The sequence below is a fragment of the Sorex araneus genome, chromosome 2 (assembly GCF_027595985.1).
Source record: "Sorex araneus isolate mSorAra2 chromosome 2, mSorAra2.pri, whole genome shotgun sequence".
NCBI classification, from domain to species: Eukaryota; Metazoa; Chordata; class Mammalia; order Eulipotyphla; family Soricidae; genus Sorex; species Sorex araneus.
This window is the reverse complement of record NC_073303.1, coordinates 247194926-247247728: the sequence shown is the minus strand read 5'-3', so window position 1 is coordinate 247247728 and position 52803 is coordinate 247194926. Positions and strand designations below refer to the sequence as shown.

General features: G+C 40.3%; 5 protein-coding genes across 5 annotated transcripts; 1 reads left to right on the top strand and 4 right to left on the bottom strand.

Annotated features, from left to right (window-relative positions):
• Window positions 1-15217: 15217 nt before the first annotated feature.
• Window positions 15218-16171, top strand: LOC101538653 (olfactory receptor-like protein OLF4). Its single transcript, XM_004615066.3, has one exon. The coding sequence runs from the start codon at window positions 15218-15220 to the stop codon at window positions 16169-16171; it is 954 nt and encodes a 317-aa protein (XP_004615123.3).
• A 4697-nt stretch (window positions 16172-20868) lies between these two features.
• LOC101538382 (olfactory receptor 7A10-like) lies at window positions 20869-21804 on the bottom strand. Its single transcript, XM_004615065.2, has one exon. It carries the CDS (start codon window positions 21802-21804, stop codon window positions 20869-20871), a length of 936 nt encoding a protein of 311 aa, XP_004615122.2.
• An 11620-nt stretch (window positions 21805-33424) lies between these two features.
• LOC101538119 (olfactory receptor 7A5-like) lies at window positions 33425-34375 on the bottom strand. Its single transcript, XM_004615064.1, has one exon. It carries the CDS (start codon window positions 34373-34375, stop codon window positions 33425-33427), a length of 951 nt encoding a protein of 316 aa, XP_004615121.1.
• Window positions 34376-41175: 6800 nt separating this feature from the next.
• On the bottom strand, window positions 41176-42111 carry LOC101537849 (olfactory receptor 7A10-like). The gene has a single exon (XM_055124731.1). The coding sequence runs from the start codon at window positions 42109-42111 to the stop codon at window positions 41176-41178; it is 936 nt and encodes a 311-aa protein (XP_054980706.1).
• Window positions 42112-51368: 9257 nt separating this feature from the next.
• LOC101537574 (olfactory receptor 7A17-like) lies at window positions 51369-52316 on the bottom strand. Its single transcript, XM_004615063.3, has one exon. It carries the CDS (start codon window positions 52314-52316, stop codon window positions 51369-51371), a length of 948 nt encoding a protein of 315 aa, XP_004615120.3.
• Window positions 52317-52803: the final 487 nt, after the last annotated feature.

The following is a 52803-nucleotide window of genomic DNA, read 5'->3' as shown; positions in this document are numbered from 1 at the left end:
ATATTCCACAAATGAGTGCAGTTGAAAGAAGGATTCTTAATGTCTGAAGTAAAAGTGTTAGGGACAAATTTGTGATGATCTGGCCAGACTGTGGAAATAGGACTCACTCTTTCTATTCCTTCCCTAAAATTTCCATTTCTTTGACCACTGTTCTAATTCCTAGACCTGTTCTAATTCCAATGAAACCCAGCAGGTGTTTCCTCTTTCTTAACCAGTTCACATGAATTTCCAATTATGAATATCATATATTTGCAAATTTCCTTTTCCTAATGAGACCAGATCTTTGCAATGATATTTATAAAAAGAAATATATCCTACAATATATTTTTCATTTCTGCTGAAAGATTATCATGATATTACTACCCAATATAAAGGACTTCTTAATTTAAAGTCTATATAATTTTACAAAAATATGAAATCTGAGAACTTTATAAGTCCTGTGTATGTTTTGTTGTCTAAGTTTTTTTCTATTAGAATTTTAAGTAATTATATGTCTAGTGCGACATACTTGGGTTTTAATCTTCTCATATGGATCTGTTCTCTTTCAATTCATTGGCTACAATGCCAATCTTAGTCACTTGCTAAGTGTTTATGAAATACAAATTATTCAAGAGGATTCTTCAGTGAATATTATGCATAGTTAAACCCAATGAACAATAAACTTCTGAACATATGAGTGAGCAAAATTTTACATCACCCATTGTGTAACCATTAAAAAAATTTCTCATCCATGCGGTACATCTACCCAGTAGGCTAGAGAGATTGATGTCCTTGGTTAAGGTGAACTGTGATGCAAGCACATCTTTTTAATTAAATTATCTTCTATTTCCCCCTGAAATTTTCTAGTTATTTTCTGTTTAAATTTTTCTACAGCAAAACATATTATCACTACGTGTTTTGTTCAAAGGCACTATCTTCTCCTTTTACAGTTTGTACTATCACTAGAAATTTATTAATAAACAATGTCAATGTCTGTCACTGTCATCCCCTTGCTCATCGATTTGCTCCAGTGGGCACCAGTAACGTCTCCATTAGTTACTGTTTTGGGCATATTGAATACACCACGGGGAGCTTGCCAGGCTCTGCCGTGTGGGCGAGATACTCTTGGTAGCTTGCCAGGCTCTCCAAGAGGGGCAGAGTAGTCGAACCCAGGTCAGTTGCATGCAAGGCAAAATGCCCTACCGCTGTGCTATAGCTCCAGCCCAATAATTTTTATTTTTCATCTTTATGATCAAACATAAGAAGGTTCAAATCCTTAATTTTCCCTATCACTCAGGCTTACTTAGCCTCTTACCAAAAATTCACTTTCCCTTTCAGCCTCTTGTCACCTAAAAGAAATATTCATAAAGACCTCATCATGGCTATCAAAATAAACTGAAATAGAGTCACTGTGAATTCGGCTTTCAAATAAAACAGCAAATGAGAAGGGGCGGTGTAGGATAACATAGCCTCAGGTAGTTTAGGTTTATTGGATTACTCCCATTATGGTGATCCCATTCTTCTGTGTGTTTATTTGTAGCTTCTTTCTTAGTGTTCTGTTGACTTGTAAATATTGTCTTTCTCTTCTCCTTGAGTCCTCTGCATAGTTTATTCAGAGCCATGTCCTTTTGTATGGACACAGGAAGACTTAGCAAATGCTATGCTTTTGTAACCTGGGAGTCATTTGACTCTACATGATATTTTCTTCCTGGGCATCTGTTCTCTGACCTAAGCCTCAGCTGTCCTCACTTCCTAGCACCCCCAAAAGCAGGGTCCCGCTGAGGGACGAGACAGACCCAGGGCAAGCAGTGAGTTGTGTGCTACCCTGGCATCGAGATGGGCCTGGCCAAAGTGCCTAATGCTTAACTATAAGTTAAGAGCTTGATCATGGACAAATGTTGTCATGATCCAAACAGTGATAACTAGATTTGGACCCTGCTAGGGTGAGGAGTGATTAATCTGGCCTGAGTGCTGTAGTTGAGTCTGGCAAGATGTTGCCAGGAGAGCTGCCTTGCAAACCTCAAAGTATCTCTTGCTATGTCCATACAAAAATAACTAGTATTAAGATGTTAATGAGTGTTTGGAGTAAGGAAAGGAGAAAAACACCTTAAGAATCAGGAAGGACTTTGGAATGCCCGGCCCTCAGGAAGGGCTTTCTTATGATGATTTTGCAACCTAGCAGTGTGTAACCTGGGGGCAAGGGCGAGAGAGGAAAAAGGGAGGAGAGAGATAGCAGAGAGGCTGCAGTAGATTTAGAGAGAGGACAGAGCTGGGAGTGCGGTAGATGAGAAAGATGGAAGATTGAATAAACGGTAACTAATCAGCAACCAGCTTGGTCCTCGTTCTTCCTTCGCCTGTCCTTGGCCAACGGCCGTCCCGATCCAGCCCATACATAGCGGTTCCGGAGCACCGAACGCGGGCGGTGAGACAGAGCCGACCTGAGAGCCCGCGAGTGCACACGCCCCTCGGCGTGCTTTAGTATTTTACAGCGCGGCTTTTTTCCCCTATTTGTCCCTATTCTCTTTACCCTCACCTCCGTTAACCCTTGTTACATATCAAAGCTTCCTAAGAGAAAATAATCTTGATCATCAAATTAGTTTGCAGGTAGGGACCTGGGCTTAATGCATTTTTAATACATAAATATTTTAAGCTATTTACTGTGATTTACAAATCTGTTAGAGGTAAGTTCCAACACCACATCCTCCCCCTCCTCCCCCGATTCTGCTTCCCTCCACCGTCGTGCCAGCCTCTTCTCCCACCCACCCTTGGGTCTGCCCCCTGTAAGCTCAGTTCTGAGGCTTTGCTGATTTTGACCAGTTCTTATTCCCATCCAAGGTGATTTTTTTATTTCTCATAACGGAAAGGGATCACTAGATGCATTTTTAACATTCATGCACAATGTCACATTTTCCATAATGCTTGGCTGTCACGAGCCAATGTGCAATATGTTGCGGGTTTAATTTTAATTTTTATATAAGAATATGTATCTATGATAATTGCTTAATTTTATTTGTACTCTTCCCTTAATGATTGATGGTAACTTCATTCCTCTGCCTTTAGAAAATAGATCTTTTCGCCCTACTCAGTGGGCTTCAACTTCCTACACTCATATCTCTACCAAAGGATTTATTTCCCCTTATAAATATATAACAATTATATAAGAGAGTCAAAAAAGAAAAGATACTTTAAAAAGTATAGAGTAAAGCATATCTGAATTGTACAATTACATTGTTGGAATTCAAAAAAGAAAGATCACTTTTCAGCACTATGGAATAGATACCATGTAGCATCTTTTATGCAGCTAATACCTGATATTAGTACCCTTAGTTAATATGCTAACAGAATTATTTGGAGCAGGGATTCTCAAAAAGATCTGCATTACCTCTGCTTTGCATAAATCTAGTGTTGAGATACCTCCCAAATTGTTGTCTTCCCAAAAAAAGAAGGAAAAAAGTTTTATGCATTGGGATAAGGAATAAAGTTGTAGTAAGTATTCAATGCCAAAATAAGTGAAGAAATTTTATAGGTGTAATAGCTGTTACCAGAGGGGAGTAGGAAATTGGTTGAGAGGATGGGTGTAGCAGGCTAATATGACATGATTAATGAAATTGGTGTGGGATACTATAGTTTGGTATATATTTATGTTTTGCTGTGAATCCATACCTCTAAGATTTACATAGCCTTGGACACCAATGCTAAGTCAAAAAAAGAAAGGAAGCAAATTTATTTATTTATTTATTTTGCTTTTTGGGTTACACCCAGTGATGCTCTGGGGTTACTCCTGGCTCTGCACTCAGAAATTACTCCTGGTGGTGCTTGAGGGACCATATAAGATGCTGGGGCTCGAAACCGGGTCGGCCGCGTGCAAGGCAAATGCCCTACCTGCTGTGTTATCACTCTGGCCCAGAAAGGAAGCAAATTTTAACTTAAAAAAAATAGCTCAAACCTCAGAGAGCACTGTGAGTGTAGAAACACATAACCTATTGTACAAATCCACAATTAAAACTGGGGAAGCGTCACACTCAGATATATGTACAATCCCTGGTCACTGCAACAAGAACATAAACAACAATGGGACTAAAGGGAATTCAGGGAGGAATGAAAAATATTTTTAAAAATCTCCTAACAAAACTATCAAAGACTAGGAGATTACATTGCAAATTCTGGCCAAAATTTAGAGATAGAGCCAGTTTTTCTCCAACTCTACTAATTTAAGCAGAAGTTATCTTCAAATTCAATTCACAGAACCCACTCATGATTATTTAGTCAACTGAGGATTTATAATGTGGACCTTTATACCTCATTCATGATTGTATTTGAGTTCAGGCACAGATCCAACACATGAATCAGTATGAATTTTCTTATTTTAATCCCCCCCTTAGCATAGACAAATATGACCCTGATTCATTTTTGAATAAGTTGGAGGTTTCTCTCCATCTTCCATTAAAAGTTTACTCATCTCTCTGTGCTATTGCTGCTTCCCTAATTCATACACTATGAATGTTGCCATTTTGAATAAATTACCTGTTCATAATGACAGAAATGGAGCACACATATGACAGAAAAGAAATGGGCTGAACCAAGAAAGTCATACATATCTTAAATATGTATATGAGTTGCTAGCATAATTCATAGATGTGTGTATACATATGCACATATATGATGTATATATATATATATTCATATCCTCTTATTTAAAAACAAATATTTTGAACAAAAATTATTTCTGCTCTCCTGGATCATTCATCCCAATGGTGAAGATGGAGGACAGTAAAATGACGTGTGAATGACGCTGAGAGCTTAGATCTCATTAGACTAAGAAAGTCAATCCATGAAAAATATAAAATTGCTGTGGGATGGTCAGACTGCTAATGTCTAGGAAGGGTGGTGCATACTGGATAAGGTGTCATTCCAGACCATGCCCAGGAAGATTTTTCTAGAAAAGATCAAACCCTACATTTCAAACATAATAAAGAGATGATCCCTAAGGAAAGGGAGGGGACCCTGCCTCATCCCTGATGGGATCACTTAACAGCTAATTGGCCAATTAGTGTGGATTAGATTTCTAGGTACTGGGGCCTGAGAATAATTCAGTGGGTAAACTGCTTGCCTTGAGGGTGGGGCACCCAGATTCAATCCCTGGCATCTATGTATGGTCCCCTGAACCACCAGGAGTTATCCCTAAACACAGTCAGGAGTAAGCCTGGGGCACCACCAGGTGTGGCCCTAAACCAAAATTTTAATAAGGATTTAAAGTGTTAATTCTTGAGGCCAGAGCAATAGCACAGCGGGTAGGGCGTTTGCCTTGCATGCGGCCGACCCGGGTTCCATCCCCGGCATCCCATATGGTCCCCCAAGCACCGCCAGGAGTAATTCCTGAGTGTAAAGCCAGGAGTAACCCCTGAGCATCGCTGGGTTGTGACCCAAAAAGCAAAAAAATAAATAAATAAATAAATAAATAAATAAATAAAGTGTTAATTATTATACATGATATCGAAATGCTGACTTTAGTTCTACTTCGTGTATCTCCTTTTGTGATGTGTATATTTATCTTAAGACTCATTTGCTCTGGAAAACACAATATGCCAAGTTTTTGACACCAAAAAGATAATTACTTTTTTACTTTTAGACAAGTTTGTTTTAATTCTCAGGCTGGAGTGATAGTATAGTAGGTAGGGCATTTGCCTTGCAGGTGTCCAACCTGGATTTGATCTTCAGTAGTCACCTGAGCTTGCCTGGAGTGAGCTCTGAGCACAGAGCCAGGAGTAAGCCCTGAGCACTGCTGAGTGTGGCCCCAAACCAAAACCAAAACCAAAATTTATCTTTGGATCTCTTAGTATTTTCTCTGAGTGTAACAGTATAAAATCTGGCCTGGAATATAAACAAAACCATAATTTTTTCCCCCTCTATGAGACCACTTGCTCATATTCAATCTTTTTTCTTCTCCTTTTCTATTTTCTCTCTCTACTTTTTTGTGTATTTAATACACTTTTTTTTTTTTAGTGTTTTATTTTTATTTTTTCTTTTTTTCAGGTTTATGTCTCATTTATACCGTATTCAAACACCATCCCTTCACCAGTGCCCATATTCCACCACCAAAATCCCCGGTATACCCCCCGCCCTCCACCCCAACTGTATAACTGATGAACCTCACTTTATTTTCTCTTCACCTTGATTAAGTTCCATATTTCAACACAAAACTCACTATTGTTGTGGAAGTTATATCCCCAAAAAAGATAACCCTAATAAGGAGGCATTTGATAATTAGTTTTCCATTCAAAGATTGTATGTTCTCAGGTGTTAGAAAAGGTCGCGCGGCCGCTAATTATCTGTCCCAGTCCCGAATCCCGGAGCCGTGCCAGCCGCCGCTCAGTGGCGCCAGGGCTCCACCTGGAGAAGGTGTGCTGGCGGCACCTCCTCCTTCCGGCCCCCCGGTGTTGCTGGCCCCGACTTGGGTCCGGAGCATTTTCCAGGCCGCGTTGCTCACCAGAATGCCTGCCGCTTCTCTGTGGATTGTGGCATGAAGATGGCGCCGAGGGTGGGTCGAGGGCGTGACTTCCAGCGGCCGGGACCACTTGGAGTTTTGGGCTGGCGCTGCCCCACTCCAGTGGCCCCCGCGGCTCGGATCTGTCCCAGTCCCGAATCCTGGAGCCGTGTTAGTTGCTGCTCAGTGGCGCCAGGGTTCCATCTGGAGAAGGTGTAATACACTTTTTTAAACATTTATTAAATATATACGTCAATATGGTCACACCAATGTCAAATCCAAATTTCATTTTTCATGGAAGACTTCACCAAGGACATTTTATATTAGTGTTTCACTGATTTATGGAAAATCAATCAAACAAAACACCTGAAATAAACCATCAGCACCATATTCTACACTTCGTGCTAATGATGGTGATTAGAGCAGCACCAGAGGAGTTACAAGAATGAGTAGAGGTTCTTCTGTTGGAGGGAGCAGTGGAACCCTGGTGGTAAGAATGTTGACTCTTCAGGCCCGAGTGATAATATAGCGGGTTGGGCATTTGCCTTGCATGCATGAGACCCAGGTTCAATCCCACGCATCCCATATGGTTCCCTGAGCACCTAAATAGTAACTCCTGAGAGCATAGCCAGAAGGAACTCCTGAGCATCACCGGATGTGACCCAAAAAAAGCCAAATAAATAAATAAATAAATCTGGGTCAACTTTTGGGAAAAAAAAAAAAAAGAATGTTGACTCTTAGAGAGGGGTGAAGGCAAATCCCTTGTGATCTGTGATGTTGTAAACCTATGCAAATGAACAAATAGAGTTTTAAAGAATAAGAAAAAGTAAACTTTAGGGACTAAATCACCTTATCAAACAGTAGAAAGACCATTGATCTGTGCACACTTTTTCTTGAGAAATCAGTATGTAGAGAATGAGAAAAATAGAAATAGCTAACCAAAGGTGTCAGAGTTCTGTGTGTGTACACATGTGGGCATGCACTGTGTGTTTGTGTGTGTGTATATGTGTGTGTGTGTGTGTGCGCGTGTGCGCGCACCGACACTCGCTTCTTGGAAGAAGTCCTCAACAGAACTCTACTTGGAATCTTTTATTCCAAGATGACTTTCACAAAATTAAGGGCATGAAGTCAAGTGTGGGTACCAATGAGGAATTCCTTCAATTCAATGGTCACTTTTAGTAACAAGATTAACAGCTCAAAAGAGACAGAGGATGGCTGAACAATTTCTTCTGATACACCAAACAATAAAGTGAAAGAATCAAAACCAAATGCCCCAACAGGCCAAGGGGAAATGGAAGGAAATGCAAGGGGAAATGCAAGACCTGATCGGTAAACATTGGCCAAGAGCCAAATCCCCTTCAGTCATCCTAAATCCAAGGGTACTTGACACCCACAGCAAATTCCATCTGTACCGCAGCACCACAGGAAACATATGATCAAGTATGAAATCTTCTACTGAATGGCAAGGAGATTAGGAAAGGCACTTGCTTATTATGTGCTGGCTCAGGACACTAATGTCTTGCCAATCTTGGGCACAGAAAGGCAGGACTGCAAATGACAAGATTCTGGAATTCTGTGTATGAGACTTTTTAATTTACAGACCTCTAGGGCATTAGGATTAAAAGTTAGGCCTAAGGGGCTGGAGCGATAGCACAGCAGGTGGGGCGTTTGCCTTGCACCTGGCCAACCTGGGTTTGATTTCCAGCATCCCATATGGTCCCCTGAGCACCGCCAGGAGTAGTTCCTGAGTGCATGAGCCAGGAATAACCCCTGTGCAAGGCTGGGTGTGACCCAAAAAGCCAAAAAAATAAAAAATAATACAAATTTCTTCAAAAAACAAAAAGATTAAAAAATAAAAAATAAAGAAAAGCTAGGCATTAAAGGTAGCAGGGGGTGACCTACCTGAATCAAAGAAATGTAAATGACACATTTATACCTTAGGGTTGATAGCAAGTTGCTATGGCAACCACAGGGCTCAGAGATGGCAGAGTTAAGCAGAGAATACAAAAACAGCTACTGCATCCCTATTCTTTCATTGTATGTTCGATATCCACGCTGGTCTCCAAATGCCTGTATTTTACATTTTAAAAAAAATATAATCTATTTTACAAAAGTAGTGGCCTGCATCTCTCCCAACCAATCACATGAATCACACGAATCACGAAATCCCATTGATCATCAATTTCTCGAGTGGGCTCAGTAACCTCTCCGTTTGTCCTATCCCTGAGATTTTAGAAGCCTCTCTCCTCTCGGCCTTCCCAATGATGTCGCACTGGAGGTTCTTTCAGGGTCAGGGGAATGAGATCCAGCTTGTTACTGGCTTTAGCATATGAATACACCATGGGAAGCTTGCCAGGCTGTCCCATGTGGGCAGGAAACTCTCAGTAGCTTGCTAGTTTCTCCCAACCAATACATTTAATAAAATACAACAAATATGCATGTTTGTATTTTATGGCAATATAAAAATTCTCACAAATATATGTATCGTGAGCAGTACTGATATTGAGCATACAATGAAAGAATAAGAATGTAAATTAATTCAGAAAGTTCTGTGACAAAAAAAAAAACCCCAAAAACCAGCTACCACATACTAATAAATGACTTTGTAAGTCATAGATCTTTCACTATCACTGTCATCCCATTGCTCATCGATTTGTTCGAGCGGGCACCAGTAACGTCTCTCATTGAGAGATTTACTGTTATTGTTTTTGGCATATCCAACACACACGGGTAGCTTGCCAGGCTCTGCTGCACAGGCTCGATACTCTCAGTAGCTTGCCGGGCTCTCCGAGAGGGGCGGAGGAATCGAACTCGGGTCGGCCTCGTGAAAAGCGAACGCCCAACTGCTATGCTATCGCTCCAGCCCCAATCATAGATCTTTAATTCAATTTCTAAACATATTTTTGAAAACACAGTAAGAAACCAGAGCAACACATTTTGTAACAGGTTCCACATATTCTGGTCTAACACGTTTTTCTTATGCTTTGTCCCCTATCCTTACAGGACAACCTCCCAGCAAGCACCTCAAGGAAAAAAGATGGATGGATGAGGGGGCCAGAGCGATAGTCCAGCAGGTAGGGAGTTTGCTTTGCATGAACTGATCTGGGTTCAATCCTCGGCATCCCATCTGTTCCCCCGAGCACTGCCAGGAGTGATTTCTGAGTGAAGAGCCAGGAGTAACCCCTGAGCATTGCTGGGTGTGACCCAAAAAGCAAAATAATAAATAAATAAATAAAGAAAGAAAGAAAGAAAGATGGGTGACGGTCATAGCTGGAAAGGGCAACCTTTAGAGATTGCCAAGCGTGCCAGAGCAACCCTCTGTGAGTATTGTCACCGTGATTTATTCATCTCCACTGAGTGTGAAATTAAGAGCGTGAGCACAGGCAAGCACTGTAATCGATTTAGTACAAAGCTCGGTGAGCTGCACCATGGCCAGAAATGCAAGCAGAAGGAAAAGGCGACAAATTTTCTCCTTAAGATGGAAGGACCTGGGCCTGGAGCAACAGGACAGTGGGTAGCGCGTTTGCCCTCCAAGCAACCGACCCAGGTTCGATCCCTGGTATCCCATATGGTCCCACAAGTGACTCCTGAGTGTAGAGCCAGGAGTAACCCCCAAGAAACTCCCGGTGTGATCCAAAAAGTAAAAAAAAAAAAACAGCCCCCCCCAAGAGAAATATGGAAGGACCCAGCCCTGCAGATATCTTCCCCACAATTTTCTGTTGCTTGTCTCCACAATCTTCTTACCTGGAGTCAACTGATGTACAACCTGTGACCTTCATTATTTTCTGTCAAGTAGTGTTTTCATTAGCATGGGGAGGCCAGAATCAGACATAGTTTGGAGGACCCAATTCTGCCAATATAAAGACAGTTTCAGACTATGTATATGATTATCTGTTACTTCATCTAAAAGGAAAACCATAAGTCAACCAAACGTAGTCAGTTCATACAGGTGGGAAAACTATTTTTTTAATTGAGTCACTGTGAGATGCAGAGTTACAAAGCTGATCATGGCTGGGTTTCAGTCATATGACTGGTTAAAGAAACTATGGTATATCTGCACAATGGAATACTATGTAGCTGTTAAAAATAAAGCTACAAAATTTGCTTGTAAATGGATGAACATGGAGAATATCATGCTGAGTGAAATAAGTCAGAAGAAGAGAGGATAGACATAAAATAATAGGACTCCTTTGTGGGATATAAAACTAGTAAAATTTAAAACCAATACCTAAGGACAGTAGAAACTGGGGCCAGGAGGATTCGTTGGAAGCCTGCCTCAAATGCTGGAGGAGAAGTCAGTTAGGATAGAGAAGAGAGAACCCTGACAAAGATAGTTGGAAATGATCTCTCTAGATAAGAGTTGCATGCTTAAAACAGGTAGAGAAAACTTTTAATTGGCTGGAAATTGGTCAGAGTTGGTTGAGATGTGAAAGAGAGGAAGTAGATGAAAATAAGTTTTTTTTTATGTTTTTTTTTTTTTTTAAAAAAACTCATTGGATTTACTTGAGTTCTAATACCTTGGGAAAAGAGAATCATTAGAAAAAATTTCTTTCCAGTCCACAGCAGTTTACCACAGGGGATTCCTGTGCTTAGAGACCGAAGAGGCAAGAGGTAAAAGTGCCTAATGAGCTGGTAGAGGGAGCTGTAAATATCTCCTCTGGTTCTGGGTCCGGAGAACTGGCTGAGGGGGATTTTTTTTGCTTTTTTTAAATTTCTTTTTTTGTATGCCTAGATCTGGTGAAGAGACAGAAGTTTGTCTGCCTGCCTGCCTGCATTCCTTTCTTTGTATTCCTTCCTTCCTTCCTTCCTTCCTTCCTTCCTTCCTTCCTTCCTTCCTTCCTTCCTTCCTTCCTTCCTTCCTTCCTTCCTTCCTTCCTTCCTTCCTTCCTTCCTTCCTTCCTTCCTCTCTTTCTTTCTTTCTTTCTTTCTTTCTTTCTTTCTTTCTTTCTTTCTTTCTTTCTTTCTTTCTTTCTTTCTTTCTTCCTTCCTTCCTTCCTTCCTTCCTTCCTTCCTTCCTTCCTTCCTTCCTTCCTTCCTCTTTCTTTCTTTCTTTCTTTCTTTCTTTCTTTCTTTCTTTCTTTCTTTCTTTCTTTCTTTCTTTCTTTCTTTCTTTCTTTCTTTCTTTCTTTCTTTCTTCCTTCCTTCCTTCCTTCCTTCCTTCCTTCCTTCCTTCCTTCCTTCCTTTCTTTCTTTCTTTCTTTCTTTCTTTCTTTCTTTCTTTCTTTCTTTCTTTCTTTCTTTCTTTCTTTCTTTCTTTCTTTCTTTCTTTCTTTCTTTCTTTCTTTCTCTCTTTCTTTCTCTCCTTCTTTCTTTCTTTCTTTCTTTCTTTCTTTCTTTCTTTCTTTCTTTCTTTCTTTCTTTCTTTCTTTCTTTCTTTCTTTCTTTTCTTTCGTCTACCTGAAAATGGCCATTATATCTTCAACATCAATAATTCAATGAGGAATTCACACTTCCGCTTGGGGACTTCCCTCTCTGATTTTCCATCCAAGTGAGTTCAACACCCAAGTTTGCCTTGGCTAGAGTCAGAGAGAAGATATATCAATAACTTTATTTGCCTGTAGGCCCCGAAGTGCCAATCCACCTTAGTCCAGAGGCAAGAGATTGCTGTGCTGGTTGCTGGGTGAATGAGTGAGGGTATGGCTGCCAGGGGTTTCATAATATTTCAGAATGTATGCAGGGTTCACATTAGATGATGTTTCATATTCTTGACCATGGAATGGCTCGCCGTCTCTCAGAGGTAGGCAAATGGGTGCTGCCATTGGCAAGTTCAAAAAAATCCGCTTCTAAGAACAATGTTCAGATCTGTTTCTGGATGGCATAATAGGGAGGACTTTGTGGTGTTAAGAGATGAGAGAGAGAAAAAGAGAGAGGAGAGAGAGAAAAAGAAAGAGAGAGAGAGAGAAGGAGGAAGGAGGAGAGCCCTGGCCCTGAATGTTGGTTGTCCTAGACAAATGACCCCCATCTTAAAGGAAATCACTTTTTTATTTTTTTTACTTTTTGGGTCACACCCAGCGATGCACAGGGGTCACTCCTGGCTCTGCACTCAGGAATTACTCCTGGCAGTGCTCAGGGAACCATATGGGATGCTGGGAATTGAACCAGGGTCGGCCTCCTGCAAGGCAAATGCCCTACCCACTGTGCTATCACTCCAGCCCCCAGGAAATCACTATTTTTAATGTTTGTGGTTCTCTTCATATTGCTTTTCAAATGATCAACACTGCTTTTGCTTTTTTTTTTTTTTTCAACTTTTGGGTCACAGCCAGCAATGCTTAGGGATCACTCCTGGCTCTGCACTCAGGAATTACTCCTGTTGGTGCTCAGGGGACCTTATGGGATGCCAAAAATTGAACCCAGGTCAGCCAGGTGCAAGGCAAATGCCCACCCCATTGTACTATTGCTCGGTCCCCAACACTGATTTTCTGTCAGCAAAATTATAGAGCATCGGCTGATCTCAGTGTTTTGGACTCGTGGGATGGAGAGTTACTCGTGGGATGGAGAGCGGCTGCCAGGCTAAATGTGCGTGATCCATTTTGTTCTGGAAACCAGCAGGTCAGAAAAATTTCAAATGTCTGCTCCCTCCTTGGAACTGTTGGTTACTGATTGTGACAGAATATTTTTATATGATAAATAGCTTAATACGGTAGAAGATTTTTATCAGTCGTTTTTCTAGATTATAATTCCAATTGTTTCCTACCAATTATCATTCCCCAAGTGACTTCTCAATATTTTCACTCTAATTTTCGGAGGGTGGCCACACACAGCTGTGCTCAGGGCTGACTCCTGGCTTTGCACTCAGAGATGCCGTCTAATTGGGGGTGGGGACCATCTGGGCTGACAGGGATTGAACCCTGGGTTGGCCGTATTCAAGGCATATGCCCGACTTGCTGTACTGTAGCGCCACTACCCCCAGTTTACTCTAATATTTTAATATTTTATCTAAATATATCAGTTACCTTATGTATGACTTCATTGCTATATTTAATTCACAGGATTTTGAATGTTGTTATGAGGCCTCATTTAGAATGATTTCTATATTAAACTGAGATCTATTTTTTTGTTTGTTTTGGGCCCACACTCAGCGATGCTTAGGGGTTTTTTCTGGATCTGCACTCAAGATTGACTCCTGGCACTGCTCGGGGACCATATAGGATGCCAGAATCAAACCTGGGCTTTCCATATGCGAGGCAAGTGCCTTACCTGCCTTACTATCACTTACATCTATATCCAGAATTACACCTCTAATCCCAACTCTGTGTATGATGTCTGAGGGAGGAGACCAATGTCATATTGTCTCATATGCAGCTTTATTTTCAGATTTTACTTACAACACAAATGCTTTCCAGAAAATTGAAAATGTTTTTATATAGTAAAATTCCTATCTAGTAAAGAATCTCCCAGTGGAGCAAAACATAATATCAGGGTTATGCATGTCTCTGTGTGTGTGTATGTGTTTTGGGGCCACATGTGGTGATTCTCAGGAGCTACTCCAAGCTGGGTGTTTGGGGGTCACTCCTGACAGAAGTTGAGGGACCAAGTAGTGCTGGGGATTGAACACAATCTTCCTGCATATGAAACATCTGATCTAGCACTTTGAACTGTATCCTTGGTCCATATCATTTTTATAATCAAGGTCCTTAACAACTGGTTTATTAGTCCTCATGGATGCCTATACGCCAATTCTCTTCATTATGCATTTCATTGGTGTTTGATTTGCCATTTAATTTTTCTTAGGGCAGTTGCTTTGAAACTATCCATTTTGTCCTTGTTTCATTATATTCAGTAGCATTTTATTTTCTTGCTTTCCATGTCCTTGAATGTGGTTCTCTAGATGTGCACATATATATACTGACAATGAATTGTCATACATGAAAAAGTGAACAAAGAAGCTGGCATCTTAAGTCATGTATTATAATAGCACATGCAGAACAGTTGAAGTAACTGCATAAGGTAATGCCTCGGGCATCGTCACATAAAGAAGATTATTCAGTATAGAAAAGACAGAATCCTCACCTCGTGTCATGTGAGATTAATAGAACATGGTCTGGGGTGGATGTTGAATTTTGAATAAAGTCCCAAACCAGGATGAGAGTGTGCCCACTGGAATTACTAACAACAACAACAACAACAACAACAACAACAAGATGAAATCCTAAACTCCCAGAGTAGCAACAAAATGATGATTAAAGGAAAAAGAGGAAGTAGATTGCCTCATCTTTGATGACACCATCTATGCAAAATATGTGCTTATATATTGGGGATGTTTGGGCCTTCCCTTTAGGTGCACCTCTCCAGTCCTAGAGAGAGTCTATAGGAGGGAATACACTTGCCTTGCACGCAGCCTCTTTAGCTGCGACACTGACTTGAACCCAGAGCATGATATATGGTTTCCCGAGCACCTCCAGTAGTCAGTCCTGAGCACAGAGTCAGGAATAAAATTAACCCCTGTGCACCTCAAGCTAAGGCCCAGACACTCCCAATAATGACTATATATTTTAATGTGATTAATAAAACTTCCGGCTGGAGCAATAGCACAGCGGGTAGGGCGTTTGCTTTGCACGTGGCCGACCTGGGTTCAGTTCCCAGCATCCCATATGGTTCCCCCGAGCACCACCAGGAGCAATTCCTAAGGGCAAAGCCAGGAGTAACCCCCGTGCATCACTAGGTGTGACCCAAAAAGCAAGTAAATAAATAAAAATGAGACTTTATATAAAATAGTCATTTTATTACCTTCTTTCTTAAAGTCACTTCTACGAAATGAAGCCAGGAAATGCCTCATCCATTTCCGAATTTATCCTTCACGGTTTTTCAGAAGATCCCAAACTGCAGTCTCTCTTATTTGTGGTTTTTCTCTCCATGTACCTGGTCGCTGTCTTAGGGAACCTACTCATCATTGTGATTATCCTCGCAGACCCCCACCTCCACACCCCCATGTACTTCTTCCTCTCCAACTTGTCCTTGGTCGACATCTGTTTCACCTCTACCACTGTCCCCAAGCTGCTGGTGAACATTCAGACGCAGACCAAAGCCATCACCTACGGAGGCTGCATTGCCCAGATGTATTTTGTCGTACACTTCTCAGTGCTGGACATCTTACTGTTGACCGTGATGGCCTATGACCGCTTTGTGGCCATCTGCCACCCCCTCCACTACACCGTCATCATGAACCCCCAGCTCTGTACTCAGGTGGTGTTGGTGTTTTGGTTCTCAAGCGCCCTGCACGCCTTGTTGCACAGCTTACTGGTGTTACAATTGTCCTTCTGCCCTGATTTGGAAATCCCCCACTTCTTCTGTGAACTCAAACAGATGGTCGAAGTTGCCTGCTCCGACACCTTCATCAACAGCGTGGTGATTTACTTTGCAGCGGTGCTTCTGGGTTGTGGCACTTTTGCTGCAATCCTTTACTCTTACTGTAAGATTGTTTCTTCCATACGGAGAATCTCATCAGCTCAGGGCAAGTTCAAAGCCTTTTCTACCTGTGCATCTCACCTCTCTGTGGTTTCCTTATTTTATTGCACAATCTTAGGGATTTACCTGAACTCCGCTGCCCCCCACAGCTCACAGGGCAATCCGACAGCTTCAGTGATGTACGCTGTGGTTGCACCTATGCTGAACCCCTTCATCTACAGCTTAAGAAATCAAGATATAAAGAGGGCCCTGAGAGCATTCTTTGTGAGAGGAATTATCAAAGAACGGTTATCCTTAGACTGAAGATCACCATTCCTGGTTGAGTTTCAAGTCTCAGAAATTAGGATTATTTGAATTGACTGTGGCAGCAAGATGGCGTTTTAAAAAATTTCTCCAAATTTACTATAAATTGACTTCAATTCTTCATTCATCTTAAAATTTTATTTTAGAGATGGTGACTTACAATACTGTGCATAATAGGATTTCATGTAAACTATGTTCCAATCTCACACTCTCTATTTTAGTTATTTCAACCATGTTTTTTTTTTTCAGATTTCTGCTTTTCAAGATTCTTCACAATTATTCTTTTTTATCTCTTTTCTCTCCTTCCAGCCATAGATTAGAAATACAAGTTGAGATGAACTCATACAATTTGCTGCAACTTGGGTGGAACTGGAATATGTCATATTTAACAAAGTAAGAGAGAAGAAGAAAGACAAATACTGGGTGATCTCACATATCTGTGGTAGATAAACAGGGAAGGGAATGAAAGGTATGCAGGGGAATGCTTAGAATCTCCTGTACCCTGTCCCTAGACTATAGAACTGAGAAGGATAGTGGAGGAGAGAAACCAAGTGCTGGAAGTAAGATGAGGCGGATGGGAGGTGCAGGGGCCTTGGACACACTGATGATGTAAATATTGGTACAGTTACACATCTGAATCACAGAACCAACAACAGTGAAAGCATAAGATACAAACTACTATTAAAATTAAAAATGTGCCTGTGAATGAGGCATGGTGGGGATGGGAAATTGGGGAAATTGGTGGAGGGAAGTTGCCCTTGGTGATGGGATTGGTGTTGGAAATTGTAAGCCTGAAATGCTACTATGAATAATTTTGAGCAGACATCAATAGCCAGTCCATTTTGAGACATGTTGTTACTATTTTTGGCATATTGAATATGCCATGGGTAGCTTGCTAGGCTCTGCTGTGCGGGCAGGATACTCTTGGTAGTTTGCTGGGCTCTCCGAGAGGGACAGTGGAATTGAACCTGGGGAAGCTTCGTGCAAGGCAAACGCCCTACTGGCTGTGCTATCTTGTAAGAAAAGTTTAATTTAGAACTATGTTAAATTAAAACTACAAGTCCTTTTCCTGTGGTTTCCTTATTTGATAGGACACATACACACATTTATAGAGGAAAATCTTAATCAACCTTTTCAGCTTTGGGTCCAGCATCTTCCTGTAGATCACCATCTGAACTGCTCTTCTTGATCAAGTTGACTGTAACATATGCCTATGTTTTATAGCTAAACATTGGGATTTATTTTCATCATGGGGATCCTGTTGTCATTTAGGATCTTATCCACAATGCCTGTATTAGATCTTGGTCAAACGATTGTCAAAGACATTGTTTTAAGATGAGTCTTCATTACAAGACAAACTTTAATAGATGAGACTCTGACCTTAGAATCATGGCAATAGATTTCTCTTCTTGGAATACAGCTGTCTGATGTGAGTTGCAAGATGTCATTTGCTATTGGGAGCCTGTACTAGTTAATATTAAGAAAATTCTTGTCCTGGGAACGTGTTGTCTAAAGACTGGTTTATTGGAAACCATTGTCTTGGGGTTACACATTCTAAGGGCTGACTTTCTTGTTTTCTCTAGTGGGCTCTTTCCTTGTTCTGGTGGCAGAACATGTTGCTAAGGTGTATCAGTTTAATTTAATATAACCAAGGAAAATATCACTGAAACTATGCAACTATAGAAAAACATCATTGAGGTCTAGAAATCAAGTATATTCTAAACTTATGTATCCTAAACATTCCTGAATATTTTTTCAATATATGCTTACTTCCAGAGACTTATAAAAGTCTGTTTTTTTGTTTAATAAAAATGCTGCATGAGCATTGCTTGTCCTGCCTTCCTTACCCCATTACCCTTCTCCCCTCACCTTGGGGACCCTGTTAGACTTAGCCTCGCTGGGCCTGCAATTTGCTTCATTTTATTTATTTATTTGCCTTTTGGATCACACCTGGTGATGCACAGGGGTTACTCCTGGCTCTGCACTCAGGAATCAATCCTGACGATGCTCAGGAGACCATATGGGATGCTGGGAACTGAACCTGGGTTGGCCGCATGCAAGGCAAATGCCCTGCGCTCTGTGATATTGCTCCAGCCCTGCAATTTGCTTTAAAGACAAGCCAACTCCACTTGTCTAAAAGGATCATTGTGCATGCTTCTAGTGTAAGATGCAAGCAGTCTCTCTCTCTCTCTTTTTTATAAGTCCCCAATCATTTAGATAATCCATTGTGTAGAACTTGTGCTTTTATTTTTAAGTGGGGTAGTGTTGGGCCACACTTGGAAGTATTCAAAGCTAAATATTGGCTCTATGCTCACTCCTGGAAGTGCTCAGGGAAACTTATGCTATTCTAGGGATGAACTTGGGGTTAATTTTGTGCAAGAGAAGCATCTTATCCCTGCACTATCTATCTACAGTCCACTTAGGGTTTTTTCCCTCTTCTTTTTTGTTTCCTTTACCCATGTTTTACATTTTTGCCCTTATGTTTTAATTGGACCAATAAAGCATGAATATACGATACCTTGATCCCAGTAAAAAGAGAATCCTAAACTCTGGCTCCCTTTCACTCAAAAATAGTGTTTGAACAAGGGAGATAGCACAAAGAACTATGTACCTTTCCTTAGGACTACCCCCATCACCTGGTCCTTCAAAGACTGCTAGGAGCAACTCCTAAGCACTGAACAAGGAGTGGTCCCTGAGAATCACCAGATGTGGGCCAAAATTAGTAAATAAACAAATGATGTTGAAAACACTGGGCAGTCAGGCAAATAGTAAGACTCTAGATGTTCATACACAAAAGCAAATTCAAAATCAATTAAAGATTTAGATATAAAATCTAAAATCATAAAATACCTTAAAAACCATAGATGGTATTATTATTGATAGCAATCTCTTATTTTTCTATTAGAGCCAAATAACAAGAGATGTGAAAAAATAAACAAGTAGAACTACCAAAAGGAAGAGTCACAACACAGATATTTTATATGAGATGGCACAGAAATGAAAAGAGTGCAATAATATATTTAAATCACTCACTGAAAACACTTTCAACCTAGAGTCCACTACCCTGCAAAGCTTTCACTGAGACAGGAAGGAGAATTAAAAATGTTCTCAGACAAACAAGAGCTGATATCATTTTCATAATGAAATCAGCCCTGAGTGAAATATTGAAAGACCAATTATACAAACCAAGTAACTACTTTAGAAGCAATGACCCTACACAGTAAAATGGCAACAAAGCTCTAAAATTAGCAAATCACTAAAATAAACACTTTTCCCAAACAAGACACAAGACATTAGTGAAATGCAAATCAAAACAACAGTGAAATATGCCACCACATTTTTGTATAACAATTAGCCAAAAGACAAGACAAAACAAGTGTCAAAGATATGTGGAGAGAAGGAAGCCATCAGACACTGTGGATAGGAATGTAAATGCGTGCATGCATTGCAGAAAACAGTATGGAAATTCCTCATAACTAGAATCCTAAGTAGGACCAGTGACCCAAGTGGCAGAATAAATGCCTGACATGTGCAAGGCACTGAATATGAGTCCCTTTGAGCCCCTCTGGATATAACTTTGGTGCCCTCTGAGTATGTGGGCAAAACACTGCTGAGGTTAGTTTCTATAAAATAGATTCAAAGCGGAGTTTAACAGATGATACGGGGGTCAAGGTGCCTGGCTTTTATATGGCCAATCACAGTTGGCATCAGGTAGTCCTCTGAGCACTGATTAGCTTAGGTTTGGAGGCTCTGAGCAACACTCAGGTCACAGGGTGATCCTTGCCCAAGTGACAGGGTGATCCTTGGCATTAAGGTCCAACAGCACATCCTCCAGTTCATGCAGTGAACCTCTGGCTTGGTTGGATGATAATTGCAGGGAGGGATAATTTCAGATGGGCCTTCTGAACACTGCTTGAGTGATGCCTCAAAAATTTTAATAGGAAAAATTTTAAGTCATGTACTGATCCTACCTGTGGAAGCTTTCGAGAAAACTACAGAAAGGCAAATTCAACTATATTTATATGCACCATCTTTATTGTTGTGTTATTTATAGTAAGCGAGAGAACAAACCACCAGTGTCCATCAACTGGTGAATAGATAAAGAATATGTAATGGATCTGAAGGTATAATACAAGATCTGCCTTGCATGATGCTGATCCCAACTTAAATCTCTCGCATCCAATACAGTCCCCAGTATCACCAAGAGTGATCCCTGAGCACAGAGCAGGGAGTAAGCTCTGAGCACCAACAGGTGTGGCCCCAAACCAAAAATTAAATAAAACAATGTAAATTTAACTGTACAACTTTTCCCATTGGAGAAACGGACCTTTTGATTACTCTTAGTATACTGAAATATATATAAATTTTAATTAAAAATATCATTTGAGTAAATTGTGTTTAATAACCGATGTTGTTTATGTAGGATATGAGGAACATCCAAATAGTTTTGATCTGTAGTTGAAAATGAAGTAGGGAAAAAAGAAAAGGAAAATTGTCATACAGTAATGTGGATAGAATGCTTACTGGGGGGTGTTGCATAAATTAAATAGCAAAGCTGAGGTCAAAGAAATGGACATTTAAGGCTAACTGCAAGGAATGAGCTTTATTTCCATAGTTGAATGGAATAATCGCAATATCTGACTCTGATGCTTTCAGTTCAGCATTCAGAGACTCTTTCTCACAGCTTGAGACCATTGTTATTTTTGTACCTCCTTCACAAATAATGTTTTCAAAGCTGTCTTGATGTCTTTGTTCCTCAGGCTGTATATGAAGGGGTTCAGCATGGGGGTGACCACCGTGTACATCACGGAGGCTGTTGAAGTTGACTGTGCGCTGTGGGTGGCCGCAGAGCTCAGGTACACCCCAATGCTGGTGCAATAAAATAAGGAGACCACGGAGAGGTGAGAGGCACAGGTAGAGAATGCTTTATACTTCCCCTGAGCTGATGACATGGCACATATGCAGGACACAATCTTAGAGTATGAGTAAAGGATCCCAGTGAGGCAGATACCACCTACCAAGACAACCGAAATATACATCACCACATTGGTAAGAAAAGTGTCAGAACAGGCGAGCTGGACCATCTGATCAAGTTCACAGAAGAAGTGGGGGATCGTCACATCTGTACAAAAGGAAAGTTGATATACCATTAAGCTTTCCAGTAAGGAATGAAGGATACTCAGGGCCCAGGACCCCAGAACCAGCAGGCCACAGAGCCGAGGGTTCATGATGACCGTGTAGTGTAGAGGGTGGCAGATGGCCACAAAGCGGTCGTAGGCCATCACCGTCAGGAGAAAGATGTCCAACTCTCCAAAGAGTAGGAAAAAGTACATCTGGGTGATGCAGTCATCATAGGTTATGAGTCTACTCTGCATTTGGATGTTCACCAGCATCTTTGGAACAGTGGTAGAAGTAAAACCAATGTCCACGAAGGACAGGTTGGAGAGGAAGAAGTACATGGGGGTGTGGAGGTGGGGGTCTGAGAAGACGGCCAAGATGATGAGCAGATTCCCGAGGATGGTGAGTAAGTACATGGAGAGGAAGAACACAAATATGAGAAGCTGCAACTCTGGCTCTTGTGAGAATCCAAGAAGAATAAACTCTGAAGTTTGGGAATCGTTTTCTAGTTTCATGTTGTGGAGATGACGTCTAAGGAAAACAGAAGGAATATGATCAGTGTTCACTTCGAAATGAGTTGTTGAGGAGCAGGAGCAATAGTACAATGGTTAGAGCACTTGACCTGGCACGAGGGTGACACATGTTCAATCTTCAGCACCCCAGATAGTCCCTGAGTCCAGTCAGGAGTGATCCCTCATACGGGTGATGGAATTAGTGTTGGAAGATTGTCTACCTGAAACTTGATTATGAATACCTTTATAAATCCCAGTACCTCATTAAAAAAAACATTCAGAAAAAAAGATGAGCTGTTTGTATATTGGCAATGCTTCCATTTGTTATTTTACAATCAAGAAAAAAAAATTTTTAATTAATTTTTTGTTATGGCCCAAGTTCTTTTGGTGAGATGACCCATGTTTAGGTAAGATGTATTTGGGGAAGACTAATGACATTTTGATGGAGATCTTAAAAAGAGAGGGAGGTGTTGGGTTATGTGGTCACAGGTATGTCTGGGAAAGGGAATGGCAAAAGGCTTTGAGAAAATTACTTCTTTTGGATATTAAATTGCAAAAATGAAGCACATTTTTCAAGGTGACTGAGAAGAGGAGAAATAATGGGAGACAGTGTCAAACATGAAGCAATAGAGTGTCCTGGCTGCCTCTCTGACACCTCAAGGCTCAGGGATTTAATTTCCTATCAAATCTCTCCTCATCTTTTAGTAATATTGCTGAAAAAGTGTTCCACGAATTAAACTAATTTTCTTAGTACTTTCTCCTAATGGAATCTGGTCTCCTTACTTTGAATTACCTTGGAGTATAAGAGAATAAATTGACCTGAGCATTATTCTCATTCCAAAGTCTCTTCTTCTCCTCTGTCTGTCTGTATGTCTCCCTTTCTTTCTCTCTTTCTCTCTCTCTTTCACACACACACATGCAGGACACCATGCCTCTCATAGGTTTCTATATCTTACTCCAAACCACACTAATTACTCAAGGACTGAATAAAAATACAGTTGACCCAGTCAGTCCTCTCCTGTTTATAAATAGTTCCCTAAATGTCATTGTTTCTCTTTTTCCATTTTCATTAGATTTTTTAATTCACCACGTTTTACAATATGATGAATTTAAATGTATAAGTTTTTAATTTGAATTTACTATTGTTATTCAGAATTTAGCTTAGCATCTCTAGATGTGCAACATAACTCACCACTCCCGCCATTAATGTTCCAGCACCAGGCCCACCACCACCAGGTCCACATGTGAACGAACCCCACTGCATTCCACATCCAGTCAGCAACCAGAGACGTTTCCCCCCAGGTAGGAGTTAACGAGTTTTGTTGGGTTTTTGCTGAGTTTTGCTTTTGTCATTCATATATTGCATGGGAGTGAAAACACTGCTGTGAATTTTAATTCTTATTTATTTTGGCTTTGGGGCCAAAGTCAGCAGTGCTCAGAGCTTTTCTCCTGATTCTGTACTCAGAGATCACTCCCTGTGGGCTCAGGGAACGATATGGAAAACTGGAGATTAAACCCGGTCAGCACATGCAAAACAAACACCCTACCAGCTGTACTATGTCTTAAGAACCTGGATTTTTTTTTAGTCTGTTCTTTTTTGCGTGTATGTGTGATTTTTTTTAAAAAAATATTTTTCATAAGTTTGTTCACATTAATTGATTGCATTCAGTATTTCAACACCAATCCCACCACCATTACACCTTCCCACCACTATTATTTTGAATTTTCTCACCACCATTCAAGCCTGCCTGCCAGGGGCAGATGCTAGATAATTTATTTTCTATTGCTTATTATGAATATCATGAGAGGTTGCAGCCGTGCGCTTCTGGATTCTAAAATTGTAAATGGTTGGGGTCCAGAGACATCTCTGTAGGAAGCTAATCTATTTTTTGAAAAAACATTTTTGGGTCACACTGGCAATGCACAGGAGTTACTCCTGGCTCTGCACTCAGGAATTACTGCTGGCGGTGCTCAGGAGACCATATCAGAGGCTGGGAATCAAATTCGGATTGGCTCCGTGCAAGGCAAATGACCTACCCGCTGTGCTGGCGCTCCAGACCCAGGAGCTAATCCTTTTTGAGATTCCTCTGGGAGTCTCTGGTTCAAGGCCATTGATACGCTGAGATGGCGCCTTGATACAGATTGTGGGCGTGACAGTCAGGACCCCAGGCAGACAGGGAGATGGAGAGGGACGACCCATATCTCACTGCTACCAAGTAGGTCCCTAAATTTTAATTCTTGGGCCTTCACCAAAGCATACCCTTTGGTCACCTTATAAGGCTGAAAGAACACACCATGTATTAAAACAAACATTGGGAATTATTTTCAAAAAATGTGATGTGGAAACAACATATTAGTTATCTCTTATAGAATGACTCCTGGATGAAATACAGCAATCTTCACACTCTTTTCTCTGAGGAAAGTTTTTTGGAGCATTTTCAGCGGTTTATTCATAACAAATAATACAAAAGAAATTATTTCAGTTCTGCTGCAGGGCAGGGGTTAGGGTTTGGGATGGAAACACTCAAAATGTGGTGGTGGGAAGGTGTAATGGTGGTGGGATTTCTGTTTGAATATTAAATGTAATCAAATATTGTGAACTACTGCATACAATTATAATACAATTTTTAAAAATGTGATGTGGAGATAAAAAGGAACTAAACGAGGAAAAAAATAAGGTTCAATAAGCTCACTTGGTTTCTTAGAGACCATGAGAAAGAAAACTTTCTCGGTTCTGGCAACATGCCACATCTGATAACAGTCCCCTGATGGCCCCCAATGCAACCGGAGAATAAAATCAAACTTATACAAAACAAAAATAAAATGTTATGGTTGCCAAAGGCATTGCATGTTGGACATGCAAGTGCCAACGGAGACCAGCCAACACTTTGTCAGAGGACTTAAACGCAGTCAAACAAAGGTAGGGGGCTCAGCACTGTGTAGAAGCTGTATTTCCCCTAAACTAATCCCAGAGCCAATTGACCAATTAGCTGTTGGATGAGCCCACCGGGAGGAGACAGTCCCTTCTTCCCATTCCTATGTGGCATCTCTGCTTCATTATCTCAGACTTTTTAAAAATCTGTTCTTTGCCACACCAATTAGCGCTCTCTACGCCTGCATTTTGACTCTTCTATAATTTTTTTTGGTGGGATTTTCAGCTCTATGTTCCTTTGTCAGAGGAATGCACCATGCATTATTTTAATGGAGACTGCCACCTGCCATCTCAATGTGAGAGTCAGGATAGTTCAGACTTAAACGTCTTTCCCCCAATGCATAATTGATGATCATTTGGCACGTGGAGGAGCAAAGCAAAAAGTCATAAAAGGAAAATAATGAGGGACTAATATAAACTGATTCCAGTGCATAGTGGTAGAGCATGATATCTAAGCCAATTTGGATGGAAAATCATACACTCAATAAACAGTATAATAGCAATAATTTTCTGATATCATCCATGTCAATTATTAAATTTTCAGTATATGTAAAATAATATAATATTAAACACCTCAAATGTCTTGCCAATAAGGTATGCTCCAGGTACTATTAATATAAGTAATCAGAAATTTAATGCTTCTATATACTTCTATATGCTTCTATATACTTCTATATGCTTACATATTCATTATATGAGTTTGTCAGTTTGGTAAGGAAAGTTTAGAAGATTAAAAATAATCATAAATATCCGGAGATGCAGCACGAGAAATGGACCCTCTGCTCCTAAAGACTTTGATCGAGAGGTCTTCTAACCCATTTTGGCACCCAGAGAAGCTTCTTGCAGCAATGCATCTAGAGTGTGAACTAAACTAAAATATCAGAAACCCAAAACCTCAGAGTCTTCACTCTCAGAAATGCAAAGAAATTATTAAATGATGCCTTTTCAACAGGTCTCATTGTTGGGGAAAAATTCCAAATAATAATAGTGAGTTCTCTATTGAAATATTGAATGTATTCAAAGTATAGAGAGAATAAAGTGAAGATCATTAGCTACTTAGGTGGGGGTGGGTGGGAGGGGGTTATATTGGGGTTCTTGGTGGTGGAACATGTGCACTGGTGAAGGGATGGGGGTTTAATCAGTATATGACTGAGACTTAAACCTGAAAGCTTTGTAATTTTTTCACGGTGATTCAATAAAATAAAAACTTAAAAAAATCATAAATAACTAAGTATAATGTAAAGTGTTCTTTTACCCTCAGATATTTGCAACAACTCATGAGGATTACATTCTCAGTGCATATTGTACAAATATGTTTAGATGGACATCCAGCAAACAACACGTGCAATTTACAGGAGGTCAAAAACACCTTCTATAAAGTAAGATTCAGATGTAAAAAAAAAAATCATACACATGTGGGCTAGAGCGATAGCTTAGTGGGTAGGGCGTTCACCTTTCACGCTGCCGACCCGGGTTCGATTCCTCTGCCCCTCTCTGAGAGCCCGGCAAGCTACCTAGAGTATCTTGCCCGCACAGTGGAGCCTGGCAAGCTCCCCATGGCGTATTCTATATGCCCAAAACAGTAACAACAAGTCTCACAATGGAGACGTTCCTGGTGCCCGCTCGAACAATGATGAGCAATGGGATGACAGTTTTTTGTAAAAAAGCATTTTATAATAAAAATTTATAAATTATATTAGCTGATAAAATTAATTTGAAAAAAATTATAAAACTGACTTTTAAAAATGCGGATAAATAATATATGATTAAATCACAAAAAGGCAAGATTCTAGAAATTACATTTAGACATTTTTCTTGTCTTAGTGCCAGACCTGCCAGTGCTCACAGCTTGTTTCTGTCTCTGTGCTCAGGGATCCCTCCTGCAAGAGCTTCAGGTCAAAACCAGGCTCATCTCCATGCAAGGCATGGATTTGAGCCCTGGACTACCTGAAATTTTTGAAAATGAGAGCGATGGTAACAAAAAGAATTCCTTTTTCACACCCATCAGCACAGGAAATCTTTTAGAGAGCCATCAGTCAGATAGTGTTGGAAATTTTCAACTGAGTGTAAAGAGACACTTAATGATTTTATTTTACTTTACTCTATTTTTATGCTTTTTTTGATTTTTGGACCATACTCAGCGATGCTCAAGGATTACTCCTGACTCTTAATTCAGGAATTCCTCTTGGTGGTCCTTGGGATGCCAGGGATCGAATCCAGGTTGGTGGCACATAAAGCAAACGCCTGACCCTCTGTACTGTCACTGCAGCCCCATAATTTTAACTTTAGAAAAGCAAATCGTGTTTTTTAAATTGATTTAAATTAGCAAAAGGACAAATATCTTAGCAGCACAGCACTTCTTTTCTTTATTTACACTACTTTTAAACCTACCGGTGCTGACATTCTCTGCCAGTTTCTTTTGTGTGGTGGGCTTTGTCCTGTACATTCTTAGATGTCTCTAGCATCCTAGAGCTCCACCCACCACTTCTCACTGCAGAACCTGGAGCAAAACCCAAGGCACAGCTCCTATCCCGGATGCACACAATTACCCTTGCTTAGGATCATTCTTTGAAGCTGACTAATATCGTCACCTAATTTCTAGTATTGATATAATGACTTTAAACTGATAAGGGAGATGAGTTGTCATTAGGGGTGTGAGGGGAACATACACCCTGAAATATTATGTGGCACAACGTAGCTACATGAATTTATTCATCAATGAAGCATGGGGACAGAGAGATCTCTTACCTCTGTTGCTAGGTTGAGTGTCTGCAGGGAAGTACAGGTCAATGGCCTTGACTTCCCTACGCTACATGTTCATGAAAGGTGAACTTGGTTAATGGACTCACTTGGGTAGGAGCCCCACAAGCAAGGCACTTGTGTCGAATTCTGAACTACTCCCTGCTAGAGACGCTGATGTTGCTGATGTTGGAAGCTCTGATCTCAGAGAAGACAGCAGGGCTGGCTGAGTTGCCCCTAGCAGGTCCTAAGTCTCCAGATAAACAAAACCAAATCACTTCCCTTCACCCCAAGTGCACATAAACTTGGACATTGGAGAGGAGGATGTATTTACAGCCCCCTCTCTCGTCCCCAGGCACGTTCACTCTCCCTCTTGTTTCTTCCATCTCTAAACAAGCGGCCCCTGGTGGATAATTCCTCTGGGCAGAAAGGAAAATTATCCTAAACACCCCACTTCCCAAGAGCTAAGACTCCAGTTTGGTTATTGTTTGATCTCTTTATCCTTAAGTCATGTTTTTTTTTTTTTTTTGCTATTCAGGAGAAGAGTATGGGTGGAAATATCTAAAATAATTGGGAATATTATGATCCTGTTCTTACCAGCTATTCTATAGCTGAGTAGTCATAGCAAGGCTGGAAATATTCTCATTCAAAGAGATGTGCTCCACTGTGTTCACTACTTGAGTGTTAACAATGATTTAAAATTTGGAATCAGCTTGTGGAAAAAGACATTTTCCATTTATGCTCAATGAATTTTTGGAAAAGACAAAAATCCTTTGTTTTCAAGCAACATGAATGAAACTAGAAGGCGGAGAAAGAATAATGACATTAGAGATTTTTAATTTACCCATGCATATAAAGAATGCTTTAAAAGACAGAAACAAATAATAATAAAAAACAGCTTGACTCTAAGAATGAAATGCTGCTTGACTCAAGGTGATGGGAGAGTTTAAATGCTAAATTGGGTGCAATAAAGGATGGAAACAGATTTAGGGGGTGGGGGGAGAGAAATAATATTATATATAATAACATTGCTTAGAATGCTGAAATATATAGAAAAGTTGTAAACTGATGTGACTTGCAAAAATTAAGCAGTGGAATAAAAACTGTAGCAATGTAGCACTGTTGTCCTGTTGTTCATCAATTTGCTCGAGCGGGCACCAATAACACCTCCATTGTAAGACTTGTTGTTACTGTTTTTGGCATATCGAATATGCCACAGGTAGCTTGCCAGGCTCTGTCATACGGGCGGTATACTATGGGTAGCTTGCCAGGCTCTCCGAGAGAGATGGAGGAATTGAACCTGGGTGGGCCACCTGCAAAGCAAATGCCCTACCCGCTGTGCTATTGTAGAATAAAAACAAACATACAAACAAAAAATATCAGCAACCATCATCCACAGTCGAGGCATCACCCAAATTCCACTGTGGTTCTCTTCATTCCATCTTGTGTGTGTGTGTGTGTGTGTGTGTGTGTGTGTGTGTGTGTGTGCCTGTGTACATCTATATTTCCTGTTTGTTTGTGCAAACCAAAGGAGTCCATCCTGAAAAATATAGAGTTTACTTTGGGACATGATGAAAAGCAGGTGCCCCACAGAAAATTTAAGAACAGTTTTAAATGGGGTGATGAAATGAACAGAAACTCCCAAAGAAGAAATTCGAATGGCTGAGAGGCTCATGAGAAATTGTTCAACATCACTGATCATCAGGGAGATGCAGATCAAAACAACAATGAGATATCATCTCACACCACAGAGACTGGCCCACTTCCCAAAAACCAAAAGCAACCGATGTTGGTGTGGATGTGGGGAGAAAGGGACTCTCCTTCACTGCTGGTGGGAATGCTGACTGGTTCAGCCCTTTTGGAAAACAATATGGACAATTCTCAAAAAATTAAGAAATTAAGCTTAGAAATTAAGCTTCCATTTGACCCAGCAATACCACTCCTGAGAATATATCCCGGAGAGGCAAAAAGGTACAGTAGAAATGACATCTGCTTGTCTATGTTCATTGCAGCACTGTTTACAATAGCCAGAATCTGGAAAAACCAGAGTGCCCAAAAACAGATGACTGGTTAAAGAAACTCTGGTACATCTACACAATGGAATACTATGTGGCTGTCAGAAAACATGAAGTCATGAAATTTGCATATAAGTGGATCAACATGGAAAGTATCATGTTGAGTGAAATGAGTCAGAAAGGAAGAGACAGACATAGAAAGATTGCACTCATATGTGGAGTATAACGCAGTTGAGAGGTACAAGCTTGCAATGATTCAATTTCTGGAAGGTATTTCTCTGGACTTAGTTACTAAAATACAGAAATCCAAAACTGTGTGGCTGCTAGTGTGGCCACTTGACCTCATATCTCTTCATTTTCAGCAATGGAAAACAAATTATCAAATGCTTCCATTTCAGCAGGTCCATCTTTAGGGGGGAGAAACTTCAAGCAATAATAATGAGTTTTTTTTTTTTGGAAATATTGAATGTAATCAAAGTAAAGTGAAAATAAAGTGAAATTTATCAGTTACACAGGCGGGGTGGGGGCTGGGGAGGTGGAGCGGGGGAGGTATACTGTGATTCTTGGTGGTGGAATATGTGCACTGGTGAAGGGATGGGTGTTCGATCATTGTACAACTGAGACTTAAACCTGAAAGCTTTGGAACTTTCCACATGTTGATTCAATAAAAGAATAAATTAAAAAAAGGAACAGTTTTAATAGTACTTTCCTGCTGCTGCTGGAATAAGCCGTGCTACTGGATAGTCTCTCACAGGGCCCGGAGACCAGAAAACAGCTACTGAGCATGGGCACTGAAGACTCCAAGGACCTTGACTGGAAGGGAGTTTGTGATCACCTTCCACCATCATGGTATCGTGGTATCCACCAAGGGCCATTACAGAATCGCTATCCCTGAAGCCAAAGCTCACAACAGATACCACAGAAATTCAAAAGGTCACCAGGGTTGTCTGTGAAAATTGTGAAAATTCCTATGCCAGGGAATTGGAGAATCTATAAGAAAAGGAAATAATTTTTGGACTCTTACGTTTTTTTGGTTTGTTTGTTTTTGTTTTGGGCCACACCTGGCAGTGCTCAGGGGTTCCTCCTGGCTCTACACTCAGGAATCACTCTTGGTGGGCTCAGAGGACCATATGGAATGCTGGGAATAGAAGTGGACGTGCCATATGCAGGGGTGCAGGGCAAGCACCCTCCCTGCTATACTACCTCTCTTACAACCTTTCAAAGCCAAATCTAGAGAAATCAGAGCACTTGAACAGATTCATTGATAGAAGAGACTCTGAAATGGCAAGAAGAACCTCTCCTCAAAAAAAAAAGGCCTGAACCAAGATGGGTTTACAAGCAAGTTCTTCCATATCTTCAAAAAATGCCTTCTTCTAACTCTTTCAAGCTATTTTAGAAATTTTAAGAAACAAAAATCCTCCCAGTTTTCAGAAATCAAATGATACACTTATACCAAAAGCAGACAGAGACACCAAGGGCTAAGAAACTTACAGACCCAAGTCCTTGATGAATACAGATGCAAAGATCTTCAACCAAACACTGGCAAATCCAATCCAATAATGCATCAGAATGCTCATATACCATGACTGAGTATGATTTATCCTAGGAATGCAAGATAGCAAGTAAATTTAGTCATACTTATAGATCTTTATAGGAAAGAAGATCAAATAGGTGTAATGATCAGGTAAACTGTTTCCATATTGCCTCAAAACAGAGAAAACCCATGTTAAAGTCAACACCAAAGGTGGGGCTGGAGCTATAGTCCAGCAGGGATGGTGTTTACCTTGCACACGGCCTACCTGGGTTTAATCCCTGGCATCCCATATGGTCCCCTGAGCACTGTCAGGAGTAATTCCTGAGTGTAGAGCCAGGAGGAGCCCTTCAACATCACTGAGTGTAACCCCAAAAAGTAAAGAAACAAACAATAAAATAAAAACCAGAATTTGTAAAAACAAACAAAACAAACAGAAAACACCAAAGGTGAACACTAGAAGCACTGTCGGGAGTCTCAGACGTGAGTACAGTCCCAAGGGATACTAGCAGAGTGAAGAGCATTCCTTGCACTGCAAACTCATGTGGTCATTAGGGCACTATCAATAATCATTTGCTCTTCAGAAGGTTTGGTATATAATGATGGTTATATAATGACGGGTGATTGCCATAGAAGCCAATGTCATAATTGGCTTATTCTTAGGATTTTGGTTATATTTCAAGGTGAAATCATGGGTACTCAGTTATTTGTTTTTATTTATATCCATTCCTGGACAGTCATTCAGGTGCTGTTGAGTCACAACTTCACCAAGGTGATGAAAAGTGTGCATGAATGTTATTGCGGCATTGTTCACCATAGCCAGAATCTGGAAACAACCCAAGAAACAGAAGACTGGTTAAAGAAACCCTGCTACATCTACACAATGGAATGCTATGAAGCTATTAGGAAAGATGAAGCCATAAAATTTGCTTATCAGTGGATGGTCATGGAGAGAATCATGCTAAGTCAAATGAATCAGAAAGAGAGGAACAAGCATAGAACGGCTGCACTCATTTACGGAATATAAAATAATATAATATGAGATTGGCACCCAAGGACAATAGACACAAGGGCCAGGAATATTCCTCCACAGTTGAAGTCTGCTTCATGAGCTGTGGGAGAAGGCAGCTGGAATAGATAGAAGGATTCACTAAGTCAATGATGGTTGGAGGGATAAAAGACCAAATGTGATAGCCTCTCAGTATTTGTATTGCAAACCATAATTCCCAAAAGTAGAGAGAGAGTATGGGGGAAATTGTCTGCCATAGGGGCAGGGGTGGGTTGGTATGGTGGTGGAAAATGGGCACTGGTGGAGCGATTGGTGTTCAATCATTGTATGACTGAAAATCAAACATGAAAGCTTTGTAACTTTATCTCATGGTTATTCAATAAAATTTTTTTCAATGGGAAAAAAAAAGAAAAGTGAGCATGAAAAAGTTTATAGTAAAAAATAGTGAGAATTTCCACTCACAAACCTTTAGTGGTCATTCATGACAAAATGAACTTGAATACAGACATTAGAAGTTTAAAAATTAAAAAATAAATAACATCAGACAATAAAAATTCACAATTCCCATGAATCTTTCACTCATATATATGTCTTACACAGAGATATTAATACACCATGCACACTGAGCATATGTACCACAAAACCAAAAAATATTCTGAATAGTCACAAATATGGAACTTGAAATCATACTTCCTTATATTTATGTGCAATCAGTTTTCCATTACTTCAATCTACTTTATGAAATGTCTTACTGGAACAAAGTTTTCTTTTAAAAACAAACAATAACATTCTGCATATGATGAGACAAGGATTACTTGACAATCTACAGAGATGTAGATATTACTGAAAATAATAAACCCCAGTGACCTGATATATAATAGAGGAGTATGCTAAATCCTACTTTATTGGAAAGATCTGTTAAGAGCGTAACATATTCAAGAATAGAACCCTAAGGGGAAATAATCACATATTTTTATTATGCTATATAAATTAACTTGATCATGAGTAGCCTGTCAGTTATGTAGTAGTAGAGTTTATTCATTAGTAAAACAAAACAAAAAATATTTTGTCTGAGAGATAGCTAGTTAGCTAGGTAGATAGATATTTTTGATATTTTTGGTAAAATTCCTTTGTTTTCTTGCTAGGTAAATACAATTTCCAAATACTTAAATCCATGGGTGGAAATTAACTTGGAAATGTTGAGACAATGACAGGAAAAATATTGGGCATCCAAGAGTAATAAAAAGCTTATCCTGTAGAAGAACATAAAATTAAGAGAGCTGAGGTCAAAGAAATGGGGATCGATGGAACTGATATAAATAATTAATTCTACTTTCAATGTATAATGAACAATCATAATTTCTTATCTAAGATTTTGAACTATGGACGCTTCATCATTAAGAGGACAATGGTCCTTTTGCAGATCCCTTCAACAAGAATGTTTTCAAAGCCCTCTTTATGTCTTTGTTCCTGAGACTGTAGATGAAGGGGTTCAGCATGGGGGTGACCACCGTGTACATGGCTGAGGCTGTTGAACTTGACCGTGAGCTGTGGACAGCAGCAGAGCTCAGGTACACACCTACACTCGTGCTATAAAACAGACAGACTACAGAGAGGTGAGACGCACAGGTGGAAAAGGCTTTCAATTTCCCCTGTGCTGATGCTATTCCATGTATGGAGGAAACTATCTTAGAGTAAGAATAAAGAATCCCGGCCAGGGGACCACCGCCCAGCAGAACAGCTGAAAAGTACATCACCACATTGTTAAGTAAGGTGTCGGAACAGGCAAGTTGAACCATCAGTTGTAGTTCACAGAAGAAGTTGGGGATTTTCAAGTCTGTGCAAAAGGACAATTGCAATACCATCAGGTTTTGTAACAAGGATGTCAGGCTGCTCATAATCCAAGATCCCAGAACCAGCAGTCCACAGAGCCGGGGGCTCATGATGGTCATGTAGTGGAGAGGGTGGCAGATGGCCACAAAGCGGTCATAGGCCATCACTGTCAGAAGGAAGTCATCTAACACACCGAAGACTATGACAAAGTACATCTGAGTCATGCAGCCTTCGTATGTGATCACTTTACATTCCCTCTGTATATTCACCAGCATCTTGGGGATGGTGGTGGAGGTGTAGCAGATATCCACGAAGGACAGGTTGGACAGGAAGAAGTACATGGGCGTGTGGAGGTGGGGGTCTGAGCTGACGGCCAGGATGATGAGCAGGTTCCCCAGCACGGTGATCAGGTACATGGACAGGAAGAGCACAAATAATAGGGGCTGCAGTTCTGGGTCATCTGAAAATCCCAAAAGAATGAATTCTGAAATCTGTGAGTCATTTTCTGGTTTCATGTTTTGAGAAAGCTATAAGGAAGAAGCAAAAACCATAACACTTATATCACTTGTGTATTTGAAAGGCAAAGATTTGCTTTTGCATGCAAGCAATTATTTTTAATATTATCCACGTGAATCTCTTCCTCTTGGAAAGATTTGTTATACCATCTACAATATGGGGACTTTCCCACAAGCTTTTGCTCTCTGGGTTATTGGATACCACATTTACTTGGGAACTTCTTAGTGGGTTAAGTGAATATTCATTGATCTCTCTATGCTAGGCCATGAGTCTAAAGCTAAGGAGAACCAACATCCCTAAATTCAATGAGGGAGAAGGAACATGATAGCAGAGAAAATAATGTTACAGCACTCCAAAAGGTGATATTTGGTGCAAAAAGGCAAGCATGGACAGAAGGATTTGTGAATAGTTTGTTCTCTTTGTTAACAAGAACTGCACTCAGGTGCCATTCAGGTTCAGTCAGAAAGGAATATCCAAGGCCAGGGATAACTGGGCCCAGGAGGTTAATGGTTGAAATTATACAAGTGGTTTTTTTTTTTTTTTGGAGGAGAGGAGTGAAGGGCAGTTAAGTTAAAGGGTCCAATATGAAAATAGTTGAAAATGATCACTCTGAATAAGAACCTAATGTTGAAAGTAGGTAAAGGGATATACATAATAAACTTTCAGTATCTGTATTGCAAACCATAATGCCCAAAAGGAAATAGGGAGGATGAGCGAGGGGAAAGGAGAGAGAGAGAGAGAGAGAGAGAGAGAGAGAGAGAGAGAGAGAGAGAGAGAGAGAGAGAGAGAGAGAGAGAGAGAGAGAGAGAGAGAGAAGAAGAAGAAGAAGAAGAAGAAGAAGAGAAGTGCCTGCAATAGAGGTGTGGGGTAGAGGGTAGGAAAACTGGGGACAATGATGGTGGAAAATGTACACTGATGAAGGGGTGGATGTTGGAACATTATATGACTGAAACCCAATCATGAACAACTTTACAACGTGTATATCACTGTAATTCAATGAAAAAAATAAATAAAGAGAGAGAGAGGAAGATGAAAGGTCATGTATCTGTAAAGGGAACAGCCAGAGTACAGGCCCTGGGGAAAGATACTTGTTTAAGATGCATGTGTCAGAACACGAAATATAGAGTTGGGATTTTAAAGAAGGAGAGGTAGCATGCATGTCAGATGTGGATTAGAATGTCCCCTCTATTATTCTGAAGCCCCACAACATATAGAAAAATGACATTAGCTCATTTCTAATTTTCTTAAAATATTAACAAGGGATAGATAGTAATAGCATTGGAAATTTAGATTTTTATATTCAGATGGGAAAATATTGGATTGCAAAATGGAATGTGAAAACTATCTGTAGGGTAAATTTAACATTGCCCCTATCCCTTGGACATCTTACTAGAAATGAACAGGATAAAGATCTTAGAGTAACAGTTCCTAATATAATTTGATAAACACAAAGAAAATTAAATACAAAAGATTCAGGTGGCTCAGCTCTGTCCATAAAATGAACTAAAGGAATTAGAAGTAAAATGATCAGTGTATTTTGAGAAAAAAATTTAATTATGCTTAAACTATCAACTTGGGAAAAAAATCTGAAAGTCAACTGAAAAAGAAGAGGCTGGAAAAATCATTTCAAATGTTCCTAGGGAAACAAGAAAAGATCATCGCCCATATAATTGAAAATTCAAAATTATGAGCAAATAACAAGTGCATTGAAATATGTTATTTAAAATCACATTGGCACCAGCATTCATGGAACAATTCAAAGAACTGTCAACCTGGGGTTGGAAGTTTTAAACAGAGAAAAATAGTATCTCTAATTTTGCTGGTAGAAAAAGAATGTGTTGGATAGTGCAGTGGTTGACCTGGGCTTGATTCCTGGCATCCCATATGCTCCCTCCAGTCAGGAGTGATCCCTAAGCCCAAAACCAGTAATCATCCTTGAATATCACCGATGTGGTCCGAAAACAGAACAAAGAAAAAAAAACAAAGAAAGAATGCATTAAAAAATTCAAATAAAGAAAACACTAAAAGCAGTTACAAGGGGCCAGTGTAACTGGCCAAACACCACCAGGGTAATTCCTGAGTGCAGAGCTAGGAGTAACCCCTGAGCATCACTGGGTGTGACCCAAAAGCAAAATAATAATAATAATAATAATAATAATAATAATAATAATAATAATAATAATAATAATAATAATAAAAAAAAATAAAAGCAGTTCAAATATTTTAGATAGTAATTTCTCTTGCATTGCAGCTTATTAGTCAAGCCCTTGTGATGCTTAAACCAGGTCCTTACAGTGTGGTTCGTTCTGTCCTGGAAAGATGATCTTCCTGGCTACCACCCACTGTTCTTTGAAACTATGACAGCCACACGTCTTTGGACACTCTTTGTGGGCTTGGGTAGACATTTTCATCACTGTTTTTTTTTTTCCTTTTTGGGTGACACCTGGCAATGCACAGGGGTTACTCCTGGCTCTGCATTCAGGAATCACTCCTGGGGGTGCTTGGGGGACCATATGGGATGTTGGGAATCAAACCCGGGTTGGCCTTGTGCAAGGTAAACGCCCTCCCCGCTGTGCTATCACTCCAACCTCTTCATCGCTGTTTTGAAATACACTTTACACTAAATTACCTCAACACGATTTCCTCGCATTGATAGAGCAGTAATATAATGATTCCGAATGTAAAAGATCAATTGTAAAATCACACTAAAATGTGATAAGAGCCTTAAGAAAATCCGTCTCCTCAATAAGCGAACCAGACAATGGAACCATCTCCTATCTTTCTGGGTTCAGCAGAATTGGACCACAGGCCACTGCTTCTGGCTTCATTCTTTCTTCCTTGGCTCGTAGGGTCAGCTTGCTGTTGAATTCACCTGGATGGAAGCCTGGGGAGGAAGATGTTTGTGTAGAACTCTGAATTCCTTTTCGGATGATTGATGATGTGAGATGGAAAGTCTGACTCCAGAGGAGATGGCAGAAAGGACTCAAACATCAGCACCTCAGCCAGAGTTAGAAACGCATATCAACAGACAGGAAACAGATCAAGATGCTCCTCCGAGACCCAATGGAGAAGTGGAAGACCAAGAGAGAAGATATTTACAGCTCCCTCTTCTGCTCATTAAGCTCTTTTTTTTTTTTAAATTTTCCCTCCAATCTCTAAGCATAGGGTAACTCTGTGGAAAACTCATTTGGACACAAAGGAAATTGTTCCTAATGATTCTTATTTCCCAAGATACTAGACATCAAATGAATGCATTTTAAAACTTTTTCTCTCCCAAATCACTAACCCAATTATCTCCTTATTTTCGAGTGCAAGTTTGTTTCTGCTTTCTATTCTATGGGATCTGTCAGAATTAAGTCCCCTTTCTCTTCAGAACACTGATCTGGGAGTCCATTGTTTATCACTGAGAATAATTGCTCTTCTACACAGTAAGAGATCAAACATGATGACTTCTCAGTGTCTGTATTGCAAGCTATCATGCCCAAAAGGAGAGTGAGGGTATGGGAAATACTGTCTGCCTTAGAGGCAGGGGGAGGGTGGGAAAGGGGGGGTGTACCTGGGATATTGGTGGTGGGGAATGTGCACTGGTGGAGGGATGGGTGTTTGATCATTGTGAGATTGTAAGCCAAACATGAAAGCTTGTAACTATCTCAGGGTGATTCAATAAAATTTTAAAAATTTGAAAAAAGAAAAAGAAATGAACTGAGGAATTTTGGTGATAAACTTGGACTAAAGACACCATGTTTTGGTGTCTGATAAAATCCTTAGAGTGACATCCTCTAATTTTTAATATATCTCCCTATTAGTAATTTGGCACTTTGTTTTGCTTCAGGATTCTATTCTGAATAGTGAACAATTGCAACTAATGTTTAAGAGGGTCATTGGGGCTGGAAATATAGTGGAGTAGTCAAGGCACATGACTTGCTTGTGGCTAAATACAGTTTGATCCCAGCACCTCATGCTTCTCTGAACATCACTGGGTGTTACTACGGAGACCCCCCCTACCAAGGATTGACAGACCCTCCTGAGCATTTTCAAGTCACCCTGGTAATACCATCACTACAGGAGTATATTGGTGTAGTAGTAATATAATGATTAAGGATGTAAAAGATCAAATGTGAAATCACAGTAACATATAAGAGCCTTAAGGAAATTCCCTTCCTCAATAAGCAAACCAGCCAATGGAGCTATCTCCTATCTTTCTGGGCTCGGCAGAATCGAACCACAGGTCAGTGTCCTGGCTTCATTCCTTCTTCCAAGCTTGTAGCTTGTTGTTCAACTCACCTGGACGGAGTGAGTTCACTCAAGCCCCTGCATTAGACTGTCTATCTGGGATGGCCAAGAATCATCAGGTGTGACCCCAACACCCCTGGGAAATCCTGGGGAACTTTCCCCAAAGTGTACTACTAGGGTTGCTCTGTAGGTAAGAAGGAGTGTTGAAAAGGACATGCATGGCTCTGTAGAAAAATCAACCCTGATTCACCTGACTGATGAGATCAAGCTCTATGAGTCTTTTTTTTTGAGCCCAAGGTTGGAAGTTTAAACTTCCAACCTGAGCAAAACATGACCATATAATTTATGACGCTGTTACTGTTCATTCACAGTCCATGAGTGAACATGAAAAGATGCAGAAGGTCGGAGATAGTACCATTAGAGCAACAAGGCAGCAAATTTACAAAGTGCTGAAAGTTGGCAAGCAGAATGGGACCTAAAGTCAATAAAAACTATTAAAAGACACAATTTAATATATGTACATAAATTCATATATATTTATTCATATATACATAGACAACCAACACCAATAAATTTAAATACATGGGGGAAAAGTATTTTGAGTATTAATGCAACATAGGGTTTGAAAGATATCCTCATTGTAATTAAGGATGCCTATGACTCTAAGTTCATATTTGATCAGTATATCTTAATAAATATTCCTCTTAAAGATATGTAAGTTATGAGCACTTTTTCAGGAACCAATTTTGCTTACAGGCAACAAACTGAAAGATAATATAATCTTAATTTTTAAAAATACAGTAAGAGAATACAAAATACTTATTAAATAGTGTCTCAATTGCTACCTTCTCCTAAGAGCAGTTAGGAGAAAGATTCAGAGGATTTTGGACAGAATGGAGAAAAATAATGGCCTCAGATTTCCCTCTACTATGAAATTATTTAAATTTCCTCGACTGTCAACTGTTGTTTTTTTAGCCATAAATTAAATATGGAGAAGTGAAATCTCTGAATATATTTTAGCAAAATTAAAGAAAGATTTTATTATGGTAAATGTCACATGTGAACTTTCTCTGGAACCAGTGTTATTTCTAGACATAAATAGGAATACTTGGCTATTAATGATTGAAAAAAATATAGTATTAAAGCTTCAAAAGGTACTCTGTTAGGCAGGAGAGAGGATAGAAGGCTTAATATATTAGTACTCCTATATTAGAAAGAAAGAAAGAAAGAAAGAAAGAAAGAAAGAAAGAAAGAAAGAAAGAAAGAAAAAAGGAAAGAAGAAGGATGAGAAGAAAGAAAGAGAAAGAAAGAGAAAGAAAAAAAGAAAGAAAGAAAGAAGGAAAGAAAGAAAGAAAGAAGGAAGGAAAGAAAGAAAGAAGGAAAGAAAAAGAAAGCTTAATATGTTGACTTACATCAATTGAAGTCAGAAGTTGAGGTAAAAGAAATGAGACTGTCAGGAAATAGTAAAAGAACAAGTTTGCATTCCTGAAGTCTGATCAAATGCCCTGTGGCCTTTAATCCTACAATCGTGTGTGTAATCCCAAAATAAAATGGGGGGTGCTCTCTCTCCACATGCCTTAGTTGGTTAAGCCATTTCCCACCCTGGAGGCTGACAGCGATGGATGAAAGGAGGATAAGACAGGGGCCAGGCTGGTTGGTGATCAGTTGCTGTTTATCCCATTCTCCCCCACGCGCCTGTTCCAGTCTCACTAAGCTCCCCATTCCATGCTAGTCTCTCTTTGCTCCACCTCGCAGCCTCTGTCCAGCCCTGACCTCCAAGCCTTAGGGGTAGCAACCACACAGGTGAGGGAGCACAACCAACATATGTAAAGGCCCTTCCTTCCGGGGAAGCTCTTCTTAAAGATCTCCTGCAGCCAGGAGATCCGCTCAAGGGCCAAAAGAAATTGAAATATAACCTAGGAGTGTGTTTCTCCTTTCCTTAGTCCAACAACCATAAACTATGCAAAGAACATAAGGAAAGGAGAAGAGCTATATTTCAGAGATTTCTGATGAATTTGGCTTTTCAAGTCACAGGTACTGCTTAGGGGAAATGAGTGATTAACAGGAAGAGAAAGCAGAGCATAGAGAAGTTAAAGATGAATACCGAGGAAATGGGAGTGCTTCGGGAGCACTGTGATGGGTGTTACTCAATAAACCTAAGCTCCTTGTCTGTCCCTTTTTCTGACTCATTTCACTTAACATGATACTTTTCATGTTGATCCACTTATATGCAAATTTCATGACTTCCTCTTTTCTAACAGCTGTATAGTATTCCATTGTGTAGATGTATCAAAGTTTCTTTAACCAGTCATCTGCTCTTGGGCACTCAAGTTTTTTTCCAGATTTTGGCTATTGTAAACAGTGCAGCAATGAACATACAAGTGCAGATGTCATTTCTGCTGTACTTTTTTGCCTCTCCGGGATATATCCCCAGAAGTGGTATTGTACCTCAGAATGATTCACTAATTAAAAAAAAAGAAAAAAAAACTAAGCTCCTTGTGGCAGAGGAGAAAGCACAAACCAATGTTATCCTACTATGGGTACTTCATCAACTGTAACATTGCTTTCATTTTTCTATCTCCTTCACAAAAAATGTTCCCAAAGCCCCTTTGATATCTTTATTCCTCAGACTGTAGATGAAGGGATTAAGCATCGGGGTGACCACCGTGTACATCACTGAGGCTGTTGAAGTTGACTGTGAGCTGTGGGTACCAGCAGAGCTCAGGTACACTCCTAGGCTTGTACAATAAAACAGGGAGACCACGGAGAGGTGAGACACACAGGTGGAAAACGCTTTAGACTTCCCCTGAGCTGATTTAATTCTAAGTATGGAAGAAATGATCTTAGAGTAAGAGTAAAGGATTCCAGAAAAAGACCCAACCCCCAGCAAGACGACTGAACTATACATCACCACATTCATCAGAAAGGTATCAGAGCAGGCCAGTTGGACCATGGTATTAAGTTCACAGAAAAAGTGAGCAATTGCCACATCAGTACAGAAGGACAGTTGCAACACCATTAGGCTTTCTACCAAGGAATGCAGGACACTCGTGAGCCAGGACGCAAGAAGCAACAATCCACAGAGCTGAGAGTTCATGATAACTGTGTAGTGCAGGGGGTGGCAGATGGCTACAAAACGGTCATAGGCCATCACAGTTAGGAGAAGGATGTCCAGCACAGCAAAGAGCATGACAAAGTACATCTGAGACATGCAACCTTCATAGGTGATGGCTTTGCTCCTTGTCTGTATATTCACCAGCATCTTGGGGACAGTGGTGGTGACAAAACCAATGTCTACCAAGGACAAGTTAGAGAGGAAGAAGTACATGGGCGTGTGGAGGTGGGGGTCTGAGCTGACGGCCAGGATGATGAGCAGATTTCCAAAGACGGTAAGAAGATACATGGAGAGGAAAATCCCAAAGATGAGGGGTTGCAGATTTTGTTCATGTGAAAATCCTAGTAGTATAAATCCTGCTACTTGTGAGTTGTTCTCTGACTTCATGTTGTGGAGTTAACTGGAGAGGGGAACAACAGGACAAAAATTATACACATACACCCATGGTCTTTACCTATTTGAATTTCAATTTATTGTTGCAAACACAAGCTGTTTTTGATGGGTGATTGGTCCTATTCTTCTGGGAGAGCCTCCAAGTCACCCCCACTGTGAACATTTTACCTCAAGCACTCATGTTTGTAAATAAGTCATGTTTCCTACAAAGTAAATTAAAAATTTCCCAAACATGACAGAAAAGAAACCAAGTATTCCTTTGCTTAGGGTACCCTTAGTATCAGTACAGTGTGGGGAAGAACAAATATCCTTACAATTCAATGAAGGAGATAATATCTAAATAGAAACTAAAATATGAAATTTTTGAGGGAGAGAAGCCATTGGAAGAAAAGAAAGGCAAAAATATGAGAGGCTGAAGAACATGATTTATTGGCTATGGGTGTTTAGGCAACACCACACATAGGTGACATTTAGCATGAAGCAATTTAGCATGAGTGGGAAGTTTTGTACTGGAAGGGGACATTTTACAGAAGAAATGACCATTGAAAAAGGCCCATGAAAGCTGCTCTTTGAGATGAAAAGTCACAGAGTTGAAGCCTGTATTTCATCACAACTGAGTAAGATGAAGAAGGAAAAGAGATGCTTTGAGATGAAGAGTTATGGGTCCTTGCCACTATTCTGAAAAGTCATCCAATGGGGCTGGCCTCATTCCTTCTGACCTCTCCTCCTGTATTAATCTCGTTGCAATGGTCATGGATGATTTAAGCAAGCACTCTTTAGTACACTCTGATGAAGTCCAGCCCTTCTACTCTAAGAGTCAACTTGAGTTTATGGTGAATTTAAGAATTGAAGAGTCACCTTGTATTTAAGTTACCCTTGGGCTTGAGGACACTCACTTTCCAGGCAACATAAACAGAACTAGGCATGGGAATTCATCCCCCTAACCATGAGCCCCAAGGATGGGAGAGGCCCCTAGATAAGATAATTTAGGTATTAGAATACAAAGCATGTGCAAAAAACTCACCTGGGAAAGAACAATGGAGCAGGAAAGACTACAGTAGACAACAAATATCTGCTGGCTGCAAAAAAAAAAAAAAAGCACCAGGTAAGTATAAAATAAGACTGTTTAGGGTCTTTTAGATGTAGGAACAACATGGGCAAGAATAGATTAGGAAATTATTGTGACTTTACTCCATACTTCTAAGGGTGCTTGCTGATTAGCTATATGGAATGGTACCCCAGCCTCTGATCTTCGTGTACTTATCACATGTTAATGTTTCTGTCAACCAGTCCAGTGGGAGTGCAGAGTAAAATTGCATAAGTGGCCAGCCTGTAAGACCACTCACATCCTTCAGGTGATCCTAAAGTTTGGAAAGTGCATTTTTGTTTGTCTATCTCCTCTCTGTCTGTATGTTTGTCTCATTCTATGTGGCTAGCCTCACTGGCTGAGGGTCCAGGCCCTGTTTGACAGGATTCCCAACACTGCACATGTACATGTATGCACACATGAACATGAACACATGCACATATACCACACATCCATACACACGCACACACACATCCCATACATGGAGCATCATGATTCTTTTTTTGTTTTTTTTTGTTTTTTTTTTGAGTCACACCCAGCGATGCACAGGGGTTACTCCTGGCTTTGCACTCACTCAGGAATTACTCCTGGAGGTGCTCAGGGGACCATATGAGATGTTGGGAATCGAACCCAGGTTGGCTGCGTGCAAGGCAAACACCCTACCCACTGTGTCATCGCTCCAGCCCGGCATCATGACTCTTGATTAATGTTTTTTTTTTCACATCTTTCTCACTCAAAACCATACCAATTACTCACTCGTTAGATAAAACCTAATTTCGCACCTCAGAGATCTTTCTCCAGTCTAGTATTGAAATATCATTCTGTGATTTTGCTTTGTCTTTTACATTAGTTTTGATTTTTTAAAATTTATCATTCTTTTGGATATTATGAGATCAAAGAAGAATAGCATCATGTTTCTGTAGATGTATTCTTCACCAACCTCATGTTCCTCTCTGGCCCCCCAATGAATGACACCCCCCCACACCCTCCTGGCCTCTCAGGAACACCCTTGGCCTCCAGTTGCTCTTCAAGAGCCAGAAGAGATTCTCACAACTTTTCTAACTACCTGATAATCTAGTAGTTAATGAGCTTTGTTAAGTCTGACTGCTTGGTTTCCTTTAGCTATTAATATTACACACCTGAATGATACCACTCACGTAAAATTTTTTATTTAAAACCTCCTATAAGAGTAGAAACATTGGTCTCCAGATAAAGATGTCAGTATTTGCCATGTATTTAAGCAGAAATTTAAAATTCTGTTTTAAAGATGGCATGGAGATAGGTGAAGGAATAAATTGAATGAGGAGGAGGAAGCAGAGTTTTAATGAGCTCTGTCAGTATTTTAGAGAATCTGAGAAAGAAATCTCAGTCTGGAGGATTTCCAAGCCTGAAAACAGTTCCTTGACACTGATCCAATATAATCCAGGGGCAAAAAAACTTGCTCAAAAGACAAAAAGAAGTGATATGCTGTAGTGACATATATTATGGACCACCCCAAATCCCCTCACCCCTCATCACCCTAGTCCCCCTCAACCCTCCCTCATATATTGTACATCCAAGTGTAAAATAAGTAATAGAATAAACCAACTCTTCACAAGGGGAAATATGCACAGTTTATAAGGATAGCCTGCTTATATAAAATATATATCTATACATATACAGATCTTTTTATAAATATATAAATATATATATAAATATATAAATATATATGTAGCACTATAGCACTGTCATCCCTGTTCATCAATTTGCTCAAGCCGGTACCAGGCTCTATTTCCTTTTACACATTGTATACTAATGTGTTTACAGCTTCCTGAATGTTTAAAATGTACAAAGGTGATATTATGTGAATTGTAGCATTGTCGCACTGTTGTCTCATTGTTCATCAATTTGCTCAAGCAGGCACCAGTAACATCTCCATTGTGAGACTTGTTGTTACTGTTTTTGGCATATCAAATATGCCACGGGTAGCTTGCCAGGCTCTGCCATGGGGGCAGGATATTCTCAGTAGCTTGCCAGGCTCTCCATAAGGGACGGAAGACTCAAACCCAGGTTGGCTGCACGCAAGGCAAACACCTTACCTTTCCATAAATTAAAAAATGTCCATATTTTAAAAATATTTTGTGGTAAAAAAGTATCTTCCAAAAATGAACTGAGAAACTACGCTCTGAAATCTCAGCTATATCGGGGCTGGAGTGATAATACAGCGGGTAGGACCAACCCGGGTTCAATCACTGTACTCTGAACGGGCCAGATCTGAGCATAGATCCAGGCCCTAAACCCAAATATATGTATATACATGTACACATATATGATTATACATTATTACACATAAGTGTAATTAACTATAAAATTAACTATAAAAATTAATGGAAGTCTGGAAACCTTTTTAAAGGGATGAATCATAGACAGCCTGGTCACAAACGGCAAGACATGCTGGTCAGGAAATACACTGAGATTTTGAAATGGAGGCGTGGTTTCAGAAAGGAAGACCTCTTTTGCACCCACAGGTAACATTTGTAGAGCTGTTATTCAGATGAGATTAGCAATTCTGAATGCTATGAAAATGATGGGGGAGGGGGGAAGAGGGGTTTGTGCTGGCATGAGCCAAGAATGAGCAGAGAGAGAAATAGCTCAGGATAGGAGAGTGAGTTTATTAGACACTCAGCCCTGAGGACCCCAAGTCAGTAGAGAGAGAGAGACTTGGAGCCCCGTTTGCTGAGAGGGTCTCTCTTTTATCCTCTAAAGGTGGGTTACAATCCACGTACATTCTTATCAGTGAAATAGGGATACAAAGGGAAGAAGTAGAGGAAAAACAATCAATGCATCACTCCCACATGGTACAGCCTTCAGGTGCTCAAAAGGTAAACAGTCAGTGTCAGTATCTCTTGCTCATTTTTGGTGTGGCCTTGGGTACCATCTCCCGGGCACTCCCATAAATCTGCCGGGCCCAGTGCGCTCCCATCAATTGGGTGGTATGGTGGGCCCTTAACTTGGTTGACTGGATAATAAAAGAAATGCTTCTCCCTCCCTTCTTTTGCTTAACTTAAGGGTCAGTTTCAATTTTCCAGTCCCCATCACGTTTTCTTAATTTTCATTAGTTTCATAATTCTCATTACATACAGCTTCTTATCTGTCATTACAGGGGGAAGTGGTCAGTTTGGATGAGAACAAGGTGCTGAAAGGATATAAAGGGATAAATATACTACACATTCAGTCACAGTATTGCAATCACAGTGCCCTAATGGAAAAGACAAAAAAAGGGGAAAAGGGAAAAAGGGGAAAGTGCCTATTCTTTTCCTTTGGGGTCATACCTGGTGATGCACAGGGGTTACTCTTGGCTCTGCACTCAGGAATTACTCCTGGTGGTGCTTGAAGGACCGTATGCAATGCTGGGAATTGAACCCTGGTTGGCCGCATGCAAGGCAAACGCCCTACCCAATGTGCTATCACTCCAGCCCTGATACTAAAATATTTTTAAAGAAATTTTTAATGAGTAGCAAAATGACTCCCTAATATTAACTTTATTTTAAAAACCAAGTTTTAAGGCATGAGACAGTCATATATTCTATCAATAATGCTTGTCTTTACACCATGTGTGAGTTTGGGTGGACACTCTGGACCTGTTCCTTCTCTGTAGTGAAGTCTGTCCTGTGCCCGAAAGGGTGTTTCAAGCATCCCAGGCCACCATTTACCCTTGTACCCCTCAACACTCAGAAATGTCACAGGGCAAAACTCATCTCTGGTGGATATAATTACCCCTGCTTAAGACCACACTTGGAATCTGACAGTCTCAACATAATATCTAGCATTAGTATAATAGCTTTTGGAGGCTGTGATCAATTCCTGGAACACTTTGGATCCCCTGAGAGTCACCAAGAGTAGCTTGACCAGCCATGCCACCAGAAGTGAGCCACTGAGGATAGAGCTAGGAGTAAGCCCTGAGCACCGCCATGTTTGGCCCCCAAACATACATGTACATAATGACTTTAGACTGGTTAATAAAATGAAAGATCGGGGCTGGAGAGATAGCACAGCGGGTAGGGCGTTTGCCTTGCACGCGGCCGACCCGGGTTCAAATCCCAGCATCCCATATGGTCCCCTGAGCACAGCTAGGGGTGATTCCTGAGTGCAGAGCCAGGAGTAACCCCTGTGCATCGCCAGGTGTGACCCAAAAAGCAAAAAAAAAAAAAAAAAAAAAAAAAATAAAATGAAAGATCATAAACAGCATAAGGATCACAGGAAGATTGCAATATTATACAAGCAAAAATATAACCACATTCATCAATCAGGCAAGGAAACAGAATGATCTCTTGCCTCTGCAGGTAACCATAGGTCAATGGCCTGGGTTATATATTCATGAAAGGTGAACTAGGTTATTGGACTCACTTGGATGGGCATGCCACGAGGAAGGGACCCGAGTGGAAGTCTGAATTCCTCCACGCTGGAGGTGGAAGTTCTGATCTTGTGAAAGAGAGCAGGGAGAACTAAACATGAGTTATCCCTAGTAAGTCTTATGCGCCCAGACAAACAGAAAACAAAACCACATCTCCCTATGGCAAGAGTACTCAGGCTTGGACACTGAAGAGAAAGAGGCATTTATAATTCAGGCTCTATTCCTTAGGCACTTCCCCCTGCTGCAACTTCAGTCTACAAACAATTGATCTCTGTGCAAAAATCCCCTGGGTAAAAAGGATTCTTAGCTCCTGTTCCCAAGAGTCAAGAATCCAGTTTGTTTTTTCATCATTCAACTGCTTCATGAAACAGTACAGAGACGCCTCAAACAATTGAGAATAGAAATAGTTTATTATCCTGGTTTTCTCACCTGGGGATTGATCCCAAGAGCAAGAGTATTCTCATTCATAGAAACACATCTGTTCCTCTTTGTGCTTTGCATTATTATTAACAAATAGCATCTATTATGTAGAGGTGAGATATATGTGTATATCTAAACGTCAGAATCAACAGCACTGGATGTATTAGATCCTGACTACAATATCTAAACTTAAAAATGTGCCTGTCCATGAGGCAATCTGGATGGTAGGAAAGAACCTGGATACATTGGTGGAGGGAAGTTTTCAGTTTTCAGAGGGAAGTAGGGACTACTGTTGGAACACTTTAAACAATTTTTTATTTTATAAAGTAGTTCACAGTATTTTATTACATTTAATATTCAAACACCGAGGCCACCATCATTATACCTCTGTTGGAACATTTTATGCCTAAAACTCAGTTATGAATAACATTATCAATAGTGCCTTAATTAAAAATTAAGATGAAGTATTTTTTTTCCTTTTTGGGTCACACCCGGCAGTGCTTGGGGGTTAATCCTGGCTCTGCACTCAGGAATTCCTCCTGGTGGTGCTTGGGGGACCATATGAGATGCTGGGGATCGAACTCAGGTCAGCCGCATGTAAGGCAATCGCCCTACCTGCTGTGCTATCGCTCCAGCCCCCCAAATGAAGTAATTTTTAAAAAATTAGTTGGAAACAATCTAGGTGATAGAAGTGTGGATAAAGTTGATTTTCTATCTAGGCTCAATGGGGACTCTTTGACTATGAAATAAGATAATCTTGCTTAATTTCAACAGTGTGAATGAACCAAGAAAGTATGGTTCACAGTGAATGAATCAGGTGGTGAAACACAATGCCATTTGTATATATAATGTATATATAATTTTTCTCATGTATGTTGAATATGCAAGGAAAAATAAAAACTAAACAAATTGTTAGACAATGATAGTGGGATGTGGGCTGTCAATTTATTGAGTCCAGGTTATGGTTTATGGGGTTATATTGGGTAAAGTGAAGGATGAAATATGTGGTTATGAGTGAATTAACGCAAATGACATGGATATACATGCATATAGGGTAAAATATAAGATACATAAAGAAATAGAGTAAACGGTTCACAAAATGATTCATTACAGAAGACCACTACAGCAATTGTTTTTGGGGTCAGAGAATTAATAAAGAGTTTAAGCACTTGCCAACCCTGGTTTGAATCCTGAAAATGTATATGACTCCCAGAACATTGTCAGAGATGATCATTGAGCTCAGAGCTTGCAGTAAGCCCTGAGCACTGACAGGTATGTTTCCTACCCCACTCCTACAAAAAGAATGAACAATAGAAGCATTATGGAGAGGTCCAGAACTAGTACTGTTTTATTGGGAGACATGCCGAGCTTAGAGTTCCTTGTCAGGAATGATCCTTGAATACAGAGCCCAAGGTAAGCCCTGAGCACCGCTAGGCATGCGCACCGGCAAGCCAACCAAACAGAAAGAGAATGAACAATAGAAGCATTATGGAGAGATTCAAAACTTAGTACCGTTTCACTCAAAGACAAGCAGAGCTCAGAATCCTACTCACATTTGCAAATTCATGTGGTCACTAGGGTATTATACTTAAGAGCAAAGTCATTCTGCAGTAAAAGTTAACGCATTCGATACTTGTGGCGAACAGAATGGAGAAAAACTGAAGAATTGGCTTCCTCTTAGCCTGGTTACCAGACATTTATATTCAGTTGAGTCTATTCTTGTACCAAAAATTCGAGTTCTTGGGGCTGGATCTATAGCACAACGGGTAGGGCATTTGCCTTGCACGCGGCCGACCCGGATTTGATTCCCAGCATCTCATATGGTCCCCTGAGCACCACCAGGAGTAATTACTGAGTACAGAGCCAGGAATAACCCCTGTGCATCGCCTGGTGTGACCAAAAAAGCAAAAAAAAATTCGAGTTCTATAGTCATTTTTAACAAAAAATGAGCATAAAGATCTATACACTAAAATATTGATAATGTTCACATATTTCATTGGTTATTACAAGGTGCACAGGGGGCTGCTAGTGTACTTAAGTGACAACAGGAGTCCTGACAGAAATGGCACAGGAAGTTTTCAAACTGAAAAATGAGATTAGATGATAATAAATACGAAGTACCTATAAATCTGTACTGCTTATGTACAAACCCTCATTTATATATTCCCTGTCCCTCTGAGTAACTGCACTACATAAACAAGACTTATTTTGCATGTTAAAGAAGATTAGGTTTGAAATTATACTTTATCATGTTTCAGATCTATTAGGTTCATAGTGTTTCCATCTACTTCTAAGTGTTTCTCTTTCAATAAATACTCCTCTTGAAGACATGAGCTTCATGATTGCTTTTGCAAGTCACTGAAATACGTGAAATAGACAATTTTCTGAAAAAGGCAAAATCCTACTGAGGATTCCAAAACCCGGGGACTTTATAAAGTCTACTTTATTTGAAGGACTGGAGTGATAGCATGACGGGTAGGGCATTTGCCTTGCATGCACCCGATCTGAGTTTGATTCCTCCATCCCTCTCGGAGAGCCTGGCAAGCTACCGAGAGTATCCTGCCCGCACAGCAGAGCCTGGAAAGCTACCTGTGGTGTATTCGATATGCCAAAAACAGTAACAACAAGTTTCACAATGGAGATGTTACTGGTACCCACTCAAGCAAATCGATGAACAATGGGATGACAGTGTTACAGTGCTACTTTATTTAAAAGGCCAGTTGAGATGGTATCACGCTTAGGAATTTAATTTTAAAATTGAATTTTTTCTCAGATTTTCTAATAGACATTAAAAAACTTGATTATCCTCACAGTATGTCCTCTAGTGAAGCCATACCACTTATAATAATTCTTTGTTTTATTTTTATTCAGGGAAACACCTTACTATGTTCAAAGCTTTTTCCTGGCTCTGCACTCAGGGATCATTCCTGGTGTAGCTTGGGGGACCATCTAGGGTCCCAGGGAATAGAACCTGGGGCAGCTGTATGCAGGGCAAGTGCCCTACCTCTGTACTATCATTTAACCCCTAATTAATTAGTAAAAAAGGAAAAACAGTTGGCATTGTCTTCTAAAAATATATTCTTTTAAAAATTTTATGTTATCTTATTAGGTATTTATTTTTCATATTGAATCATTGATTAGAAAAAAAATCTACAATGGTGACCAACAAAAGTGTGAAAAGTTTTTGGACATTAAGGAAAGCAGAAAGCTTAACCAGTAAAATTACAGATAGTGAATAGAGCACCTGGAAATCCGAAAAACAGAGCGAGCGAGGTTTTCTTCCCAAGGATGCTCAGTGATCACTTTGTTCTCTTGCATTTGACTTCAACAACCTTGGGCATGTCGTCAACCCTAGGTCAACTGTCCTATTAGAGTTCCCTTGAACAAGAGTGCCCTCAGAGCCCTCTTTATGTCATTGTTTCTCAGACTGTAGATAAAGGGGTTCAGCATGGGGGTGACCACAGAGTACATCACGGAGGCTATTGAGCTGGACTGTGAGCTGTGGGCAGCAGAAGAGCCAAGATACACGCCCAGACTAGTACAATAAAATAAGGAGACAACTGAAATGTGAGAGGCACAAGTGGAAAAGGCTTTATACTTCCCTTGAACTGATGAGATCCTGCGTATGGACAAAACTATCTTGGAGTAAGAGTAAAGGATCCCCGCGAGAGGACCAAGACCCAGTGGAAAAGTAGAAAAATACATCACCACGTTATTAAGTAACGTGTCAGAACAGGCAACTTGAATCACCTGTTTGAGTTCACAGAAAAAGTTTGAGATTTCTACATCTTTATAGAAGGACAGTCGCAGTGCCAGTAAGCTGTGCGATAAGGAATTCAGGCTACTGATGACCCAGGACCCCAGAAGCAACAATCCACAGAGCCGGGGGTTCATGATGACCGTGTAGTGCAGGGGGTGGCAGATGGCCACAAAGCGGTCATAGGCCATCACGGTCAGAAGTAAATCATCTAACACTGCAAACACATTGACAAAGTACATCTGGGTGATGCAGTCCTCATAGGTGATGGACTTTCTCTGAGTCTGTATATTCGCCAGCATCTTGGGGACAGTGGTGGAGGTGAAGCAGATGTCCACGAAGGACAGGTTGGACAGGAAGAAGTACATGGGCGTGTGGAGGTGGGGGTCTGAAATGACGGCCAGGATGATGAGCAGGTTCCCCAAGACAGTCACCAGGTACATGGAGATAAAAATAACAAACACGATGAACTGTAGTTTGGGTTCCTCCGAAAATCCCTGAAGAATAAATCCTGAAACTTGTGAATCATTTTCTGGTTTCATATCACTCTAAGAAAGAAGGAAATAATATCACCATTGATTATAGCATCTCCAATAGGGAAGTGTTTGCCTTTGTTTGTAAAATGAAGTGCCAGGAATCCTACATTATAACAGAGACTGCTTTGTGTACTTGATGAATATAAATTGAGTATTTACCCTGCTTTAGGCAACATTAGGCTGTGAGTCTAGGGTGCTGGGTAATCAAAATCCTCTCATTTTAATAATAGAAAGGACACCAAGGGGCTGGAGTGATAGTACAGTGCGTAAGGCGTTTGCCTTGCATGTGGCCTACCTGGGTTCGATTCCCAGCATCTCACATGCCCCCCTGAGCAATGCCAGGAGTAATTCCTGAGTGCAGAGCCAGCAGTAACCCCTGAGTATCGCCAGATGTGACCCAAAAAGCAAAAAAAGAAAAAAAAAGAAAGGACACCAAGATAAAATAAAGTGTTCTAATATCTTTGAGGGTGAGAGTTTAAAAAAAAAGCAAGGA

Bases quoted from the DNA above. Each gene is read 5' to 3' on its own strand.
- LOC101538653 (XM_004615066.3), top strand. From the start codon at position 15,218: ATGAAGCCAGGAAATGCCTCATCCATTTCCGAATTTATCCTTCACGGT.
- LOC101538382 (XM_004615065.2), bottom strand. From the start codon at position 21,804: ATGAAACTAGAAAACGATTCCCAAACTTCAGAGTTTATTCTTCTTGGA.
- LOC101538119 (XM_004615064.1), bottom strand. From the start codon at position 34,375: ATGAAACCAGAAAATGACTCACAGATTTCAGAATTCATTCTTTTGGGA.
- LOC101537849 (XM_055124731.1), bottom strand. From the start codon at position 42,111: ATGAAGTCAGAGAACAACTCACAAGTAGCAGGATTTATACTACTAGGA.
- LOC101537574 (XM_004615063.3), bottom strand. From the start codon at position 52,316: ATGAAACCAGAAAATGATTCACAAGTTTCAGGATTTATTCTTCAGGGA.